At 39.0% G+C, this 70,246-nt stretch overlaps 1 protein-coding gene across 5 annotated transcripts; it reads right to left on the bottom strand.

Moving 5' to 3' along the window:
* Positions 1 to 6,695: 6,695 nt before the first annotated feature.
* Dnajc15 (DnaJ heat shock protein family (Hsp40) member C15) lies at positions 6,696 to 60,167 on the bottom strand. Of its 5 annotated transcripts, XR_004772364.1 has the most exons (8): positions 59,883 to 60,167; positions 44,678 to 44,729; positions 41,064 to 41,137; positions 37,656 to 37,784; positions 29,854 to 29,930; positions 25,322 to 25,392; positions 11,171 to 11,357; positions 9,037 to 10,935 (listed from the first exon to the last, which is right to left on the bottom strand). XR_004772364.1 is itself a non-coding variant. In XM_027390094.1 (7 exons), exons 1-7 carry the CDS (start codon positions 59,982 to 59,984, stop codon positions 6,844 to 6,846), a joined length of 579 nt encoding a protein of 192 aa, XP_027245895.1. In that variant the 5' UTR covers positions 59,985 to 60,040; the 3' UTR covers positions 6,696 to 6,843. The 5 variants fall into 5 exon arrangements, 4 of the variants coding, with proteins under 4 accessions (XP_027245895.1, XP_035308582.1, XP_027245896.1 ...); XM_027390094.1 differs by lacking the exons at positions 9,037 to 10,935; positions 11,171 to 11,357 and adding an exon at positions 6,696 to 6,917 and having other exon boundaries at positions 59,883 to 60,040; XM_035452691.1 differs by lacking the exons at positions 9,037 to 10,935; positions 11,171 to 11,357; positions 59,883 to 60,167 and adding exons at positions 6,696 to 6,917; positions 45,282 to 45,370.
* Between the last annotated feature and the right edge of the window lie 10,079 nt (positions 60,168 to 70,246).

Consider the following 70,246-nt stretch of genomic DNA (forward strand, 5'->3'; position numbering starts at 1 on the left):
TCTGCATATGTCTTTAACTTTTTATTCTGTTTATGTGGCAGAAATATCCACTCCAATATAGTGTCTTCCCTCTGTATCAGAATCCCAGAAGGGTATTCTCTGGATGGCAAGATAACCAGAATACGGTCTAAATTGAGGTTTATCTGATCTACATGCGCATCCAATATTCTGTTTTCTACCCATCCTTTTCTGCCTCAGCATATAATATTCTTGGACTGTTTAGGTCCTTATCACCTTTAAGGGCCATTTTTAAATACTTTAAGTCATGTCCTTCTACACCAATAATCATCTGTAATTGAGAAATTTCCCCTAATAATTTCTGAAGAGAATTAAGAGTTTGATAATGATCCCTTCTAATTTGTACCTTTTGAGGTCTGATTCTTTGTAAGTCTATTTTGTAACCTAAATAGTTAATAGAATCTCCTCTTTGTATCTTTTCTAGGGCAATCTGTAACCCTTAACGAGGCAGAACTTCCTTCACCATTTCAAAAATACGTTCCAAAGTTTCCTTATTAGAATCTGATAAAAGAATGTCATCCATGTAATAATAAAGAAGAGATTGTGAAAATTTCTTATGAATTATTTCCAAAGGTTGCTGTACAAAGTGCTGACACAAAGTAGGACTATTTAGCATCCCTTGTGGCAAAACTCTCCACTGATGTCTCCTAACTGGCTGTGAATTATTAAGAGTTGGTACAGTGAATGCAAATTTTTCTCTATCATTTTCCTGTAACGGTATTGTGAAAAAACAGTCTTTTAGATCAATGACTATGATAGGCCATCCCTTAGTGTAGGGAGCCGTCCTTGCATTCTCCATTACAATGATGGTGCCTGCAGGCACCAAATGTAAATTATTTCGCAGGCGCTGGGTAATTTCCATTCCTTTGATCTCTGCCTATCCCGTGGCTCATTTGGCCTGAGGAGCTGAAGCCATTCATAGGGTAACACGTCCCAGGCGGCTGCGGCCAGCCTTTATTAAGGGATGGGATTCTTGGCTCAGAGTCTCCGCTCTGGTAAGCTTATGCTCTCCCACTCTCAAGATGCATTAAAGCTTTCCTGCAGAAGGATCCGAGTGTCCTGTGTATTTCTTGCCGGCACGAGAACATATAGCGCGTGGGACACCTTAGGTATTAAGGAAGGTAATGGCATTCCAGGTTGCAGAGAGCCCATTGGTTGAATTACGTTATTTATGGCTCTCATGTCTGTCAGCATTCTCCACTTACCTGACTTCTTTTTGATAACAAATACAGGAGAATCCCAAGGACTGGTAGATTCCTCTATATGTCCAGCATCTAGCTGTTCCTGTACTAACTTTTTTAAAGCCTCTAGCTTCTCAGAAGTCATGGGCCATTGTCCTACCCAAACTGGTTCATCTGTAAGCCACTTCAATGGCAGGGCCTTTGGTTCCTCTGAAGGTCCATCATTTGTACCTAGTTTCTGTACAGCATAGATGGTTGGTAACCATTTTTCATAGCGTCTTACCAGATCTTTTCTACTATCTAAAGATTGTACATCATCTGTATTCGACACTGGAGGGAAATTAATCTGAGTATTCCATTGCTATAAGAGATCATGACCCCAGAGATTTATAGCTATATATGCCACATATAGTTTCAGTATCCCTTTCAGTCCTTCCGGTCCAATGCAGACCATCGAGTTAACACTGTCGAACTCTTGATAAAGTTCCAATTCCTAAAAATTTTACATTTGCCTCTCTAAGAGGCCATTTCTGAGGCCAAAACTTTTGGGTAATAATAGTTACATCCGCCCCAGTGTCTACTAAGCCAATAATAACTTTATTATTAATTTTCACTTTCAACTGAGGTCTTTTATCATTAATAGAAAATTGCCAAAATATGCATTTCTCATTTTGTCCATTCACATTTGATTCTTCATCACTATTCAAACTACCATCTAGAGCAGTATCATTTTTCAAAAAGGCAAAGAACTATCTGTTGGTCCTGTGAGAGATTGTCTCCCACTGCTACTGGGAATGACTGGACCTTTCTCGAAGTGGGGGCCTTCTTGAGTCCCCCCAGGAGGTTTCCCAGCCTTAACAGGTTTCCTTGTATATCCCTGGTTGATCTACATTCATTGGTCCAGTGTCTGCCCTTACCACATCTACTACACAATCCAGAACGCAGTGGCCTTTCATATGAGGCATTGTTAGAATTCGTTTGTATGTCCCATTTTACCACAGTTGAAACATCTAGGTTCCTGGCGCCTTCGTGGTTTCCAGGGGAAGGCTTTTCCTACCCAAGATTCTGGTTCATAGTAGTAGTAACCTCTAGCCTCTTGGTACCTTTGTTGACTTCTATAAGGTGGTTCTCCTTCCCAAGCCCTTACATCCCCATCTCTAGAACTTTTAATTTCCTGTTGCCTTTTTAACCTTTCAAAATTGCTCCTTCTACCCAAGCTCCAGTGTCTTGAACATTATAATCAATGTTGGCTGCATACAAACCCATTCTTCTAGCGGGGCTGATCTGATCTTTAAAGGCAAATGTATTCTTTTGCATATTGGGTTTGCATTTTCATAAGCTATTGTATATATAGTTGATTGTCTTGTTTCTGGATCTGTTACCTAATTCTACTGTCCTAGTTAACCTTTGTAAGAAGTCCTGGAACTGTTCTGTAGGTCCCTGTTCTATTCTGGTATAAGCTTCTAGGCATTCTCCTGGCTCACAAACCTTATCACAGACATTTAATGCTGCTTTCCTGCATAGGGACAGTATATCATCATCATATTCAGCCTGAGCCTGTGGGTTAGCATAAATACCCTCACCAAGAATCTTATCTAGAGGGGCTTCAAAACCTTCCTTTATGCCCTGATGCTCAAGGAGCTTTGCCTCGTCCCTTATTAATGCCTTCCACTGGATTTGGCATGAATTCTCAAGTACAGCTGCTACCAATTGTTCCCAATCTGTGGGTGTCACTCTGTTAAAGGTTGCCCATGAATGTAATAGCTACTTTATGTATGGGCTATGGAGACCATATGAGACAACTGATTCTTTAATATTCTTAAGATCCTTCAGCTGTATAGGTTGCCATTCATAACACCATCCGTCCATGAGGGTGTTTCTTAGAAACTGGCTTTTCTACCATGGTAGCTGGGTACACTAATGGTGTATGAGTAACAACCTTAGAGGAATAGTCATGATGCCTGGGTGGAGTAGGTGCCTCAGATTGGAGTGATTCTGCTTCAGAGGCATCCCAATGATCTTTAAACCTAGTAATGATATCCTTATGAAAAGTTTCAATCTCCTTAATCATAAAAGATTCCAAGCATGTTAGTGAACCTGTAAATTGCTCTAACTGCTCCTCTACATGTTTTTCTAGATCTTTAATATGGTCATCCTTAGGCAGCATCTGGATGGTATGGAAACTGCCTTCTAGGTATTGGAGTCTAGATTCGAGGTCATGATTTGCTGATTTTGAGTCGTCAGCAATCAACTGTATGGACCTATGTAATCTGTCAGCCCTGCACTGTAAATTATCTTCCAAACATTCGAATCTAGACTCAAATTTGTGATCTGCTACCTTGGATGCTTCAATAATTGATTGAATGGCATTGTCCAGTTCTTCAACCCTATCCTGGGTATTTTGCACCTTTACATCTAGTTTCTGGGTAACATTGCCTATCTGAGTTTCTAGCTGGCTACAGATATTTGTTAGCTAATCACAGTCTTCTGACACCCTAGCCTCTAAGGCCTCAGACATGGAGGATCTCTCTGTGTTTATCTTATCATAAATACGTTGCATGTCATCTTGGGTAACAGACAGCTCTGTCTTTAGTGTATTGGACACAGAGCCAAGCTTATCATCCAATTTCTGTTCCACTTGCTCCACAATTGACCTAATCTGACCTAATCTGTTCTCCAATAGCTCATTGTTTAAAGCTGTTATTTCCTGCAAACAGGTGGTGAGGTTATCTCTGTCCTTGTTCCTGAGCCCTCTGCCTAGTAAAGTTATTTGTACCAGCAAGCTAACTGCCATTACGGCATATAGGCCAGTAATTGGCAAATTAGCATCCTCCTCAAACATTGAATTCACATAAGCAAAATATTACCAATTTTAGCAAATGATAAATATTCTGCCATAATTTTACCTGATTTCTACTCCAGATGCAATAACTATCTTTGACCAGCAGGTGGCACAGCCATTCAGCTACTCGGTGCAGTGTTTGGCAGAGGTCAGTGGCAGCAGTGGAGAGAGGTCACAAAGCGGATGTGCTTATCTTAGAGAGTATATGTCCTTGAGGCTCCAACCACTAAAAAAGATGTGGCTTTACTGCAGCAGCAGCCAGGGGAAGCTGCTGCTGAACACTGAGGCCTACTCAACTCTAGGTAGCTAGAAACTGTCTCCAAGCTGGGCAGATGGTTCTGAGCAGCTCAGCTGCAGCAGGAATGCGCTTGTGTGGCGCAGCAGGTTGGCTGGGAGCCGGGAGCACCTATGGAGAGAGGGAGCTTTCCTGGCCTAGGCCACCGACCCGGTTGAACCCACAGCCTGTCCCAAATGGGGTGCAGGTTTCCAATATCCCACTCCTGACAACCAGATAAAGTGAGAAATTACCAATACGTAGCCAAGTAGAAATATAAGGGTATTTAATAGGGAAAAGCCTTACTTACAGAGCAACCTAGCCAGCCAGCGCGGCAGCAGTCTGTACAGCAATTGGAAAAGCAAAAGCGAAAGCAAAACCCAGCCACCTGAAACTCCCACTCTACGTCACCCTGACTACACCCTCGCAGGTGTGGTTAGGCACACCCCTAAGCAGGCAGCTTCCCCTACACAGCCCCAATTAAATGTTTTGCTTTATAAGAGCTGCTATGGTCATGGTGTCTCTTCACAGCAATAAAAACCCTAAGATAGTTATAGACCCACAAACTAAGTAACTTCTCAAGGTTAGGGACATAGTTGTTAGGAAAGTGAAATAAAGGAGACTCCAAGCTGCTTCTGGGGTGACTCATACACACTATGTTACAGGGCTTGATAGACACTACTGTCTATCAAGTACTACTTTAAAGAAACCCTTCACCCTAGTCACAGTAATGGATGTCTACTTCCGTTAATTCTGGTTTCAGGAAAAATAATATTGAGTCACCAATTACATGGCGTTTTGTGTTCTCCCTCCCTCCCTCCCTCCCTCCCTCTCTCCCTCCCTTCCTCCTTTCCTTTCTAAGCCCAGGGTTCTATCATTTGTTCCAGGAAGACCCTCTCAAGCACTGACTGAGATTTAAAGTACATTTTCTGTAAGCAGGTGGGAGTGCCCAGTTTCAGAACTAAAATGTGAGTGAGTATGAGTGTTACAGCTCTGGAGCTGCAAAGCAGTCCTGACTCATCAGGAAGCCACGCTAACCAGGACAGCTCTGGAAGCTAGAGCTGCAATACGACAGCTCAGCCCTGGAGAGGTGTCCTGACTTATCGGGAAGTCAGGCTACCTGAGGCTGGGGTGTGGTGGGGGATGGTCTTCCCTTAGGATATAGCCCTAGGAGGGCTGTTACAGCTGAGCTCTGTTCCCCTGAAAATGTCCTAGCAGAGCTAATGGCTACTTCTTTGGCTACAGTCTGCTAATGGGGAAGCCCTTGCATAAATGTAGCAATCTCCTCTGGCTCAGGTGAAAAGTTGTTACTTTTCTGCTACAAACTTGCTCAGCCCCCTTAGGGAGGCTCTCAGCAAGTTCTGCCCCAGCGAATGATCTTCACCCAAGACTCTTTTGAGAAAGGGATTTATTTGGGAAGGAGGATCCAGGAAAATGGCTGCTTCTGTCAGGGTGGGAAAGGACAGCCAAAAATTGAACAGGCAGACGGGATTATATAGGGCTTCTTGGGGGTGGAGTTTTCCCAGGGAGAGGTCTTTCTGCCCAGGGATTGGTTAGTTTTCCTGTTCAGGAATTGGTTGTTTTTGTGTTTCAGTTGGTCAGGGGAAGAGTTGGTTCTGGTGTCAATTGGTCAAAGATGGTTTCTTTGGCTGGCCCTTTTACCCTACACTTTCTTCTTTGAACTTTATTAGCATGTGATCTGTACCTGTCTAATAATACTCACTACTTATATGATTTATCTTTTATTTATACAAATTTTCTTCTGGGTCAGAATCCATGACTAGTTCATACATGTGGCTCTCAGAGGATCCACTACAGTACCTTACAAATCATAGCTGGGTCAAAAATATTCATCGAATGAATTACTGAATAAATATACAATATAGGAAGACTATAATTAAAGCCTTAGATCTCTCCCAGCTCTTTCCAGTCTTTCCTCATAGGGTTAGTTTTGTAAATCCTTAATCATGTCAGTGGCTCTCCAAGTCCTCATGCATTAGCTACAGCTATAGAGGATTAGAGTTCCCTTTAGAGTCTCAGCTACTGCCCTACAATTCACTATTTAGTAAATTACAGACATTTGGGTCTTTCCCCCCCATGAGGTAGCATTCACTGCTTGGTCTCAAAACATTTAAAGCCCCTGGCACTGAAAGAGCCCCAAATTTTTCTAAAGCAAGGGACAAAGAGGGCATATGCATAAGCACTGAGAAGAAAACTTCAACTCTGCCCACAAATCCCAATGCCATCATGATGGTCGCACCTTTCTGTGTGTCGGGGGCAGAGAGTAGTTAGACTAACATGACCAACGTCTTTAAAATATAATGTTACATATGAGATAATGTGGGAAGCTACAGAATGTATGATTCCCCTTCAAAGGAAATGAAGATCAAGGTGCATATCTTTTATTGCTGCACACTTAATGACAGAAGAACAGAGTTGGTTAATATGAAGCAAGTCCATGTTCCATAGTCTTCTGTAGGAAGACTTCTAGAGCCTTGCACCTTTTCCTTTGGTAGGATCTTTCAGCATCATTTAAGTTTGGTGGACGATTCTAGCAAGTCCTTTGCTTCATTTATTTTGGATGCTAAGTAAGGAGATCCACCTGGGAAGACAAAGAGAAATGAATGGTTAAAGCTTATGTCATTACTGTAATATTAAAACTTCAATACAGGAAAAACAATAATGACTATAATTCAGATATTTTCCCACACATTTGTCTTCTGACAAACTATTTTATATGCTTGCCAGAAATCAAAATAGCACAAATTAAACTTATTTATTGAAGCATTATAGGTACCCATCAGTCAAAATACAATTTCTGAGAAAAATATGAGTTATATATTGTGGGGTTGGTGAAGATCTTTTCCCATTCTGTAGGTTGTCCTTTTGTCTTATTGATGGTATCCTTTGCCTTACAGAAGCTTTTCAGTTTCTGGGGTCCCATTTATTATTGTTCGTCTCAGTGTCTGTGCTGCTGATGTTCTATTTAGGAAGTGGTCTCCTGTGCCAATGAGTTCAAGACTACTTTCCCCTTTCTCTTCTATTAGGTTCAGTGTAACTGGATTTATGTTGAGGTCTTTGATCCACTTGGACTTGAGTTTTGTGTAGGGCTATGGATATGGATCTATTTGCATTCTTCTACATGAGTTATAATCAGCTGAAAAACACTGCTTATAGTTACCATATAGACATTTGGCCTGAATATTTTCTAAAGTTAAGTATATGACTAAGTAAACAAAATAAGTGTTTCTTTACAGTTACATCTTAAAAGCAATAAATATTACGTTTAAGAAGGAGGTAAATCCATCTAAGAGGTTCTTTTCATGTCATCCTAATTTCACAAAATAAACACTTGTTTATAAGGCAAATATACAATATGTAATGCAAGTAAGAATCATACTTGTTAAGATCAATGAACCAACCCTAATAACTGAGTGATAATAACAATAATGCTAAGAGAAATTCTCCCTGTCCTCTGAAATGATTCTATTTCACCATTTACAATGTAGCCTTGGATTTACAATACTCTCAAATAAAATTAAGTCAGTTCTCTTTTAGAGTTCTTTGAGATGTATTATTTGTAATGCAAACAGCAAATTGAGGTGAATTTCAAATACAGAATCATTATAATCATAAACAATGCTTATTTGACATACAAAAACATCCCCAAAGTGTCATATTAAAGTTACACATCACAATCCTAATTTCTATTCTAGAACACTGCCATTGCTTAATGCTTGAGCTAACAATCATATTACAGTTTCTAGTCTCTGTTTTCATTTTGTATTTTTCTCTTAAGTATAAACTACTATTGGCTGTTGAAAATATTGTGATGCCCCACAACTTTTAAGAAACCGAAAGTATTTAGACAGTCTAAATATAAACTGTCCTGGCTATTGCTACCACCCCACCACTTTATGAAGGAACAAACAAGCAGAGAAAATACATCAACAAACATGGGGCTGCAGTAGAGATGGAGAAAGCTATATTTAGTTTTTGCCTTTGAGGAAACCACTGACATTTTCATATCAAGATATGAAACATGGTAAACATTTAAGGAATATATCACACAGTGACCTTGAATACACAATGAGAATTACAAAGACAGTTCATAACCCCATAAGTAGATTTCATGATTATCTCTAAAAATGACCTTGGAGCATGCAAGGCTCATCATTGTCACTGCTTAAATGTTGGAGTTAGCAAGGAGTTGCCAGATATTTTGTGTGCTCTAAAAGAATATTAACTAATTTTAGCTATAACATTTAATTGATCAATATACATTCTAAATATTTAAATTATAAGCCACAATAGACTCATAACAGAAAACAAATAAACAAACAAATGAGAGCCCACAAGAGTAAAAAATTTATTAAAATTTTACTCATATTAAATAAGAATAAAAATCTTGTATTTATTTGTGGATTATCTGATATGGTTTATTTATTAAAAAGCATCAGCCCAGTAGATATTGGTTAAAGGAGACTTTGTTTTCAAATAATATAAAGATCCACATCGATAAAAATAAAGTAAGTATTGCTATACTAATACTCACTGCTTTAAGGCAAAATGTAGTAATAGAGATTTCATGGTGTTTTAAGTTAGTCTATGGTATAAAACAATGAGATTAACATGTGGTATACACCTAATATCTTATGATCAGAATACATAAAACACTGTCATAACCAAAGGGAAAAACACACTCCATAATCACTAGAAGATTTAGCACCCGTCTCAATAATTTATTGAACAACTAGAGAAAGAGCAAGAGCATCAAAACAAATAACATGACGAGCAAATGTGATTGAACTGATGTTCATAAAACAAACATTCCACCCAACAAAAGGATAATATAACCTTAAAGTTGCAAACTTAGAACACCGAGTCTCAGCAAACTTAACAACAACATCCAAATCACCAAGTGTGTTCTATTGGCAGTGACCAGCTGAGCTTAGAAACCAAGTGTTTTGAAAATATAGATCATTTCTATAGACTTTAATTCTCTAGTAAGTTCATTTGTTGTATTTTCCAACAGTCCCCAGGGCTAGAGAGACAGCTCAGAGGTGAAGAGTACTTGGTGTTCCCAAGCCTCCATCAGAAAGCTCCAGCTCCAAGAGATCTACTCCTCTGGCCGCTCTGCTGGCTGCTGCACTCACGTGCACACACCACATGCAGACTCAAACACCTACACATAATTTAAAAACTGAAACAGTTTTTTAAAGTCACCAGAGATTAAGGGAACAATGCAACTCATATACAAGATAGTGCATGAACAGTGCTGACATACTATTCTACAACTGTAGAATTATGATAGACACCAGCAATATAGCTTTGTTTAGAAACAATTCACATGTAGGATATCACAAAATAAGTTATCATTCAAGAGAAAGATTCAATAAATTAGTTTCTTTTATTGTTTTGGTTTCAAGACAGGGTTTCTCTGTGTAATAGTTCTAGCTGTTCTGGAACCTGCCTTGTAGACCAAGCTTGGCCTCAAACTCACAGGGATCCATTTGCCTTTGCCTCCCAAATGCAGGGGTTAAATGCATATACACCACCACGATTAGTGGTCAGTTTCTTTTAAAACACCAAGGGAGAAAAGAAAATCTAAGGACCCTTAGATAGCTCAGCAGGCAAAGGCCCGTGCTGAGCTCTACCCTCAGGACCCAGATGCTACAAAGAGGGAACTCAGATCACTCTAGTCTGAACCAACTACCACAAGTAAGAAGCCCCAAACATTGGCCAACAGTTTTATAATTAATATAATGTCTTGTGTGTTATTTGGGGGCTCTGAGGTGGCTTCGGAACTGGGTGGGAATCCCATAATACTCAAGCTGTCCTCTGACCTCCATACATGTGCCATGTCACACATAGGCACACACTCCTCTCTCTCACCCACAACATACACATGTGATAATAACTTAAAAAAAACCAACAATCACTTTCATGCTAAAGTAAAAATTTTAAATGAAAAATAAATTCTAGGAAAAATATGGCCTATCATAACCAATAAAAGAAAATCTGAAAAATCAAAAGCATCCAATCTACTTAAAGGACTGAATCAGTAATTAAATGCCTAGAAAAAATTTTATCAACAAATCCAAGTCCTGACAAAAACCAATCAACCAGCCTAAACAAAAAGATAAATAGGAGAGCATACTCATCTTTTTATATGCCAGCGTTACCCTGATAACAAACTCTGATGGAGGTATCACAAGAAAGGAAACCATAAACCAGCACCTCTCACTAGTGTAGATTCAAAAACACTATGCTTACTTATCCAGTCAGACCAAATATCACGAATGGCTTTAACGAACATTCAAAGGTTAAGCAATGTAAGTCAATGCATTAACAGATGAAGAAAAACATATGATCCTCTCAGTAGACACAGACAACTAAAAACACCTTTGTAATAAACTTTTAATGAACTAAGAATAGTTGGGAGAGAGCTTTGTGTGCTAAAGCCATCAGAAATGCAATCAACGGCATTGTCAGTCGTCGTGTTAGGCTGGAAATTCTGGGTGTGAAGTGAGGGCAGGAAAAAGCCAGTAGCCATCACTGTTGTTGTCTAATGCCACCTGGGAGTGTCTTGCCATCGTAGTTTCCTTCCCCACATCTCCCTAACACAAAAGGAATAAAGACCAGAAAGAAATGGTCACTGTTTATAAATGATACCAACTATTCCACAGAAAATCCAAAATGATCTAAAGACAATCACTGATTTTCATAAATGAATCCACAGGTTGATGGATAGAACATAAAAATATTTGAAAACCAGCATTTATGCATTCTAATAAAAAATAACTACACAAGAATTTCAGAAACACAACAATTTATAGCAGAAAACTGTAATACCAGGATGGAGAGATGGCTCATCAGCTATATGAGCACTTGTTGCTTTTCCAGAGGATACAAATTCAGTTCCCAGCATCTACACCAGGCAGTTCACAGCCCTCTGTAACTAGAGCTTCAGGGATCAGATGCCCGGGCCTCTGTGGACACTTTTACTCATGTGCACATACCCACACGCAGACGCAAACACCTAGACATAATTAAAAAAATAAAAAAATCAATCTTTGCCTAAGGGTTTGGGCTACAGCTAAGTGGGAAGGACCAGGTTAGCATGTGCAAAGTCCCAGGATCAATTCCAACACCTTTAAAACAAACAAAGCAGAACCAATATCTAGCAATAAACATGATAAACCACAGATATAACAAACACAAAGACTGTAAAAACTGAAACAAACATTCCTATCAAGCCAATGATAACTAAGCTATAATCTATTGATCCCCAGAAAGTAGGTGTAGAGTAAGTGTCTGGAGCAGTGGTTCTCAACCTGTGTGTCGTGACCACTTTGTGGAGGTGTGGGTTGAATGACTTTCATCCGGGTCACCTAAGACCATTGGAAAACACATATATTTACATTATGATTTGTAACAGTAGCAAAACTACAGTTATGAAGTAGCAATGAAAGTAATTTTATGGTTGTCAGGTCACCACAACAAGAGGAACTGTAAAAAGGGTTGCAGTATTAGGAAGCACTGAAAACAACTGGCCTAGAAGGAGCACATAGATCTTGTTAGGAAAGGAAAAGTGAATAGTTAGACATGTGCAGGGGCACTGTACCTAATAGAAGTCTCTGTGTGTTATTTGGGGCCCTATATTTGGGTAGAACTCAGGCAGCTGGCAGAAAGATTTATTGTTACAAAATGGTGTCAGAAGGTGGTTTTACAAAATTCCACATAAAAACTGCACAAAAGCTTAAAAAGGGAATTTACAAGCAGAGGAACAGAGACAAGCATGACTTCTTGGTAGGAGCATTTTCTCGGGTGGTCTCTGTTTTGCAGTGGCTCCTTTAAGAGAGGCTTCCTGACTCAGCATAAGCGGCAAACCCCGAAAGGATCTTTAGAGGTCTTGCTAACAATTCAATGGTATGTACAAGCAGCTGGCAGTGGCAGTGACCACATCTCCAAGCCAGCAGCATGCTGCTTGATAGCAGCATAGACCAAGGCAGTGAGCACAGCTCTCACTGCTGGCAGTAAACATATGCCCGCCATCTTGGAAAGACAGCGGCTAAAGCAGCCACTACTTTAATTTTAGTAATGTTGTTTAGCAGATAAAAGGTAAAGATTTACAGTAATGACAGATTCAGATGAAGAAAAATCTCTAAAGGTTTACAGTGTGCTTAAAAATATACATAGGCTTGTGAGAAGAAAACAAACAGGATAAACTGTTTAAAAAAAAGAAAAAGGTAGGAAAAAGGTAGGAAGAAAAAGAAACAAAATAATAAATAGCCACTTAAAGATGGAAAATACAGAGAGAGTCTGGATGCTATATTGTTGTCTTTAAATTGTTTGCTGAGGAAAGAGCCACAGCTGTTACAATATATTTGATTATAAGTGCTGCTAAATTAATCCAACTTATATATTTTAAAAATGTTTTGACTTCTGAATTTAAAAATAAGGACAGGTTACTTGGCAAAAGAGTTTTTGCTTGTGTTTCCAAAGAAAATGAGAAGCTATGGATTCCTTCCAGACTAATATGGTTTGATCAAGCAAAACCCCCTGAAGCTCTGGCCCAACTGATCCTACACCCAAAAAAGCTGAGATGATGCAGCCACAGATGACTACAGCCGGGATTTCTGGGTTTTATCATGATCCCCTTGTTATGGACATCGCCCCCAACCAGCAGTTTGGAATGAACAAAGCCCAAATTCCCAAATATTGTTAATAAATGTTTGTTTCCATTTAAATGGGTTTAGTTATAAATGGAAATTATTACAGTCAATCTCTTTTTAAAGGAAAAAAGGGAATAGGATATAGAAATGAATACTTTACATTGGTATGGATTTTCATTTATTGATACAACTTTAAGGTCAATTTTGTGATATGTATATGCCTCCTCTTGTTTAGTATTGTGTTTATACTGATCTTTTAAAATGTAATGCATAATTAAATACAGATTAAATAGTCACCTATAATAGTCAGAACTTATAATTAGGTTAGTTAGGTTTTCTAGATATACAGAGATTTATTTGAAATGGATAGGTATTCTTCAAACCTTTCAAACCTACAGAATATATGGCATTTAAACGGTTTAGGGTTTTTCATGGCAGTGAGACACAACTGCTCCTAGCACACCAATTATGTCAGAAAGGATGTTGGGCATCGAAGAAACTTAATAAGGAGTTTGCCTTCAATATGGCAAGAAACTGCTCTTGCCTGGACTGTTTGTTGCTGTATAAACTGGACATACAGGACCCACAAGAAAGTGACTGCTAAACTTACAAAACAAGACAGTACTGAAGGGTTCCTGCTGAAATGGAGAAGTGTGCCAGACACACTGTGGCCTATGGGCTGAAGATGGATGCCCCAACGTTACAGAGAAACTTTGGGTGACGTCCAGGTAGGTAGCGAGATGTCTCTGTCAATTCTAGAGTTTATGGAACACTCAGCCCTAAATGGGATGTCTTTATCAAATCCTTCCCACCAGAGCTCAGAGAACCCCATTGGAGAGAAGGCAGAGAGAATGGAAGAGCCAGAGGGGATGGAGGACACCAAGAACACAGGGCCCTCTAAACCAACATGAGCAAAGCTTCAGAACTCAAGAGACTGAAGCAGCATGCACAGGTCTGCATCAGGTCCTCTGAGTTAATATTATGGCTTCCAGGTTAATGTTTTTATGGGGTTTTTGAGTGTGTGAATGAGTGTGTTGGATTTCTGTGCCTTCCTCTGGGCCCTTTTCCTTCTGTTTATTTGTACCGTTCATCTTCAATATGATAGTTTTTATTTTATCTTACTATATTTTGTTTCATTTTTTTTTTTTAAATGAATGAATGAAAACATATCCACTAGGGTAAAGGTTAACAACTGAATGATCCCTTGCTGGGAGAGGGAAAATCAGCTTTCTGCAATGGAGTGACACTGGGTATATCAACCGCTCCAGGACAGGCCTCATGTTCAGGAGTAGCTGACCAACAAGTAATGGATTCCACAGTGTGTGTGTGTGTGTGTGTGTGTGTGTGTGTGTGTGTGTGTGCGCGCGCGCGTGCGCGCGCGCACTTACTTGTGCTTTTATTTGGTTATAGCTTGATGTTTTATTGGTTTTGGGAGTTTTGTTGTTGTATTGGGTTTTTTAGAAAGAACTTAAAAGCTGGGTAGGTAAGGAGATGGAGGGGAAGAATATGATAAAAACATTTAAATTTAAAAATTACTTTAAGTAATAAAAGTAATAAAATATTCTGCCTTGTTTATGAACAAGAAAATTCAATATTATAAAGAAGCCAATTTTCCCACACTTGGGAGAACTTTACCATGCCACTAGGAGATTTGTGTTTGAATGAACACACATGCAAACTGCAAGTAAAGTGATAGTTTTGTTTTGTTTTTCCTGTTCTTTGGTTTTGATTGTTTCTGTGGTTTTGACCAGGTTGGCTTTAAACATTGAAGAGTGATCTTCCTGCCTGCCTTGAGTGGTTAAGTGACTCATGAAAGCACCACTGTGTCTCCATTTTATAATCCTTAATTTATACTAAAATGAAAACAGCCAAATAGCCAAAAAAAAAAAAAAGACATCAAATAAAAAGTATGAAGGACTTTCACTATTAGAATACAGCTTTTTATAAGTTAAAGGTACACAGGCAATATAGGACAGGACAGTGCAAAAACAACATAAAGAACCAACCAGAGAAAGCAGAGAAAATACAGAAATATCTGATTATTTGATTTATAACAAAGTTAACATTACAAGTCATTGGAGAAATAATGTCCCTACCAATAAGTAGTACTATGGTACTTGGACCCGAAACAATAAAAACTTTACCACTGTCTCAAAGCACACATAAAAACAGTTTCTAAAGTATAATGTTTAAGCATATTGTCAAGGCCTTGAGAGTTTCATGACCCTGAGAAAGGCAAAAATTTCTTAAAACAAAAAGGAACCCCTTGAAAATGAAAATGTTAGCCTGGGCTACTTTAAAACTAAAGATTTCTGCTCGTGAATGAACACTAGTAAGAGGATAGAAAAACAAGCTGCAGAGAAGATACTCGCACACAAGGACTCTTACCTAGAGCAGTCAATAACAAAGGCAGACAAGCTGAGTGTGCATCCCTATCATCTTATTCTGGGAGGTGGAGGCAGGAGGATCAAGAGGCTGTCCTTGGGTTCATGAGGAATTTGAGGCCATTTCTTAATTCAGGCACTGACTGTATTGGTGGGTCCACTCTGTAACACTTTATTGATTTGTATCCTTTATGGATGTGTACCTCAAATTTTAAAGTGAACGTCATCACTGTAGTGTGTCGACACTTCAAACGATCAGTGTTGAGCAAGCATTGACTGAAGCCAAGGGCTGGAGAGAGCCACTACAATGCAGCGCCTCCTGAGCTCTCAAGCTGCATCCATATTGATTTGCTTCTTGCTTTCATTAGGTAAAGAGACCAAATTCACAAAAATCAACCCAGCTAACAGATGCCACAGAGATAATCTGTGCTGCCTGAGCCTGCACTCCTTAGTCACCATCACACACCACACCTGACCTTGTCTATAGGACTTCCTGTTTACTAGTTTCCTGCCATAACAACACTTGTTGCTTCTTTCTTTAGTCAATCTTCTTCTTCTTTTCCTCCTCCTCCTCCCCCTCCTCCTCCTTATTGAGAACACTGGAATCATTTTCTTGCGATTAATCTTATAAAGCATGAACCTGGCTACCATTAGATAATGAATTCCTTGGAAAGTAACCAAGCTAGAACTGAATCCACACCCAATGGTAAAAGACTAGAATTTTCTCCTAAGATCGGATATAAAAACAAGGATGCCCATTTTTATCACTTGTATTTAGTATTTTACTAGGGTTTTAAACTAAAGCATTTGGTAAGAAAAAAAAAAGGCATCCAGATAAGAAAACAAAATATCTCTATTAATGGATGATATACCTTATATACAAACAACCCATCCCAACGGACACACTATTAGAACTAATTATTTTATTAACTTCGAAGACTATAAGACCAACAAACAATCATCATTGCTTTCCTATACATTTGCACTAAATAACACCCCCCAAATGAAACCAAGATAATAATTCATTCACAATAGCATCAATAAGAATAGGAAATTAGAGAAGTACAAAACTTATACTCTGAAAAATATAAAACATGGCTGCAATTACAGAAGATTTAAATATACAAGAAAATAGCCCTCACCTATGATCAGACTACTTAACACTGTTATAACAGCAAAATTCCACAAATTACAGATTCAGACAATTCCTATCAAAACTCCTTTGTAGAAGCAGAAAAGCTGATAGTAAAGCTCACACAGAATTGAAAGGTACCCAGAATAGCCCAAAAAATCCTGCAATAGAAGAATAAGTAGGGCTAACACTGCACAACATAAAAACGTCTCAAAGCAATTATAATCAAGACAGTGTTGTACTGGCACAAGGACATGATCAGTGGAATAGAACTGCCGTGGGTGTGGGTGAGTTTAGTCTGCTTTCTATTGGTGGCATAAAACACCATAAAAAAGCAATGTGGGGAGGAAAGGGTTGATTTAGTTCCCATGCCATAATCACAGTCCATGGTAGGAACTCAGAGCAAAGCAGGAACCCAGAGACAAGAGGTGAATCAGAGACCAGATTCACCTGCTTACTGTTTGCTCAGCTTGTTTTCTTATAGCAAGCAGAACCTCCAAATAAATAAATAGATAAAGAAAGAAAGAAAGAAAGAAAGAAAGAAAGAAAGAAAGGAAGGAAGGAAAGAAAAGAAAAAAGCCCTGCAGATCCAGGCAATATGATGGAGGTATTTTCTCAACTGAGATGCCTCTTCTCACAAGACTTTAGCTTGTAACAAGGTGACGCAAACAAACAAGCAGACAAATCTAAGCAGGAAATTACCTCTTTTCTTCTTTAAAGTGGTCTACAGTTTACTGTGATGATGGCTCCCCTGTCATTGTGCACTGGAGCACATACTTAACTCATGTGAACACCTTATCTCAACATGGCGCTTTTAAAGAAATCCTGTAGACCCAGCCAGCGGTGCTGGGTGGACTGATGTAGAAGAGAAGATGGTGGTAGCACCTGGGATTTAATAAAGACACTGTAGTCCTCCGCATAGATTAGGACTATATCAAATTTTTCTGTAGTTTTTATACTAAGGAGCCTTGCAGGCTTTGAAAGCTACTACATACCCATGGCTCTTTTTCACATCCAACACTGCCAAATTTCTGTCCTATATTTATACAATTGATTCGGGAACCTAAAAGAACATTTTTGTTGACTTAAGTGTAATCTCTTCTAACTCATCAATCTGTCTAGTTGATCATTTTCACTGATAGACAAGCTTGCTCAAAATTACAAGCGTCCCCCCACACTCTTTTCTGAATGCCATAATCCTCTCTTGCAGCTCATTCCACCCCTTCCTTTTCCTCACAAGCCCCAAAACAGTTATCTAAGTGGTTTCACTTCCAAATCAATGCCAAAGGTCACAAATCCTCCCTCCCTTACTTCCTTTATACCTCCCTCCCTTCATCTTTTTTTTATTTCTTTGAAACCTGTAGCCCTGGCTGTCCTAGAACTCACTCTGTAGACCAGGCTGACCTGAAACTCAGAGATCCACCTGACTCTGTCTTCCGAGTGCTGGGATTAAAGGTGTGTCACCACCACCTGGCACAGATTCTTCTAACATTATAAACAAGATCCGTGTGTCCACTTCCCCACCCTCGGCTTAATGGTCCTCATGGGAGCACTCAGCTCAGTTCAGTTGGTTTTTTTTAAATGTGTTCCTGTCTCAGCTTCTAGATGCTAAGGAAGTACTCCACCACTGAGCTATATCTCAAAACCACTAAAACAAACCAGAGACAGCAGCCTTCTATGGCAGTCAGCCTGGCCTTGAACTTGCTCTGTTAATTAAAGGGCTCAGCTCTGGGGTATCTGGAGCTACAAGCCTGTGCCAGCAAGCCTGACCTCTATGACATAAGACCAAGGGCTGACTCCTCTTCTGGACTCTTGATTTGCCCATCTTTCTACTCGACAGTTCTACCTGGATTATCTCCTGACTACTTCACCTGACACTAAGACAGTATTCTTCTTCTCCAATCCCATCTAAAATCTACCTGCCCTCTCTAAGTCATCCTTCTTTCAATAAATTGCTCCACTACCAGTTTAAGTCTTGAATTCAGAACTCAGTCAGAAGTGGTTTATTTCCAGCATCAACTGAGAATAACTACCGACTATCTCAAATTCACTTGCGTTCTCCATCCTGAAGTAGGTCTGGCTTGAAACATCTACCAGCTGATACATCTGCCTGTCAGAAGGAAACTTCTTTATCTTCTGCTTTTGGTAACGAGGGAACAGCTTGTTTCACACTAAAAATAACCAAATTAAAGACAAAAATGGTTCTCCCCAATAAAATCAAAGCAACAAACTTCTTCCTGTTTCTTAAGATTATAAAGAGGTTATCAGAGAAACAAGACTTTAAGTGTCCAAAGATTCTGGAGTGACACAAGGAAGCTGAAGATATTATGATGGTATTTTGACATTTATTGCTCCCACTTCCACAGTGTTCTTGGTGTGGAAAAGAAGCTAAAACACAGGCAAACAGCAGAAAAAGGATACGAAAGGGCAAGACTGGTCCCTATCCATGAGCTAGAAAGGCAGAAACCAACTGCATTATTAAGAAGGGTTTAGGATCCAATGCGGGGGTGGGGTGGGGGGTTGAAACAGAAATCTCATGACTTAAATTTTCTCTCCAAATATGATCAACTTTCAGACTTGAACAAGGCAGAAGAGAAAGGTTTAGTTAGAAACAGAGAGGGAGATTTAGTTTCTAAACATCTCAGATGACTAGGGGAACAACCTTGACACAGGTCAGATCCAGTTCTAATGAACTCTTGGATCTGGGTTGGAGACTTTAAGAGGGTCTCAGAAAACAGCACCAGACTCTCCAGAGGACTTGATAAAACACAGCTTGCTGACCCTTTCCAGTTCCTTATTCTTGGGAAATACTCCACAATGAAATACATCGGCACTGGGCCCATCTGGAACTCTCAGTGAAGCACTTTCCAAATGACCAGTGAGTAATGTTACAAAATCATTCTTGTGTATAAAATCAATTCAAAGTTCATGATAGACCTGTACATTTTATGTGATGAACTTTGAAATTCATTAGTGTGGTTTCGATTCAAAATTCAACTAATCTTAAGAAACCATCATTGCTGAATTCTGTTTCATCAGTAACAAAGAGTCCCCTCAGACATCTTGAAAACATCCCATCTTTCCTTTCCCAACTACCCATGTATATATTTTCTCTATCTACTTAAACAAAACTCCTTATTATAAGAGAATGAAAGCAGAGGCTGGCATGAGAATATATGTAGCTTTTACTAAGCCAAAGTAGAGATAAGAAATGTAAGACAATTATATTTTACACTATGATTGTGAAAAAAATCCTGAAAACACACATGTTATAAGGATTATAGTACTTTTATTAACACACATTTTAAAGTGTTTAGGTACATAAATTTAGACTGAAAAGAAACTGATTACTGGAGGTGAGTTCCATGAAGTCTGTGGATCCAAAACAAAATAGAGTATTTCCTATAAAATCAACAGTGCTTAAAGATCATAATGAATACACAGTTCAAAACATTTGAGCATGCTTTCATCTTAAACTATCTCTCTCTTTACTTTGTTTTCCTTCAAGTATTTTTGTTTTGCTTTGTTCTATTTTGAGACAAGGTCTCTTTGTATAGCCCTGGCTGGGCTGGCACTTTGTCTATAGACCAGGCTAGCCTCAAACCACAAAGATCTGCCTGTGTCTGCCTCCTGAATGCTGGGATTAAAGGTATGCACCCAGTTTTGAAGGACACATTATTTTTTTTTCTCCCTAGATCATCTGAGGAGAAACCAAAACTGAAAGACAAACCCACTTTAACAGAGGCAAAATCATAACAAAAAAAAAAAAAAAAAAAAAAAAAAAAAAGAGCACCAGGAATGTGACACACCATCACAACCATCATGCCTAGTCCCAACTAATCAATTCCCCTATGAAGGACCTGGAAACTAAAGATATAGTGTAAATGCCTAAGAAAAAAATCCAAAATTTTACTTTCTAAAAGATTAACAATCATACGGAAGAACAAACAGACGAACAAATTAAGGAAATTTATCCAAGACCTTGACAATGGTCTCCAAAGTGAACGAAACAATAAATTAGAAGTGAAAGTCCAAAATACAGCGGGGAAAAATTAGCAGAGATTGAAACAAGAAAAAGGAAAAAAACAGAAATATTTGAAATGAATGAGATGATTGCTAGATCTCAAAGAATCCTGGCACAAACAACATACACACACACACACACACAAACGCACCATATATAATATATATATATTATATATATATATATATATATATATATATACACACACATATATATGTATATTCTTGTTTTTTTTTTTTTTTTGGTTTTTCAAGACAGGGGGCTTTCTCTGTGTAACTTGCTCTTAGACCAGGCTGGCCTCAAACACCGAGATCCTCTGTCTCCTGAGGGCACCGAGTGCACTGCCTCTTTAGAGGTTCCTAATATAGGTGCCTATTTAACATATCAAAGTGGACTCTGGCTGCCAGCTCTCTCACCAGGCTAATACCCGTTACAGACTATTGGCTTCTGTCAGCACTTCTCACCCTTACCCCTACTCTGACCTTGAGAATTTATGGTATAGAAGAACAGAGGTAAAATTAAATGTAATAGAAGGATTACTTAATGAAATTATAGCAGAAAAAACTCTCCAGACTTCAAGGGAAAAAAAGCAGACATCCAAACACAAGAGGTCTACAGAGCTCTCAACAGACATGAGGAAGGAAACTCTCTATGACACATCATAGTCAGTATGTCAAAAATACAAAGAAAAAAAAATCCTAAAAGCAGCATGAGAAAGATACTGACTCCCATGCAAAGGTGGAAAATCAGTATCACCACAGACTTTCCATCAACAACAATAAAAGCTAGAAGCTTGGAATGAAATGTCAAACTTGGAGATTAAATAACCGGGACCAAGAGTGCTATACCCCAAAAAAGTATCTTTCAAAAACTGATGGAGCAATAAGGATATTTTAAGACAATATAAACTAAGCCAATTCATGACAATGGAACCAGCACTGAAGGAAATTCTTAATGGACTACTTTACAGGGAGGAAGAAGAAAGAGTGCCCCCTTAGGAAAATACATGAAAGCTTACCCTCCATGAAGTATCTGAAGAACATAGTAGACCTGGGAAAGAAACTCAGCAATGCAGCAAACCCTTAGAACTAATATGGGAGAGGGAAAAGAAATACCAATAGTCTAGCAAAACAAAACATCACGTAGCAAACTGACAGGTACGATCAGACCCCTTTCTATAATAATCTTAAATGTAAATGGCCTCAATCACATTAAAAAGACACAGACAAATGGACCAGATTGAAAAACAAGAACCAAACATATGTTGTCTCCAAGAAATACACTTAGCCGGCAAAAATACCTCAAAACTCAACAGCAAAGGATAAAACAAGCTTCCAGCAACTAGAAATCAAATGAAGCAGGCTTAGCTATCTGTATATCAGATAAAGTAAACTAATCACAAGAGATAAAGGGGACATTACGTGTTTAAAAAGGGAAGCATTCATCCAGATATAACTGTAAACATTTATGCAACAAATACTGGAGCTTCTATTTCACAAGACAAACACTAAAAGGCATCAAAGGCCACATACATCCTGACACAGTATTAGAAAACCTCACTCTCACATTTACATGGGCCATGGTGGTGCATGCCTTTAATCCCAGCAATGGGAGACAGAAGTGGTGGATCTCAGTGAGCTCAAGGACAGCCTGGTCTACGAAGTGAGTTCCAGGACAGCTAGGACTGTTACATAGAGAAACCCTATCTGTTTGGAAAGTCAAAAAAAAAAAACAAAAAACAAAAAACAAACAAACAAAAAAAAACTATAGAAGCCAAACGATACATTTTTTTTTTTTTAAATGAACAGTTGCTCATTCAAGAAAAAGAAATCAGACGCATTTAAAAAAATCCCTAGAGACAAGTAAGAACCTCTGCCATACAGCCAGGGCAATTGAGGCAAGGTTAAAGCTGTAAGTGCTCACATTAAAAATTTGAGAGATGTGAGTTCACATGTATAAGCACCCTAAAAAACACATTTTTAACATTCTCAGAATCTCAAATAAACAACCCAATTATGAACCTCAACAGCCAGCCAGCCCCAAACCCATTAGATGGCAAGGAGTAGTAGATTAGGAAAGACATCAAGGAAACAAAGACTGGAAGGACAATGCGCCAAACCAACCAAGATTTGGTTATTTGAAAAAGCTAATGACTGACAAATGCTTTGGTAAGACATAACATACATAAATATCATACACACACGTTTTTAATTTCTTACATACAGGAAAACATTATTAAGAAACACCATCTAGACAGCCTGTAAGAAATCGGGCCGGAGACGTGCCTCAACTAGTGAAGTGTTTTCTAGCATACAGAAGTCCTGGTGTGGATCCCCAGCACCTCAATAACCAGGTGGAGTAGGAGGATCAAAGTACAAGGTCACCCTCTGCTATGCCAGTTTGGGGCCAGAGGGAGGCTGGGATATAGGAAATCCTACTTCCAAAAGAAGAGAGCAAGGAAACCCTGTAGCCTACAATTTTCAAATTTGCCTCAGCTGGCTCTTGGATGTTCATCAGGCATTCTACCAAACTACTGACTTTTTACCAAATAACCCCTTTCTTCAGCAATTAAAAATTTTGACAAACTGAGACATAAGCCTTAAACCATCAGATCAAAGACCAGAGATAGGTTTTACTGTATTAATCTAGCTCACTAAATTTCCTTTTTATTGAAACACACCTGAATGCTCATTTCAAGATAGTTACAAAAACATTATTTTCACCCATTTTCCCACACTCACTTTCTGAAGTTATTTTCTTTGCACAACCTGATAAGGAAGTGTGTAAGAAGTTATAGCTTGTATTTCTATTTCTTCCAAAATGTGACTTACTTCATTTTCTTATTACAGTGATAAAAGACTCAGACAAAGGCAGCTGAAGGGAAAAAAGGGTTAATCTCACAGTTCAAGATCTGTAGTGGCAGAGAGGTCAGGGCAGAAGGGTATGGAAGTAATTGGTCACACAGGACACACAGAAGAAGACAACAATGATAGTTAGTGCTCAACCATAGTTCTGGGCTTTATCTTATACAGCTCAAAATTCTTTGCTCTGGAATGGTGTTGTCCACAGTGGGTGGGTCTTCCCACCTCAGTGAATGTGATCAAGATCATTCCCACAGGCATGGCTATAGGTCTGTCCCCCTTTGACAATTAACACCAACCATAACAGCTGCTACATGGATAGGATTTAGGAAGCCCATGAGCTTAGGACACTCCAGATGTTTTAAACTGAACAAATGAGCAATTGGGGTGGGGGGGAATAGCCTACAGTGCCAATACACCTTTAAAGGGTACAAATCTGAAAAACAAAAACAAAAACAAAAAACCGGAGATCTTTCTTAAACGTGTGATCTGAAGAGAAATACTGAAAATAGTTCCTTCCTTCATAGATATAAAATGTTCCATAAACCAAAAGGACTTTAGAATAAATCCCTTTGTTTTTTATATGATAAAAACTAAAATCTGTAGAAATGAGGGAAATGTTAAGGCTACAATGCTAGCAGACAATACTAGCTTCCTGCCTGCATGCCTCACCCTTTCTCACTTAGTTCTCACACAAAACCAGAAGGGAAGGTACTGGTAAGCAAACTGCCATCAAAGGTCTGATTGAAATCAAGTCATTATTTTGGGTATTACCAGATCCTAACATATACAAACATTTTAATTTTTATGCAAAGCAACATACTCTCTTGGATACATTATTTAGAACTTGCTTCCCTTACGGGAGAAATGACCAACAACTTGCCAATCATCTGACAGACAGGAGTGCTTAATACTATAGCAGTCAATCAGAGTCAAGAGCATACACTTGACCCAGAGGGGGCAGAGGACATTTAGGAGAAAAAGGACTTCAAGGAGGCACTTAAACACATTTCTTGCTCAGTCAATTGCTCTGAAAGCACACAATAAAGAGCAAATTAGTTGAGTGGATCTTCCAGTAACTGCTGAAGCTCTTTAAAAATTTTAAGCAAAACCTCTTTTCAAAGTTTATTCTCTTGTTTATTCACATTCAAGAACAGCAAGTACAAAACCAATGATGATAATGTTCATTGAAAAGAACTTTTATAGTAAGTAATTAAGTTGAGAAAGCTGAAAAAGAATGCTTTATTTTGGTGGTAAAATGAACAGGAATCCAAAATTTGTTTTTAATTTTTTCTAAAATAATTACAAAACTGAAAAGTCTATAAATAAGAATCTAAGAAATCCTTCACTTTCCTGCCCCCCTTTGACTTCTGAAATACAGTGCAACTTCCTACCATCTGTTATTTTAAAGGAGAAACAGTAATGAACATATGGGGCTTTCTCTATCAAGCAGCTGTAGTGTAGTTAAAGTTATAATAATTGTCTTTCTGTAAGATAAATTTACATTAAAAACCTGGCCAGTGAGAAATAAATAGCTCAGCCACAGAGCTTTCTTAAACAAAAATTTAAAATTTATAACCACCTATGACTAGGTGTAGAGATGTAGAAGAAATCCCTAAATCTTATACTTTTATCTGCAAGATTTAGTAGATATAATAGACGATACACAAATCAGTTTATTCCACCCTACAGCCCCATAGCTCATCCCTAAAGCCAGCAACGAAGTTCTTCAAAGTTAACAGTTCAAATCCACTATTTCCATGGAGTCACTCAACTCTGAACCACAAGCCTACTTGTTTATGAGGAAAATCTCAACACACGTGACATGTAACTCCCCATCAGCTATGCATTACTTATCTGAGTTTGAGTAAACTTAATGAAAGGAACCCATAGCATATCTGACCATGAAAATGGAGTCACTACCTACCTTTGTCTGGATGGTTCAAAATCATAATTCTCTTGTGTGCTGTTCTAATCTTGGCCTTGCCAGCAGATGGGCTGTAAAAAATTAACAAATAGTGTAAAATGCAGATAATAAATTAATGATTTATATGGGTTTCAAGAAATTAAAAAACTAATGAAAATTTCACCATCTTGTGGACAAGTACAAAATTACAAGATTTACGCTTAATTCTAACTATTAAAATAAATCATGATTATTCAATACTGTATTTTCCTTCAGCACTTTGTAATATTTATCCTCATTCCCAGTTTTTAAAAAGTAAATAAATAAACAGGTTGGATATTTAGCTTCATCATATAATCCTTATCTAGCAACCATGAGACCCTAGGTTTAGTGCCCAGCACCAAAAATAACACACCACCACCACAAACAACAGCACCTCACATACACAGGCCAGCAGAGTTACAGTACGAACACTAGAAGGACTGAAACCTAATGCTTCTAAAGTCATTTTGGAGGAAGGTGACATGTCATCAAGGTATCTATGTTTCAGAACTAGCCTGTTAGTTTTTGCTGGGGTACTGGGTGATGTTGGTCAAGGTCTGAACTTTTTGCTCAGTTTCCTCACTGCAGAGTGACCACATCCCCACAGAGCCAGGATGCTGCCAAGTGCTAGCCCGGCATGACGTGTGTGTTCCAGAACAGCTGCCTTCTGTTAGTTCCTCAACAAGCAATCTCAAAACTCCATACAGTCCATGGTCTAGCTGTGTAAGAAACCTGTGGGAAAGTTTGGCAGTACAGCCTACAGTGTGAGGGAAAATTAGAGAAGACAGTGAAACATAAAATTACTATGACAAACTGACCTATTCATTATTGCAAGTGTTTAGTACATTTTCTGAGCGCCAACAGTAGAAGCTCCTGTACCTAACAGCTATTGTATTTAGTGACTTAACTTTACCAGGCTTCAAATGAGTAAATTTACAGCCAGCTTAAAGTATGAGGGTAGCTGTGAAGCTCAAATGAATCAAAATGGATGAACTGAGTGTTAGTAGGAAGCATGCAATTTTAGTTAGCCATGTCTAAGTTCAAAAATACTAATTCTACTGCTCTTCAGCTATGAATGTGCCTTGCCCATTTCAACTCTCTGAGTTACCATTTTCTCATATGTAACATACATACAATAAAACCTATCTTCAAGGATTACTTTAAAGGGTGAAGGAAGGATGCTTATAAAAATACAATGTAACATTTCTTGAACGACTCTGAAGCCTTATCCTGAGAATGAACTAAATGGAACCCAGAGAGTCCACAGAAGTTGGCTGACCCTTCTGAAGGGCCCAGAATGCTGCTTAAGACTCTCCTTCTCTTTGAACAACACAGCCCCTTGCTACCAGTGTCAATCCTCGATTCTGTTAGTGTTCCAATTTCTACCACTGACCTCTTACAGGTAACATATTGCCACATATGTTAATACATCCTGTTAAGGGGCTGGAATAGTGACACATGCCTATACTTTCAGCATTCAGGAGGCTGACACACAAAGATCTTTAACTCAAAAAGCCATGTAACAAGACTGTCTCAAAGGACAAGCTCCCCTGTGAAAAAAGAACTATTACAGCCTAAATAAACATGCAAACCATTCTTCCATAAATAAACAAATTCCTTTATGCAAGGACCCGAGAATACTTCTTTTGGTTGTTTGCAGAATTCTTATGGGGGATATTTTTAAACTAAACTTTTAGGTAACTCTCAAATAGATATGGTTTTATTTCAAAGAATCAGATATTCACAAGAGCTAAGGACATGATTTTATTTAACTGCTTAAGAAATGAAAACCTGCCGGGTGGTGGTGGTGCATGCCTTTAATCCCAGCACTCAGGAGGCAGAGGCAGGCGGATCTCTGTGAGTTCGAGATCAGCCTGGTCTACAAGAACTAGTTCCAGGACAGCCTCCAAAGCCACAGAGAAACCCTGTCTCGAAAAAAAACCAAAAACCAAAAACCAAAAACCAAAAACCAAAAAAAAAAAACAACAAAAAAAACCCAAAAAACCCAAAAAAGAGAAAGAAATGAAAACCACATCACTCTGAAAACCAGCACAATTCCTCTTCCTGTGCTTACGTACCCTGATCCTTTCTGTTTGAGGGGCTCTCCAGCACCTCTACACTACTTGTGTAGTCTCGTTCTGGATGCCTGACGTACATATAAATGACTTAGAGGCACAGTCCACAACCTGCATTTTAAGACTGAACATGCAACGTTTGCTTGATGGATTTTACAGTACTGCCACAAAAAACAGTAACAACAACAAAACATAAAAAACCCCAAACCCAGAACAACAATGACAAAAAGTAAATTCCTTGGAAGAACAAATGCTCCAGCCTAGTAAACATTGACGTTATAAAAGACTATTATAAAAATTAGAAACATATAAAGTTTCACAAAACTGCACTTCAGTAAGCTAGTCACTAAATAATAGATATCAATTTAGAAAAACACAAATCTCTGTTGTATATATTTGAAGAAACACAGTGTGTTGGCTCTTATTCTGAATATGAAGTTTTAATTGAACACATGAAACAAAGTCTCAAAGTCACTTCAGTTACAATATCCTTGAAAATCAATCACATTGACTACATTTTAAAAAGTGACTTTGTTCTACACAAAACCTGAAGTATTGTGTAATCAAGGTCTGCCACCCATCAAACTAGATTAAAGTGAAAACAGATGGAAGAAAAGTTCACATACACAAACGTGGCAATTTCAAACCACTGCCTTATCTTAGTGGTAAGTTTTGAAGATGAGGGGGGAATTCTCATTTACATGCAGAGTTTATTACCTTTTTGGTTTTGCTATATTAAAACTCTAAATCCTTGCTACATTTTAATGATTTTTTTTGTTGCCCAGACCACAAATTTCAAACTGTTCCCTGAAATATGTTTGACTGGGTGGGGAAGGGAGGGTAGAGTGGGTGGGACAAACCAGGTGCATGGAACTGAGTGACATTCTGGTGCCTGTAGTAAACAGAGCCAATAAATAAGTTTAGGGAAAATAATGCTACCTGAGTAATACTAAGCAAGGAAATAGTTATCTAACTGACATGGTCTCGTTGCCTAATGCTATCCACTACTTTCTATGACAAGGAAAACTCCCATCTCTTAGATTTATACAAAGCTCTAAGCTAAAATAAGCTCCAGTCTCTAAAACTTATTATTTTATTATTGTACTATTTAATAGTATCCGTGCATCCTTCCCCCCAGTGTGTGTGTGTGTGTGTGTGTGTGTGTGTGTGTGTACACCACAGTATGCATGTAGAGGTTAGGGAACAACTTTTGGGAGTAAGTTCATGTGAATCCAGGCCCAGTTGGACTGCATTACACTAAGGTCATCTGGCTTGGTGGTAGACATCTTTACTGGCTAAACCACCTAGATAGCCCACTGACTTTTTATTTATCTTTTTAAAGCAGGTCATAAAAAAAATGTTGGAGCTTAAAGATTTTGTCTATAACGTTTTTTTTTTTGTCACTACAGCACTTTAACTCTTCTGCTTAATCACACTGATTAAGTCACCAGGAAATCTGCAGTAGATGATATACTGTAACCAACTCCCTGTGTGCAGTAGATGATATACTCTGACCGATGCTCTGCATACAGTAGATTAGATGATATACTATAACCAACTCTGTGTACAGTAGATGATATACTTCAACCAAATCTCTGTGTGCTTTGAGTGGATGGTACACTGAACCAATTCTCTGTGCTGTGGAAGATACATTGTAACTAACTCTCTATGTACAGTGGATGATACACTATAACCAATTCTGTGTTTAGAGGACAACTCTTACCCTGGAATTTGGAATGTGGAAGATCATGAGTTCAAGGCCAGCCTAGGTTACATAGTTTATAGAAACTCTAACAGCTAGGGACATTGTTTAGTGGTAGAATGCCTAGCAAGCATATTCAGGACCTTAGGTTTAATTCCCAGCACTACAAAAACCCAAACCAGACAACAATAACAACAACAACAAAAAAACCCTTGAGAATATGCTCTAAGGAACAATAAAAAAAAATGAAAACAGATTCTAGTAAATCAACGATAGAAAGAAACAGTCTTGGAATTAATGCTAATGATAACCACACAATTTCATTAGCTCTTTTCCTATATGTCTAATATTAGTCAATGAATAGCAAAATGGAATAAGTAAAATAATACATGCTCTATATCAAACTGCAGAAGTAGAAAAGGATAGTGAAATAAATATGAATTATAATTAAAGACATTCATCAAATTTCAAAGCTGGTCCAGAGAGAAATGAGTATCACAGTGGAGGATCTTAAGATGAGAGGACTTGGAATCTAAGAATCCTTGTTTAAGAGCAAAGAGCATATATAACTTCAATTAATCCAGATCTCAACTTTTAAAAGGCAAAAATGTGCTATGTCCTCTTCTGGATTTTATTTTTAAATACTAAATATAAGTACACACTTATTGTAACCCTCCCCCCACTTTTTAAGACAATCTTGGCCACAAAACAAAAAATACTTATGCAGCACTTACCTTACACCTAAAATAAGACTAGCTTCTCGCCTACTCATTTTTTGCTCAAATCCTCCTTTATAGTAGGACGAAAAGCTCTGCATGGGAAAGAAAGAGCAAGAAATAATTAGTTCCATGCACGAGGTAGCATGACCTCAATCCCCTCATACGGCTACAGTTTTTATTAGAAATCAACTTGAAATTGCAGGGGAATGCACTACACAATGTTTCTTTCATGAAACTCTAACCAAGATGAATGTAAAGAAACATTAACAATGTTTTCAACTTCACAATGCATTACTTTTTCTCTACTGAGATAGAACTGAAGGGCAGAGATCAGCACACTGTCATCGTTTTCCCTGAGCACCCAAGTGCTTTGCTCACTGGATAGCCTTGATCAAGTATGTCACTTGTACTGATGTGGCAGGTATGTATCTGTCTGCCTTCTGTCCTGGCTGAGAGGGAAAGAAGAGCACGCAATGTAAGAGACAGGGAAGCCAAGAGAGGCTGGGGCACTGAGTGGAGAACGGCCCTGGTGCTTAGAGAGAAGGAAGTAGGAAGCTAGGAGTCTTAGCAAGCAATGGGACCCGACTGTGAAAGGCCTGGTTAGTGCTGGGAAGAGGGTTTTATTCTAAGTGGAATGAGAATGAGAGTAATATCATTTGGCTTTGTTCTGGAAGGAATAGTTTGAGTTTGAAGAGTAGAAATGAGCAAGCGTGGTTAAAGAACATGACTGTAAACTACCAAGGCACTGGGACATAAGTGAAGGCAGGAGCTGAGGTAAAAAACAGAGATTTTTCATGTATTTTGAGAGCAAATGTTTGCTTGATGGACTAATATTGGATGTGACAAAAACAAAAACAAAGAGGAATTATAAATGATGCAGAGGACCAGTTTTGCGATGTCCAGATCCCTCCTTAGGGTTGAAGGATTCTCATACAGGGCTGTGCTCACTGAGCAGCTATAGCTCTGACCATTTAAGACCAAAATCAAAGTCATGCCCTCTACCCAGAGGAGCCTGTACCTGAAATGACTGGTTGAGGTGGTATAAGCACAGCAGTTCTCCAAGGTCAGTCCTTGGATTCCACTCTGCTCACTTCCCAGTGCCCTCTTGTAGTCACAAGGAACCATGGTAGCTGTGAGTCCAGGCCTTTCTGAAGACTGCACTACAGCCTAACATGCTCCTCCAACCTTGTCTTGCTTCAATGGATGCTGAGCCAAAGACTGCTCCTTAAACTTACAGATCTCCAATTTTCGTCCCAGTCTGCTTTTAAGAGAAGTCAAACCATGCAAATGGCTTTAAGATTTTTGGCCTAGAACTGCTAAACTGCTGTTTAATTGCTAAAGGAAGGAGCAGTTGTAAGTTATGGGAAATAGATATGATGAGGATGGTTCTCAATGTATTAAACTTGAAGTTTCTATCCAATTTCTAGGTGGAAAAGCAGTTCAATCCAGAGAAAGCCCCTAGCAGTCCTCAGTGGGGACTGTGCTTAGTGAAAACAGACTGAGCAAGGCCGACTAAAGAGAACATGGACAGAGAGTGAGCCTGAGTCTGCAGCAAGGCCTAAAATGGAGGAGGGATTAGTAAAGAGATCTAGAAGACCACACTATGACATAGGAAGAAAACTGGAAGTGAAAATGAGGAAATGAAAAATGGTTTCAAATGTTTCTGATGGGTAAAAGAAAATGTGATCTGAGAACTGACCCCAGGAATTAGCAAAGAGAAAATCAAAGGAGAAGCAGGCCTGCAAGTTGCAGGCCAGTCAGCCTGGACTGAATAGAGACCTGTCTCAAAGATCAGTAGCAAGTGAAGTGAACCGAGTCTTCCAGGCATGGTGGTGCATGGCTGTGATCAAAGCACTTGGAAGGGGGAGACAGGAGAAGCACACAGAGCACAGCACAGGTGATGGACTCAGCCTTTAGAGAGAAACAGAGGTATACATGATTGAACACATACACAATTCTAGGCAGAAACCTGTGTTTCATACTGAATAACAAGTAACTATAGTCACGGACTACAGTATCTATCAGGAATTGCTTCCAGATCTGATTGTATTGAAATGCTTAGGTGAATGCATCTGTTATATAAAAGGGCAACATAATATCTACAAATAAGCTGCCCTCATCCTCCTGTATAGCCCAAGTCATCTGTAGCTCACTAAAAAAATGCAAATGCCATGCAAATAAATAGTGGCTATACTGTATTTAAGGAATGATGGCAAGAAAAAAAAGTGTACCTGCTGAGTGCAGACACAATATCCTCTTCCATGCTGGTGATCTGCCATAACTGCCGTAAGTAAGACATGTTAAGGACTGCCTGTTACCACAGACACTGATCCACTAATCTAACAGAGCCATGAGGAATAGCATGCCCTATTTCAAGTGTCATGTCATTTCCAACTCAGCAGTCCAAAATCTTTCCGAGATGGTTGATTATTTGAGTTGATTATGACAGTCATTTCTACAGCAGTACGTTTGTTCTTATTTTGGTCTTAATTCATGCTTAAAGCAGATAAACTTTTTCTTTACACAGAAAGGTATTTCTGAGTTTTCTGAGCTCTAAGACATTAAGTCAGCATAAGATAAATTGATGCTCCCTAAACTGGCAATCCCTCTACAGTCACAAGTCACTAACCTTAAAAGCAAACAATAGCAACTGTGCTATTTTTATTTCTTACTATTTGGAAATGGGGCCGCAGAAAAGCCTTCTCAAAATCTAGCATCTGCAAGAACTTCATGTCCTGCAAAACTGCCTTTATTACAAGTAAGTAAACCTTTGCATAAAAAGTCATCACACCTTTCTAAAAGAACACCATTTTGTAGCTAGAAACTTAACACATGGGTCAACACAGAGAAAAACAGATGAGAGAAAACAGAAGCTTGTATTGCTCAACTACTAAAATATAGGCAAATTTCTTCAGACAAAATCCTGCCTTCTAAAACCACAAAATTTAAATTTTCATATTAGACAATTTTATTATCTATTATCTTTAAATTACTATTCACATTATGAGCAGGCAAAAATTGTAATTTGGTATCTCTCTCCTCTAATGCTAAATAATAACTGAAAGGGTATCTCAGGTTTGATAAAATATATCAACAATGAATTGTTTGGAATATAAAGAGATAAGATGCTGCAGTCCATTCTCTGAAAATGCTGGGATCAAAACAAAAACAAAAAAAAATGTCCAGATCCAGAAACATGATTGTGATAATTTGAAAAAAAAAAAAACGGTCCCAAAAGGGAGGCACTCTTAGCCTCTATTAGAAGGTGAGGTCTTCCTGGAGGAAGTGTGTCACTGTGCAGGCAGGCTTTGAGGTCTCAATATGCTCAAGCCACATCCAGTGAGACAGATCACTTCCTGTTGTCTGCAATCTGTAGGACTCTCAGCTACTGCTCCAGCACCATGTCTGCCTGCACACTTCCATTCCTGCCATATGATAATCGACTGAACCTCTGAACGTAAGCAAGCCACCACAATTAAATATTTTCCTTTCTAAGAGCTGCCAGGGTCTACAAACCCACAACTAAGATAGAGAACTACAGACCAATCTCCCTCATGAAAAGTGATGCAAAAATAATAAAATACTGGCAAACCGAATCCAAGAACATATCAGAAAAATCATCCACCATGTCAATTAGGCTTCATCCCAGAGATGCAGGGATGGTCCAACATAGGAAATCTGTCAATACAATCCACCATATAAACAAACTGAAAGAAAAAAAAAAACACACATGATCATCTCATTAGATGCTGGAAAAAAAAAAAAAAACTTCAACAAAATTCAATGCCCCTTCATGATAAAGGTCTTGGAGAGAGCAGGGATACAAGGAACATACCTAAACACAATAAAGGCAATATACAGTAACTCCACAGCCAACATTAAACTAAATAGAGAGAAACTCAAAGTGATCCCATTGAAATCAGGAACAAGACAAGGCTGTCTACTTTCTCCATATCTATTCAATATAGTACTCAAAGTTCTTGCTAGAGCAATAAGACAACAAAAGGAGGTCAAGGGTATACAAATTGGAAAAGAAGAAGTCAAACTTTTGCCATTTGCTGATGATACAATAGTATACAAAAGCGACCCCCAAAATTCTACCAGGGAACTACTACAGCTGACAAACACCTCCAGTAATGTAGCAGGATACAAGATTAACTAAAAAAAAAAAAAAAATCAGTAGCCCTCTTATGTGAGATGATAAACAGGCTGAGAAAGAAATCAGAAAAAACAGCACCCTTTATAGGGGCCACACATAACATAAAATATCTTGGGGTAACTCTAACCAAACAAGTAAAAGACCTGTATGAAAAGAATTTTAAGTCTTTGAAGAAGACATCAGAAAATGGGAAGATCTTACATGCTCTTGGATAGGTAGAATTAACATGGTAAAAATGGCTATCTTACCAAAAGCAATCTACAGGTTCAGTGCAATCCCCAGCAAAATCCCAGAAACATTCTTCACATACCTCAAAAGGACAATACGCAACTTCGTATGAGAAAACAAAACAAAACAAAACAAAACAAAAAAACGAAGAAGAGCCAAAACAATCCTACACAATAAAGGAACTTCTGGAGGCATCACCATACCTGACTTCATTCTCTACTACAGAGATATAGTAGTGAAGACAGCTTGGTATTGGCATAAAAACAGACAGGTGAACCAATGGAATCTAATTGAAGACCCTGATATCAATCCACACACCTATGAACACCTGATTTTTGACAAAGAAGCTAAAATTATAAAAGGAAAAAAGAAAGCACCCTTAACAAATGGTGCTAGCAGAACTGGATATTGACATGTAGAAGAATGCAAATAGATCTATATCTATCTTCATGCACAAAACTCAAGTCCAAATGGGCCAAGATCTCACCATAAAACCAAGCACACTGAACCTCATACAAGAGAAAGTGGGAAGTACCCTTGAATGCATTGGCACAGGAGACCACTTCCTAAATTTAACACCAGTAGCACAGACACTGAGAGCAACAATCAATAAATGGTACCTCCTGAAACTGAGAAGCTTCTGTAAAGCAAAGGACACGGTCAACAAAACAAAATGGCAGCCTACAGAATGGGAAAAGATCTTTGCCAACCTCACATCTGACAGAAGGTTGATCTCCAAAATATACAAAGAACAAGAAACTAGACATCAAAAGGCCAAATAATCCAATAAAAAAAAAACAAACAAAAAAAAAAAACGGGGTACAGATCTAAACAGAGAACTCTCAACCGAAGAATATCAAATGGCCAATAGACACTTAAGGAAATGCTCAATATCATTAGTCATCAGAAAAATGCAAATCAAAACAAATCTGAGATTCTATCTTACACCTGTCAGAATGGCCAAAATAAAAACAAAACAAAACAAAACAAAACAAAGCAAAAAACACTGATGACAGCTTATGCTGGAGAGGATGTGGAGTAAGGGGAACACGAACACTCCTCCATTGCTGGTGGGAGTACAGCCACTTTGGAAATCAGTATCATTGTTTCTAAGAAAATTGGGAATCAATCTACCTCAAGACCCAGTGATACCACTCGTGGGCATATACTCAAAGGATGCACAACCATACCATGGGGACACATACTCAGCTATGTTCATAGCAGCATTATTTGTAATAGCCAGAACCAGGGAACAACCTAGATATCCCTCAACTGATGGATAAGGATAAGGAAAATGTGGTACACAATGGAGTACTACTCAGCAGGAAAAAAATCAATGACATCCGGAAATTTGCAGGCAAATGGATGGAACTAGAAAAAATGAGTGAGGTGACCCATACCCCAAAAGACAAATATAATATGTACTCAGTCATATGTGGATATTAGACATAAAGCAAAGGACAACCAGCTTATATGCTACAACCTCAGAGAACCTAGGTAACCAAAAAGAACCTAAGAGAGACATACATGGATCTGCCTAAGAAGGAGAAAAAGACAAGATCTCCTGAGTAAATTGAGAGCATGGGGGGCAAGGAAGAGGGTAGAAGGGGAGAGGGGAGGAGAGAAGGGGAATGGAGAAAAATATAAAGCTCAATTAAAAAAAAAAGAGTTGCTGTGGTCATGGTGTCTCTTCATAGCAATAGAAACCCTAACTAAGACAATGATTACTACAAGTAATACTTATGTCATGGAGGATAGAGAGATGATGTTGTCTACTGAAAACACCCTGGAATGTTCAAATTATTAGTTTGTATTATTCTATCCAAGAAACACACATAAGCAACAACAGGAATCACATTAATTTCTTCCAAAAATTAGTATTAAATGATGGTGTCATGTTATCAAAGGAGAGTAAACTAACTCAAGTTAAACAAAACCTCATTAGTTATTTCAGTAAGTAACAGGAAGAATCCTCCAGAAAACCAGGTGAGAATGGCTATCATTCACAGTGCTAGATAAATAAACTTCCTATCTATCTGAGTTACAGAGCCACAGAAGGATGACTTCAAATCAAAGCACAAACTTATGAACAGAAAATTAAAAGCCTTGAAGAAGATAAATGACTCAGGACTCTCTCAATCCTTAAGTTAGGAGTAATTAGGCATTTGTTGAAATAATTAGTATTCATTTATCTATTTAGATAGCAAACAAAAGGGCAATGGTTCAAAATAAGACTGTATCATAAAGGTCTTTTGTCTCCCAAAGTGCCTTAGAAATGAGAAAGTAAATATGTTTAATAAGAGAAAGCCATAAAAGACTTTGAAAATAAGAAATAAGTCATTAAGTTAAAAAGTTTACATAAGTACTGATATATAAAAACATGAAAGACTGCATATACAGAAAAACCATTACAGCAACCAAATATCAGGAGAAACAAAACAAAAACAAAAACACTAGGAAGGAATAAACTCTCCCAAGGAAACCAAGAAGAAAATATTAACTTCTTTTTTAGTTATTGAGATAAATAGCAAAGAGGAGCCCTCCCTATACTCTTCTAAATCAGAGCCTAAGACCCAGAGCATGTGACTTTCCCCTCTGACTAAGAAAACAATTACATTACCGTGAGGAAATAATAATGAATTCTTAGAAAGTACAGTTTTCCCTTTTAGGAGCTGAAGAAATGGCCAATAGTATAAGAGCACACACTGCTCTTGCAGATGACCCATGTAAGCCAGCTCACACCTGCCCATAAATCCAGTCCTAGAGGATCTAACACCCTCTTTTGCATTCCTTAGGTACCTGCACTCATATATGGACAAGTCCACATACATATAAATAATGAAAAATAAAATACATTTTAAAACATTTCTCTTGTATAAAATTCAGATAAACTGTTTTAAAGACCAGCCAGTGGTGGCACACACTTTTAATCCCAGTGGGAGGCAGAGGCAGGAAGACCTCTGTGAGTTCAAAGTCAGCCTGGTCTACAGAGTGAGTTCTAGGACAGCCAGAGCTACACAGAGAAACCCTGTCTCAAGAAAAAAAAAAAAAAAAAAAAAAAAAAAAAAAAAAAAAAAAACCAAACAAACAAAAATGGCCACAGCTAACCATCAGCCTGGTGATTTGCAAAACAAACTAAAAGAATTAGAGAATGGAGAAGAAAGTCAGGAACAGAAAATGAGATGAAACACCTAGATACTAAAGGACACACAGAGACACCCAACATCGCTCTAACACAAAGCCTAGAAATAGAGAATCAATAGAGAGAAGAAATAATCAAAGAAAAGTTAAGTATGAGAGGATAAAAAAGAATCTTCAAGTAAGTTAGAGTTCATCAAGAACCCATGTGAAATAGTAAGATATCAATAATTAGAGAAAACAAACAAATTAACTGAAACCCCAAATCAAACAATGAAAGGAAACTACAAACCAGGTATCTCCAGGTGTAAAAATCTGGTTGCCAGTAGGAGCTCTGGCTGTGAACACGAAGGGACGAGGAGGGCAGGCAGTGAGGTTTAGTCTCAGTAGGGACATCTACTTCTGGGTTAAGCTGGGGCCACTAGAGTTCAAGCAGCCAGGAGTCACAATTAATGACTAGCAATTAATAATTATGAGGGAAACACAAATCTTGTTAGCAGAAAAACATTGAAAATATTCACCATTCATGCACACGGTTGAATGCTTACTGCAACCAGCATTCCAGTACAGTAAAACTTGGATAAAGTAGAGTATACAGAACAATAAGCAGGAAAACACACTGGACCTGGTGGACACTGCTCTGTGAATGAAACAGTTAGTGGGATACAATTACACTTCCTATTCTTTTAGTAACCCAACTTGGTTCAAAAATTAATACTTATCAAATCCTGTAATGCTGCATTTATGAAGTGTGGCATCTGGGACTGGTTAGTGTGAAGAGAAGCTATGCACTCACTTCATGTTTCAGTTTCTCTGGAGTGGTTAATATGTAAAGACTTATTCTTGAAGATGATCATGATTAAGATATTCCAAACTTGTTTCCCTACAAACTATAATCACATTTTGTTTAAAAAAGAAAAATCTAGATTCATTAAAAAAAAAAAAAAAAAAGCACCACAAGGAAATCACTCACTTCCCTCTCCTTAGGAAAAGTCTTGCAACATGCCCATAACCAGCCAGCCTGCCCTGCTGTCGGCCTTTACTGAGCAGTGTGATGGTGAAAATAGTCTCAATGCCTTTTTATCTTTTTTTGCAACATTAAGTAATACAGTGCTCCATTAAGCTTGAAGGTTTTCTCTTTAGGTGTACATACATTTAAAGATAATCACCACAACAGAAGCAAAACCATTTCTAAATTTGTCTCTAGAAGACAACATGCATGCAATGAACCCTGTCACAATTTCCACTTCACATCCCTATCAGCTACCACCAGTCCTTCTCAACTATCTTCAGAGCGCTTGCTCTGGCTCACTCTGGTCTATACTCTCAACAGTTGGCAGGATGAATGATAACCTAAAAAGATGCATGTCACATAGTCCTTTCCCCTGTTCAAAATCTTCCATATCCAGAAAGAAATGAGAGGTGCTTGTCATTGTCTACAGGCCCTAGGAGACCTGGGCCCCCTTCAGACACCACTGGAATTAGGCCCGCTGCTATGCTCATCCCAGCTTGGGACCTCAGTGCTCCTACTGCCTGGAAGACTCTTCCTTTCCTTCAGATGCTTACATGGTCCATGTCCTCATCCCCTAAAAGGCTTTTCTTGGCCTAGATAATATAAAGGTCTTTCTCCTAATGTTCTTGTTTCTTATCCTGGTTTGCATTTCTTAATCATACTTGGAAATTTTAGAAATGATATACCTTCATGTTTTAAATTGTATACCTGTAATAAAATGCAAAACATAAGCTTCTAGGGAGAAGTACGTTTGGTCTATAAGTATATTCCATACCTATAATATCTGCCATGTAGCAGTCACACAGTGAATATTAACTGAACAAATGCTGAATATCTATCAACCTATCAATATGTTAGTCAAATCAAGTATAAATGGGAAACAGAAAACAAACCTATATTCTGTAGTCACAGACAAGCATTCACCAATTTTGGAAAGTTTCTTGCATTCTTTTGAACATGGGCTGTCATCCTTTGGGAGGACTGTTATTAAATAAGCCCCACAGGCCTGTACTGTCTTTGCTAAAACAGTCATTGACTCTGAGATTTCTACAAACCAAGCTATCTAGTCCAGATCTGCTTCTACTTTCCAAAAGCCAATGCTCACACTAAAGTGATTTGGTGAATCTTCACTGTGTATTCTTCAGTGATCATAAACTGCAATTCACGCTGTAGCTTTTATATATAAAAAAAGATGTATTTTATTAATTTTTATTATTAAAAATGATCTTATTTATTAATTTTTTTTCTGTGCATTGTTGTTGTGTCTGTGTGAGGGTGTTGGATCCCCTGGAACTGGAGCCATACAGTTGTGAGCTGCCATGTGGGTCTTGGGAATTCAACTCAAGTCCTCTGAAAGAGCAGCCAGTCTCTTAACTGCTGAGCTATCTCTCCAGCTCCCAACACACACACTGTAGCTTTTTTATATATATTTTCATTCATTCTGCACTTCTCTTAAGTTTGTAAGAATATCTAGAATTCTGTTCACCCAACTCCCAAATAAATACATCAAGGCTTATTCTTACTTGTGAATGCCCGACTTTAGCTTGGCTTGTTTCTAGCCAGCTTTTCTTAAATTATCCCATCTACCTTTTGCCTCTGGGTTTTTACCTTTTTCTATTCTATATATGTTTCTTTTTACTCCTTGTCTGGCTGGGTGGCAGGATGGCTGGCCCTGGCATCCTCCTCTCCATCTCCACCCTTCTTTTCTCACTCCTTCTCTCTCCTCACCCTTCTATTTATTCTTTCTGCCTGGCAGCCCTGCCTATCCCTCTTCTGACTGGTTATTGGACTGACGTGCAGCTGGACCAATCAGGTGTTTTAGGCAGGAAAAATAACACAGCTTCACAGAGTTAAACAAATGCAACATAAAATAATGCAACACATCTTTGCATCATTAAATAAATATTCCACAGCATAAATGAAAGCAACACATCTACAAAAATATTTCACAACATATAGACCTATATAGAATTTCATGGTGGAGTTTTGCAATGTTGTGTTTGAAATGGTTAAGTGCAGTGATACAGGGGACTAGTTTCAAATTTCAAGCTGAAATACACTCTGCATAAGATCTACTAGGGCACAGAGGCTTTGTCTGTGTTACCCAATTGCTATTCTCATCTCCTGGCACAGGGAGATGGTGGGCACTCACTAAATGTTTATTGAATAAATAATATTAGTTAGAAAGGAAAACTAAGACAGGTATGGTGGCACATGCCTGTAATCTCAATACTTGATGGAGGATCAAGAGAGCTCAAAGTCAACATTGGCTAAATAGTGAGATGCTATCTCAAAAACCAAAAATCCAAAGAGGCTAAGTGAGGTGGTGCATGTCTGTAGTCAGACACTTGGGAGATGGGAGCAAGAGGAGCTATGAACTCATGCCAGCACATAATACAAGAAACCCTCCTTCAAAACAACAGAACAGACGATAAGTCACCTAGCAGTCAATCCAAAACTAGCTAGAGTGTAACAGTCATCAAAACCAGAAATCAAAGTCCATACATAAAAATCATAGGATTATGAAACTTAAACTAAATGCATAGACTAGACAGACTCATAAATAATGTGATGTGAACTTCATACTTCTTTGCAACTTCTAGTTGGAAGCCTAACATGCTCTGAGTTGCTTTCAAGTATGACAAACAAACATGGAAAAGTGCTCTAATTACAGCCTCATAAACTCACCGGTGATGAAATCTTCCTTGCTGTTTCTGTGATTACTTGTTCTAGAGGTTTCCACATTTGAAATGCATAGCGACCTAAACAGTAAACAGAACAAATACTTCTCATAATCAATGTCAATCATTACTCTTAAGGTGCTTATCATATATCATTTGTTGACATAAATGCTATTTCAAATTTTATCAAAAAGACCTACTATTTTTCAAACTTCTAACTTACTAAGTAGACAGACTTTGACTTTAATATTATCATAGCCAATACATGTACCAAGTTCTAGTTCATGATAATAAAATTAGAAATTTTCAGTGTTTGTATGTATATTTTACACTTATGCAAAGTTACAGAATACAATATCACCTTAATACTCTTTCCACAATAAACTCTCTAGAATAAGAGATAATAGTCACTTATGATACTAAATGATTAATTATATTGCCATTTATGATGGTAATCACACTGAAATATACAGAAAACAAACACTTCTCTTTTTTTGGTTTTTCGAGACAGGGTTTCTCTGTGTAGCTTTGGAGCCTATCCTGGCACTCGCTCTGGAGACCAGGCTGGCCCCGAACTCACAGAGATCCGCCTGCCTCTGCCTCCCGAGTGCTGGGATTAAAGGCATGCGCCACCAACGCCCAGTGGAAAACAAACACTTCTTAAGACACATAAGGAGTACATATAATAGAGTAACCTGCAGAGTAAGAAACAACCACATACATGTTAAGACATTTCTTAGATTTAACTGTTTACCTGATTTGGGTCTTTACTTTCACTAAAATCTTATTTATTTATTTATTTTTGGTTGTTTAAAGTAATCTCATTTAGAAATATCCAGATTCTAGTGATTTCTCATCCATAAAACTTAATATCACTCCTATCTCCAAGGTACCTGAAAAGAGTTTGGCAATTATCTTCAAGTTGATATTTTACAAACGATAATTACTACTGAAATTGAAAGTGTTAAAATAATGATTCAGATTTACATTTCCAAAATCTCAAGTATCATACTGGAGTAAATGTCTCTAATTTGATCATTAAAAAGTAAAAATTGATTAGAAAATGTCTTTGCCAGAGATTTCCTATAAATTTACTAAAGATGCATAACTTTAAGAATATGAGTTTAAGAATATGTTTTAAAAATATACCTGAGTTTTTGGAAGAAGTACTAAAATCTAATATTCTTTTGTGTTGACAAGAATCTCAAGCAAACCAGATCCTAAAGTCATTCTGCGGGCTTCCCCCAAGAGTGACATCCAGCAGGCCCACTTTCTACTCACGCCCTTTTCACTAGGTTTTGCTAGAAAACTTAATCCCAGTGGGAAAGCTTAACATCTATATCTTTCAGGATAATGTACCACTTGATTCCATACATAAAACATCACTTTGAAATCACCTCAAAATTCTTTAAAACCACAACCAGGCTTAGCAACCAAATTCCTATCTTAGTGAAACAAATAAACAAACAAAAACACATAAAGGCTTTGGAAACTGATATCTGAGGATTCATTTAAATATAAACAACATCTAGCTGTCACAAATGGAGGTATAGTAAGCTTCTTTATTTTAGCTTCTATATTTAGCTTCTCCTAAATTCTTTTACTCAATTTTATTTGTCTCTGGGCAAGTTCTGCTAATCTAATTTGTAACATAAATTTTTCTATATAAAATATATGTGGATATTTTTGTCATTGTCTGAAAGAAAAGCAGATAAAATACATCTTTTTCTAGGTTAAAATGAAAAGCTCACAGTTGAATTTATAATTATGCCTATCCTATAATAGTACTAAAATTGGTTTATGTTTATGGCAACTGTCAGAATTTCTTTAAAAACATCTTTTTCTCATGAAAGCTCAGAAGTAGTTAACTATAGTTATGAAATTGGTGCAAAGCCCTGCTGACAAAAAGATCTAAAGGGTATAAATCATAGGTCTTTTGATTTTTAATTTCTGATTGTTTTAAATGAGAACTGTGTAAAATTAAATACTGTATCAAACCAAATAAAACTATCATTTTCTATTAGAACTTAAATCTATGACACCACAACAGAATGTAGCTTTATCAAAAGAAAAATGCAATTAATATAATCAAACACATAGATTCAGAAACAAAAATTTAAATAACATGGTGTAATGATTAATTTTAACTGTCGACTTGACACAGTCTAAGACAGAGTTTTAATAAAGGACCATCTTAGATCAGGTTAGCCTATAGTTATGTCTATTGGACAAATGTCTTCGTTATGTTAACTGATGTGAGAAGACTGCCCGTTATGGGAGGCACCATTCCCTAGGCAGAGAATCCCGAATTCTGTTGAGGATAAGCATGCATTCATTAATTCTCTTTCTGTTTTGACTATGGATGTGACCACCTGATTTAAAATCCTGGCATCTTGATTTCACTGCTAATAACTGTAACTGGGATTCTGAACTAAAACAAGCCCTCTCTTCCCCAAGTTGTTTATCAAGGCAACAATAAACAAAACTAACACAAGGAAATATTATCAGATTAACATTTACTTAGGGAATAGCCATGTAATTTAAAATTGTAAACTTCCCCAAGTTTATAAATAAACAAACAAACTATATATGTTAGAAGATAACTAAGTAGTCAAGGAATAGCTATGTTCATCAGAAGGAAATGATAGCTGAAATGTGTAATCCACATAAATATGACAGCATAAAGGGATCTCCATCACTTGAATTGTATTGTATTAAAGACTTTAGGAACAGAGATGGCTAGGGGGCAAAAGTACTTGTTCAAATCTGACAACCTGAGTTGACATCCTGGGAACTTCTGTGGTAGAGAGAGAACTGATTCCCTAAAGTTGTCTATCACCTGCCATCTATACAATCCTGCCCAGCTCACACATCATACATGTACACAAACATATGATCAGCTAATAGCAATAAATAAAACACAAAGCTTGCTCTTGTCTTTTTAAGATTTACTTTATTATTTATTTAGGAGTATGCATGTGTATTAGTGGGCAAGTGTCCATAAAAGCCAAAAGGAGTTGGCTCATCTGGATGGAGCATTAAAGGCAGCTGTAAACTGACTGATATGGGTGCTTTCTGGAAGAACAGCAATTGCTCTTAAGTGCTGAGCCATCTTTCCAGCAGGCTTTCTTTACTATTTATTTTTGTATCACAGTGAGCATGACATGGTCAGAAGATAACCTAGGACATTGGGCTTCAATTTTGACCTAATTTAAGAAGAATCTTTTCGTTGTTAACCGTTGTCTATGCCAAGCTATCTGGCCTACAAGTTTCTAGGGATCCTCTTGCCTCTTGCACTGGGATTACATGGGCTACTGTGTCACACCTTTGCATGTGTTTGGGGCATCTGAACTTGGATTTTCAGACTTGTTTATCAAGTACTTTAGCCACTGAGCCATTTCATCAGCCCCTACTACAAATTTCTTATTGTTGTACACTATAAATAAAACTGGAAAAGAACATGTCAGGAATATCAACCATTATGCAGCTACCTGTTTTTGCTCACTGACGAATAATTTTTTTTGTTTTACTATAATGCTTACTACATTTTGCTTGACTGATTACTGCTATGCAACTATAATCGGTGGGAATGTATTATGTCTGAAAACCAAAACAACGTACCTGCAAATGCAACAGCTGCAACACCTAGTCCTACAGCTATCAGCCTTCTTCCCTGCAGAGGGAAAACATATCATTTATAGTTGTGCACATGAGTCTATGAAACTAAATCACCTTAATAACAATACTAATTACATTAAATACATTTTAAGTGCTATTATGAAGAATACAACTTAAAAATCTACACTGTCTATGGGAATATATATATATATATATATATATATATATAATATATATATATCAAGCAATTGGCTAATTTTCTTTCTTATCTTTTTCCCCCTTTGGTTTTCCAAGACAGGGTTTCTTTATGTGCAGTCCTGGCTGCCCTGGAACTTGTTCTGTAGGCAGGGGCTGGTGTAAGAAACAAACAGGCCAGCATGCACAGAATAGACAGAGAAAAGGAATAAAGAATTAAGTTAGAGAGGTCAAGTGTCATGCACATATTCCAACCTTTGGACATTGTGACATGATAGTAAAGTTCACATTCAAGTACCATGCAATCAAGCTACAAAACAACAACAAACAACAAAGACAAAAACAACAACAACAACAAAAACCCTCAAAACCTTGTAATGTAAGCAAGTTTATAATTTTTTGTTGGGCTAACCTGCATATACCGTACAGATTGGGCACCCCATGGAGGCCTTGTAGAGAACATCGGAACTTCAGCTTTCTTGTGAGTGATAGATGCCACTGTTTCCAACAGAGTTCTGACATTATCATAGAATTCTAAGGATCTCTATTTGTCATGTTGAAAAAACAAAACAAAAACTATACAGGGTCAAAAACAGAGGCATACAAATGAATTAGAAGCATATTAAAATAATCCAAGAAAAAAATAATAGGTGATTAGTAATGAAAATGGTAAATATCTAGATTTCTGTATTTTGAAGATAAAAAGATTATCTGGTATTGTATGTGGTCTACGAGAGAAAAATCTAGAATGTCAAAGTTGCTGTCATGAACAACTACAAAAATGAAACTGCCTTTTGCTGAGGGGCCAGATTAAAAGCTTTCAAGTAGGAAATCTGATGAGCTCTCTTTGGGCTTCCTTTAAAAAAACATGATGAATAAGATAAATTGTACAGGAATTCATTACCACTTGGTTGGGGAGGGGTGGGAGAGAAGAATGAGCAGGATCAAGCTCAAACACTCTTTGTTACTGGCAGGGACTCAATTCTCAAGGGTTAATCACAAGCAAATCACTTTTGCTGAACTCAGTGTTTTATATTGTCTTATTATTTGGTTCAGTTTCCACAAAGAAAGTTTTCTGAATTTAAACAACACCAAGTAAAAGGAAAAATATGGAGAGGGAATAACAAAGGCTACTGACACATCAGCAGGATTTGGGGGAGAGATATTATAGGAGTGCTCCCAAGGAAAAGGAAGGAAGGAAGGAAGGAAGGAAGGAAGGAAGGAAGGAAGGAAGGAAGGAAGGAAGGAAGGAAGGTCAGTCCTGTGCTCAGAGGTAGGAAGCATGGTAGCCTGTGTGAGGCCCTAGGTTCCATTCTTACCATCCCAAAAACAAAAAGAGAGGAATGTTTATAGACACACAAAACGTCAGACCTTAAAACAACATTTGGGAGACAACTTTTACAATTACCTTACCAGAAATTTTCAAGCTGCATGAATTTCAAGTCTAAACTGGTTAATCCACATTAACATACTCAGCCATCAGAATGCTGTTTCACTGCCACAGCCCAAGCTTGAGCATGCGCACACCACACACACACACACACACACACACACACACACACACACACACACACACACACACACATTTCTGTGTGTGCATGCACAGGAATGTCTCAAGGAGAGGCAAAGCTAGGGCATAGTTCTATTTGCTCTGCTTTTAAGCCACTTAATTTCTCTTAAATCAAGGGCAAGATTTAAATTCTACAATAATATTAATGAGTAAACGAGGGAAGGAAAAACAATGTAGCAAAATCAAAAGTCAAATACAGGAAACAGCTCTTAGGCTCAGTCCAAGTGAGTTGTATTCCACTCCTCAATATAATGAATGAAATTTGCCCAAACTCAAAGCTCCTCAACATAGTGATTTCTCGGAATAATCTTTTAAATACTACTTTGGTTTTATTCAAAATAATGTTGTGAGTCTTGCCTGCACTTTCTCCTAGTAACCTAAAAAGCTCTTTGCTCACATTAAACTATAACGTGAATAAATGCATGGAGTGGAAAATCTTGCTTTAGTAACAAACCAGTCCTGGAAGCCCTGGAAGCAGGAACTGCAACAGGTGTGTCAACCAAGCTGCAAATCTGCTTCAGGTCTTTTCTTAACCAAAATATACAGTGATGGCACAGTTCATGTGTTGACTTGGCTAGACTATACCAGTGGGTTAGCATCAGTTAGAGACTATCTTATAATCTACAAAGGCCTCAACCAATCAGCTTAAACAAAGTTTAAGGTTTCCCTGGGGAAGAATCAGGTCTGAGGTGGAAAGGCAGAGCTGGAGGCAGCTCCCAGCTGTAGGTACTTGCCTACTACTGAGTTTTCACCAAGGTCTTGGGTTCAACCCCTGGCAGAACATAAAAACAAACAACAAATAAAAATTGAATTCCTGTCTTAAAGTTTTCTGCCTGAGTCCTGGCCTATAAATTTTAATTACATACCAATTCCTTAAAATAAATATGTAAATGCACATATTACTTTGTTCTGTTTCTCCAAAGAGCCTAAATAATACAGACTTCTGGAGTTGAAGCCCTGAGCCACACACATGCTAGGTAGTATTCTACACCAAGCTATGTCCTCTTTTAGGCTTACTCTTGATTCATTTATTGGGCACAAATTAATATATAAACATTTAGTCTTGTTAAGAATTGCATACCAGGTACATAGCTAGGCCTGGAGATACAGATGAATAAAATGATTTCTTAAATGTTATAAATTCCCCCAAAACAAAAGATATGTCTTCCAAAACACACTAGTTTTCTTTTACTCTTATACTCTACAAATGTGTCTAATTCCCTGTAGAGCTTCCTAGATCTTTGAGCCAGGAATGTTTCTTAGGAGAACAAAGGAAGGGTACTACTAATTGCTAACAGGTCTCAAAAGTCTATATATCTGACACTTCCAATTCTTAGATTATGACACACAGTAGAGAAAAGTTGTTCTAGGTCATTTCCAAGAACACAAGGTTGAAATCCTCCTCTTTTTTATCTCCTGCTAAGACATCAGTGTGTCATTGCATATAGTGCAAACTCAATCCTTAAGTATAGAAAATAATATTTTTCTAATATTTTTTAAAGCTTTCAATTTCTTTAACTTGTTGACAGGAAGTAGTAACTCTGAGGAGCTTAAAAAAGGATTTTGTAACAAGAATAATAAAAACGCAGAGACAGACACTGTGGTTCAAGCTGAAGATGAGAAAAGCAAAGGCACCAAGCCACTTGAGAGTTCTTACCTCTACCAATGCTCAGACAAAACCTCAGATTGCATCTCCAGACTTCACTGCTCCTCACCAAATCTCAGACTGCTGCCTGAGACTACACTGAACTCCTTATATTCTCTCTAGTGCTGGGATTAAAGGTGTGAGCTCTGTTTCTCTTTTCGACGGATTCACTCTCATATAGCCTAGGGTGGACTTGAACTCAGAGATTCATCTGCCTCTCTGTCTTTCAAGTCCTGGGGTTAAAGGTGTGTGCCGCCACTGCCCTGCTTCTATGGCTGTAGCTAGCTTTTCATTCTCATCTCTAGGCAAGCTTTATTAGATCATAAACAATATATCACAAGATTTCTTATACATCTCCCTTGTGATGTGTGCCTAGGGGCACAACACAATCTGGGGGAGGGGGTCTTCCTCCCTTCCTCTAAATCTGCAGGTTTTTAATGAGAGAGATAAGAGCCTCCATCACACTGAGCAGGATACAATGACAAGAAAACAAAGGGGAATAAAGAAAGAGAAGACCCTGATTTTTTACAAAGAAGCTAAAGTAATACAATGGAAAAAAGAAAGCATCTTCAACAAATGGTGTTGGCATAACTGGATTTGGACATGTAGAAGATTGCAGTTAGATCCATATCTATCTAAGTCCAAATGGATCAAAGACCTCAACAGAAACTCAGCTACAATGAACCTCCTAGAGAGAAAGTAGGTGGTACCTTTGAACAAATTGGAACAGGAGACTGCTTTCTGAACATAGTACTAGTAGCACAAACATTGAGATCGACAATTAATAAATGGGACCTCCTGAAACTGAGAAGCTTCTGTAAGGCAAAGGACATGGTCAGCAAGACAAAACACCAGCCCATAGAATGGGAAAAGAGATTCACCAACCCCACATCTGACAGAGGGCTCATCACCAAAATATACAATGAACTCAAGATGTTAGCCACCAAAACACCAAACAATGCAATTAAAAGTTGTAGTACAGAATAGAGAATAGAGAATTCTCAACAGAGGAATCCAAAATGGCTGAAAGACACTTGAGAAAGTGCTCAACATCCTTAGCCATCAGGGAAATGAAACTCAAAACCACTCTGAGATACCATCTTACTCCTGTCAGAATGGCTAAAATCAATAACACCAACTACAATCTATGCTGGAGAGGATGTGGAGAAAGAGGAACACTCCTCCATTGCTGGTGGGAGTGCAAACTTGTACAACCACTTTGGAAATCAGTATGGCGGTTTCTCAAGAAAATGGGAATCAGTCTACCTCAAGATCCAGCAATTCCTCTCTTGGACATATAGGACATATGTTCAACTATGCTCATAGCAGCATTATTTGTAATAGCCAGAACTTGGAAACAACCTAGATGCCCCTCAACTGAAGAATGGATAGAGAAAATATGGTACATTTACACAATGGAGTACTACTCATTGGGAAAAAAACAATGGAATCTTGAAATTCGCAGGCAAGTAGATGGAACTAGAAGAAACCATCCTCAGTGAGGTAACCGAATCACAAAAAGATAAACATGGTATGTACTCACTCATTTTTGACTTTTAGACATAGAGCAAAGGATCACTAGTCTACAATCTACACTGCCAGAGGAGCTAGGAAACAAGGAGAACCCCAAGAGAAGATTACATAGTCCCTCAAAGAAGGGGATGGGGATGTGAGAACCCCTGACCAAAGTGGGGGCCGGGGGCAGGGAGAAGAAGGAGGGCCTTCATCCAGTTGCTGTTCAAAGCAGAAACAGACACCCACAGCTAAGCACTGAACCATAATACTGGAATTCAGTTGTGGAGAGGGAGGATGGATGAGCAAAGGAGCCAAGACGGGGCTGGAGAAACCTGCAGAAATAGTGGACCTGACCTACTAATAGAATGGAGACCCTAGTCATAAAGCTGGGGAAACAACACTGGACCAAACCAAGCCCTCTGAATGTGGGTGCCAGCAAGGAGGCCAAGACAGTCCATGGATCCTCTAACAGGAGAGCCAGTCTTTACCTCTAGAGCACAATGGACTTTGGGAGCCCATTCCCTATGGAGGGATACTATTGCAGCCCAGATACAGCAAGGAGGGCCTAGGCCCTCCCCCAAATGATACGACAGGCTTTGAAGGTCCCTGGTGGAGGGCCTCACTATCCCTGGGGAGGAGTTGGGGGGTGGGTTGGGGGGCATTGGTGGGGAACATGGAAGGATGGGAGGGCGAGGGAATGGGGCGATGGATATTTAAAGAATTTAAATAAAAAAAGTTATCAAACAAGAAAAAAAAAAGAAAGAAAGAAAGAGAAGATCCCTAGATCTGTTTCCCACACTGGAACTGGTTTATGACTCTCTCTAACATAAAGCTTCCAACCAGCTGACCAAATGGCCCTAAGAACTATGCCCAGAGCCCATGAAGCCGCCCCCCCCGCCCCGTGCCCCCGAAACAGTTCTCCTTTTTCTGAGGGACCTTATGGACAAGCTTACTCAGAATGCTAAGAAGCCATTTGTAGGGGATACCCTAGCCACTCCCACTTGGGGCTGGAGACAGGTATGCCTGGCCACGCCCACTTGTGCGAGGTCAGGGTGATGTGAGGAAGGTTTAAGAGTGAGGGACAGGCACGTGGCTTCCCTTCTACTTCCCTTGCTCCCTGCCAGCTGGCTAGGCTGTTCTGAGTGAGTAGGATCCTCCTAAATAAATACCCTTACATCTAACCTGACTCAGGATTGCTATTTCACATTATTTGGTGTCAGCCATTCTTCGTTCAAATCATAGGTTTTGACTTCCTTGTATGACATAAGTAATAATTGTTACTCCTCAGATTTTTTGAAATTCAAATTCATGTTCTTTTGAAACTTTGATATTACATGAGTCCATCTGTAAACCTGTAAATGTCCCTCATCAATAATCTTACTATATCATTAATGAGGAATTTCCTTTTTGTTAGAAAGTGTATTGTATTCTATTTAGCTTTAACTGTGGATTACCTTTGGAACAAATATAACTTCAAACCTTCAAAATTACATACAAAACTGCTCTGATGCCCATGTTCTATGTACCCCAACTTTGCTTCATACTGGCTTCTGAAATCTGTCTGGCAGCACAAGCCGAGATCCCAGCTGCACCTCAATGGAGGCCTCCTCTGGCCACACTGCCAGCAATGCTGAGGCCACTTCTCTATTAAATAGGAAGAAACACAAAACTATCACATAGTAACGGAGGTTCCAGAACTGTTATGTCTAACCCCTTGTTTCTTTTCCTTTTCTCTGAGCTCCACTGAGATCCTAGGAACAGCAGGTATGATTAACACTGAAGACAAAGGACTGAAGAACACCATAAACAGCAGACTTGGGTTGGAACTTCCCATGGCCCATCCTGGAGTAACAGCCTAAGATAATAATCGCATAGACCAAAACCAAATCGTGACAGCCTGGAAGACCCCAATGCCTGCCCTTCTCCTACTACACAACCCTGAGACTGCTGTACACATTCTGAAGATAAATTAAAGGCCTGCAGCTCCTAATGCAACACTGAAGAAAGCTCCTTTCTGCTTTCTGGTCTGTCTGATTACCTTTATGGGGGGGGGGGTGTGACTGAGCCTGGGCACTTTGTCTATCTCTGGTATTAGTAGCAGGATAAATAAGCAACCAAACATTAAAGAAGTCAAGGTCATTCTGAAATTCCCCCCTATTCACGGAGCTCCAGCTTTGTAATTCCTCTTCTTATGATCACAGACCATACTGCAACATCTGTCTTCATCTGGAGAGTAAGAAGGAGGCTTTGTTCACTTTTTTATTCTCAGTATACAGTACGAGCTAAGTAAGAGTAATTACCTGAATGGATTCACAGATGAAGGATAGGTGGTTAGGCATCTGAGGGTTTTGCTTCTGAGTCAGAGCCCCTCTCAGAAAAGTAGAAACAAAACTGAAGGATGGTGGAGTCAAAGTTGGCACAAGGAGAGAACAAAGATTATGTTGTGAAGCCTGAATTCTGATTTGCATTTTATTCTCACCTTGCTATCACCTTACGTCGTTATCATTTGAAGAAAGGGGCCTCTTTCACCCAAACAATTTCTTCTGTCACTTTACTATTACATTGACTTTTATTAACTTTTTCCTTTCTGTCCAGTGATTTCATGAACTAATAGATCTCAACTATTTATGATCCAAGTTCCAAAATCTTTTGCCACTGCTGTGGTTTGAATCTGAAATGTTCCTGACAGGCTTGTGTTCTGAACATTGGTCCCTTCGCTTGTGGCACTATTTTGGGAGACTCAGGGAAACTTTGGAGGTGAGGACTAACTGAAGGAAAAGGTCACTGGGAGTGGGGTCCATGGAAGCATACCATCAGGGTCCACATCCTATTTCATCTCTGCTTCGTGGCTGGCCAACAAATGAACATCTCTCTATCCACCACATGCCCGTCTAAGCACACAGGACCAAATGACCAGGGCTGAAACCCGAGAAATCATCACCAACATGAATTATTCCCCCTTGTGTTGTTTCTGTCATGATTCTACCACAGCAACATAAAAGCTACTAATACAGGCACCGTGACCCACAACCTTTAAATCAGTCACTCTCAAGGAAGAGGTGGCCAGATCTCTGAGGTTGAGACCAGCCTGTCTACATAATGAGTCCCAGGCCAGCCAAGGGCTACACAGCAAGACCAACAAAACAGAAATAAAACCCCAAAATGTTACTAATATACCTACCTTCAAATCAGCCTTCTCCTTGCCACCACCTCCATAACGTCCCATCTCCTTTACAATTAGAAACTTCTCACAACAATAAGTCTATTTGTTATCTTTTGGAGGAAGTTTTTCAATTCTATTTATTTTGAAATTTTGGTATAAAAGGTCATTTTATGAAAAAATTTGTTTCAGTTTCAATGACCTTCATAGGCTGTGTCACAGAATCTAGAGCTATAAAGAAAAAGGAAATGTAGCTGAAACCCCACTTCAAAGAAAGCTACTGAAGAGCAGAAAAGTCACATGTCTTGCAAACTGCAGCTGTGTCTGCACTAGAATTAGAGCTCAGATAGCATAATTGCAGATCAACATCCGAACCCCAGTGTTCCTTAACAGGAAAAGCATACTCAATAGATTATAGTCACTACTTTCCACAATGAACTCACAATGAAACACCCCTTATCTGACTCAAATGCCCATTCACAAAACCCTTATAAAATGTCTTCGACAACTCATCACTGGGTGGTTTTTTTTTCAAAAACAACCTAGAGTATAGCATCATCTACTTAGCGAAACTAAAACTAGAGACTAGTACTGGTTTTCGATGTCCCTAGCACTTGATAATTCTCTTTAGTGTTATCTTCTCTTTCACCCAAAGTGCATTGCAATACTCTATAGTTAAGACAGAATCAAGTTTGATACACTTAGAAGTAGCAGTACTTGTCCTTCCTTGAAATGTTCTTTCAGCTGGCTCCATGTGGCAATGTGTCATAGTGCCAGTATAGAAACACTTAGTAATGAAAGACATATATTTCATTTTTTTCCGAGACAGGGTCGCTGTGTTGCCTTGGTTGGTTATCCTGGAACTGACTGGCTTTGAACTTAGAGATTTGCCTACCTCTGCCTCAGAATGCTGGGATCAAAGGTGCTCACTACCTTGCCCAGTGAAAGTCTTTTAACCAACAGCTCAAGTTTGAAAAGCCAGGAAAGCGCCCAACAAATAATCTCTTGATGCTGGAGAATGCAAAGCGGAACTCTCTGTCTTGAGCGTAAGTTCATCGTAAGAATCAAACACGGTAAATAGCTTACCTACAGCATTTTCTAGCTTTTCTTATTTCTTCTTACTTGGGAATTTCAATTTCTCTCCTTTCCAGAAACTACTCTACTCCCTTCCAAGTACCTACTTCACTGTAGAGCAACAGTTGCTCAGACTGACTGTATTCACAGCTTAAATTTCCATCAGAGATTATCCATTCCTTCCTCTGAGTTAAGGGAAACTCAAACCAGTCAGTTTTGAAGCTTAGGAATTTATAAACATATCTAGGTTCATCTAAAGACCCTGAAAAATATTGCAAAAGCCAAGGCTACATATCACTTCTTGGAACTAGACTTTATCCATCTCCGTTATCTAAATGATGGAATGGCAGTGTTCTATCGAAAAAAGGACTGGTTTCCTACCATTGCTATCAGTGTAACCTCGAGAGACTTAATTAAGTCTTTAAGTCTCAACTTTCTTATGTGTAAAATAAAGGAAAATAGCATGAAATTACAAGAAGATAGTTTTCTATAAAACACTATCTCAGTGCCTGGTGCATAGCAGTCATTTATTAAATGATCGTTTACTTCCTCCTTAACTATTTAGACATAATGAATAAGAACTGAAATACCAGGGCTGCAGAGATGGCTTAGTGGTTAAGAGTGTTTATTGCTCTTCTAGAGGATCCAAGTTCTGTTCCCAGAAACCAAATTTGAAGGCTTGCTTTTAACTCCAGGGGATCTGGCTCGCTCTTCTGACCTCCAAAGGCACTCAGACAAAACAGAGGCATACATAGAAATAAAAATGAATCATTTATACATGCATGCTCACACGAGTGCATGTACACACATGCACGCACGCACGCACACACACACACACCTGCACACATCTCACTAGAATTCTAATATTATGGGGGCAGAAGAGAGAATCAAAATTTTTTGTTATAAAAGAACTTAATTGAGAAGATTGTATAACAGTGTTTTTAGGGCAAACAAAATCAGGGAAAAGAACTTATAGTAGCTAAAAGTGAACTCACATTGAAAATACCTCAAGTAATCATCCATAAAAATCTCATAGCCAAAAAAAACTTACCATAGTGAGAAAATATAAACAATAACCTTACTGTTAGAAATAGTTTTTTACTAAGACTTAAAAAATGAGAATAATCCTAACAACTGCAGAAGAATACAAAACTTCTCCAACTGAGAAGGAAAGCCTAAATGAAGACAGTTAACTGCTTCTCCCCCTTGTTCAAAGTTTGGCTCATTCACTCACTTTTCTATAGATGGTTTGATTTTCTAAACTAGAAACAATGGGTCTGAACCTGGCTTGGCTCCTCACTAACCTGTCCTTGAGAAAACAAAGACTCTGCCAGTGCTCTATGATGGCTTGGCCCTAGGGGCAGGGTCAAGGGGCATCAGACAGGATCACTACTGCTGAGGATTCTCAGGCTTGGGAACTGAGCAAGTCTCCTAAGTGCAAAATTAGTATCTGATTTGACTTTGGACTTACTATAGCACTTAGACTAGTCATCTTACACGAATAATAAAGTAAGACCCCATAAATATGCATTCAGAGAATGAGAAGAGGGCAGCATCAACAGATCTGTCCTTAACTGGGCAACTGAACTGGATCGTTTTATAAATACCCGCCATAATAACAGTAGTTATGACAAAGCTGCGGAGCCTAGAACATGTAGTACCTGCTTATGAAATAGGCTTGCTCCTCTCTGACCTTGGAGTTGGTAATCCTGGCTTATTCACATTCTTCATACACAAACCGAGTTTATATCATTTACACATATGATGTTTCCCATATAGTGAATAAGAATAAACAAACTTAAAGTTTGGGGGGTCCTATTTGCTGGGGGTGGGCTGCATACTGCACACATGTGGAAGTCAGTGGTCAACTTACAGAAGTTGGATCCCTCCTTCCATTGTGTGAGTCCTGGGGATGGAAAATTACTCAAATGTCCAACTACCATGAATTAAAAAAAAAAAAATTTAAAAACTAGGAAAACAGCCCAGCCCACCCCAGCTGCTGCTGCTGATTTTTTTTTTTTTTAATCATATCAAAATGGTTTAAAACTTCCCTTTTGGGCATTTTATTCTCCCAAACAGTATAAGCAGTAAATAACTATCATCTAGAAAGTAGAAATTGCCTGAAAGTGGTTAAAAATCCTAAAACATCTGTCTTGAGACTGCATCACATGAATTCAAGGTAGACAATACATGTGCCAGAATGAAACAAAGAAAAAAAATTCTTCTCATGGAGTCATAGTTGGGACAGAAAAGGAAGGATGGAGCACACCATAAATAATTATTTAATTGGAATTTACCATATATATAAACATGCCAGGCCTTGTGCTAAGCTCTGGAGAAACAGCAAGACAGATACATATTCATGTTTCTTATCCTCCTTTACAGCCAAATGCAACAATATGTACCAAGATGATGAGAATCAAATATGTAGTAAAAGACAGTAACTTTTTAGCAAACATTTACATGAATACCATCTTCCAATTACATTACGGAAAACATACATTTTAGGTGTTTACATAAATATGGAATAAACCATTTTGATAATGTAATAGTTACTTTTCTTGTTGCTACACCTAAAGACCTGAGAAAAGCAACTTAAGCATACACATGCTATGGTGACATGCATCTGCAATCCCAGCAATCTGGAGTCAGACGCAAGAAGTTCAGAAGTTCAAATTCATCCTCTACTACCTAGAGAATTCAAGGTATGCCTGGGCTATATGAGACTTCCCAAAAAATAATGGAGCGGGAGAAGACTGAAGAAGGGGGCTGATGTAAGAAATACATCAAATGGAGGAAGGGTTCATGGCTCATAGTTTGGTGGACAGGCATCTCCAGTTGGGAAGTACAATGATTAAAGCTGGGGTTCAGGACACTGTCTACTAGCCTGGGCTGAAGCTGTCAACATTCAGGGTAGGTTCTCCCTCCTCAGTTAGCACGCTCTAGAAACAACCTCACAGACACACCCACAGGTGTGCTTCCTAGGAGATGTAAATCTAGGCGAGCTGACAGGGGGTTCACCCATCAGAGATATAATAATAAACTATAATAAAAGCTTATATAACCTTCTAAGCAAGTAAATAGGAGGCAACTTTCTCCTACTGCAGAAGAGGAGCAGGGGTCAGGGAAGGCTATAGGCCCCTTAAGCTGGGTCTTCAGAAAGAAAGGAGGCGTTTATTCAGCAAAAAATGTCAGTCAGAAGAGAAAGCCTTTAAAATGTCATAGAAGTGGAAAATTTTATGTGGAAAATGAAAACCTAATTTAACTACAACATGTGGAGAAATGTAGTCCAAAGGACAGACAATGTGGCTGGCCAAGCCACCAAGGTTAGTACATGAACAGTCAATACTGTATTCCACCCCGACAAGAGTTTAGACCTGGATAGCTTCATGGTTCGGTAACAGGAGTGGCCTCATTACTGATCTGTGTCATCCTAAATAACTGGGGGCAATGTGATGTTTGGAAAGTGTGAGGCATCAAGGCAAAGAGAACAGTGGCTAAAGTGTATTACAACAGGTAATCCTCTATTACAGAGGAGAAATGATAAAGGCTAACACAATAATAATGAAAGAGTCAGAAATAGATCAGAGGCCAACCTAAGTCATTCAACCTCAAAATTAAAGGACAAAGTAGATTTGATGGCTTTATGCAAGACATGGGAAATAAAAGGAGAATCAGCATGCTTGGGGACAGATCACATAACAAGCACATTTCAGATAAGCTAAATTTTTGTTTTTATTTGTAGGACTCATTGATAAGCAACTGGAAATTCTTACTCTCCTTTGAGAAAACCATCCTCCTTACTGCTTCCTTTTCCAAAGTAACATTTCTGATCCTAATACTTACTACATATCAAGTACTGACAACATTTATCATGGTAACCCAGGACAGAATCAAGGTTAAACTATGGATGCAAACAATATAATCCATGTGATTGCCAAGAAAAGTGACCAAGTATGCTAAAACGTTTACTAATACATAAGGTTTTAGCTAGTACATTGATAGGTTTTTAGCCTCTAAGTGGTGGTTATAATGAAATTCAGGTGGCTATGTTTCACTATCCTATTAATATATTATGCTTTCTGGAAAAATAATAGAAAAGTGATAGCAAAGGCTATCACTTCAAACTGGGTTTTATCTAAACTCTTTTTAATAGTGGTAATATTCTATTCCCAACTTAAGTTTCTTTTCTCCTTTTCCATAAGAAGTAATTTTGCTAGAGCCTCATTTGACAATGACTTCTATCAAACAATTGTAGAGTATTATTTTATGGAAGGTAACTAATAAGTATTTTACCTGATCTATTTAGCCTCTCATACAGGTTAACGAACATTGCATCTTAGTCCATTAGGATAAGTTTCATGAAGAAAAAGAGAACTATTTGATAAGTACAGACACAGAGACATAGTCTATAAATATCAGAATAAAACTCAGTAAATGAAAAGGTTTTCCTTAACTTCTAATAAACATCAGTGTTTACTTTTTTTCTGTTTTTTTTTTTTTTTCCTGCTTTGTTTTTCCAAGACAGGGTTTCTCTGTATAGCCTTGGCTGGCCTTGAACTCACAGAGATCCCAGCATCTATCTTTCACTTGCTGGGATTAAAAGTGTGACACCACTGTTTTCAAGGCCATTTTTTTCCTTTCTTAACACTTACTTAACTCCTTGTCAGTTTCCCATTATTTTCAGTTATCAATAACTTTGTCTTGGCCATTGGTTTGATCAAGTATGGATCAAGTATTGTCAACAAAAATCAAGAACAGTCATCAGGGACATTCTGAAAGTTTTGTGAGACCCTTGGAGGTTCCACAATAATTTGCCTAAGAGGAAGGGTACTTTGTGGATAGTGGACTAAATGATTTCATGTGAGACCATCCAACACAGCAATAAATAACCAACCCTGGCCCTTAAGGTTTTTACAAGATACCAATGACATGATGACGGTTTATGGTCATCTTTGTTAAGAACTTTCACTCATTTATTCCACTTTTACTCTGTTTTAGTACAGACTGAAATGTCAGTAAGTGAAGTGACCCTGTAAAGTGAGGAGCTATTTTCAACAATTCACCTCAAAGCGTTCACCTTTTGGGGAAAATAAATTAAAAAATAACACTAAAATTTAAAAAATAAATCACAATAAATTAAATTAAAAATAAAACAGGAATGCCAATATTTGATAAGTCAGGCAGTGAGTAGGGTGAGGCAGGAGGGTGATGAACTCGAGGCCAGCCTGGGATACACAGTGAGTGCCCGTTTAAAGAGTAAGATCCCGAGGCCTTGCATTTGGAGCTGGCACACATACAATTGCCTTGGACTGATGCAGTAGGGGAGCAATATGCTCACCTCACTTCAGCCTCTAAGGTACTAGTGGGAAAGCATTTACAAATTCAAAAGGCGACATGTTACTAAGAAAATATTTACTTCACCTTTATGTTTGTTTCAATTAGGCTATTATATTGACTTTAAAAAAAAAGACTTTATGAATCTTGTATCAGGATATCACAGGAAACTTTTAAAAAGTTCTTGGGATTAAAAATCGGCACTGGGGTGGACGGGTGGCGAATCACACACAGTTGAGCATTCCTGAGGCTGGCTGCTGGAGAGACCTCCTCACTTAACGTCCACAGACGGAAAGCGGCCGCGGGGTGACCCAGCCGGTAGGGGTGCTGCGGGCCGACGTGAGTTCGATTCCCCGGGAAGGAAAGAGCCTACTTCTTCCTTTCAGCCTGCATAAACCGTGTGCGCTTTCTGACTGGAGCCAGGTTGGGTGCTCCGGGTTTGGGGGGGACGCTGGAGAAGCATCTTCCCGTCGCTGGGTGCTAACTGCCCTCGGGGTTCTTAACTACTTTCTTCCCCAGAGAGGTCGCGGGCCCCACCGGTCCCCCGGGCTGCCCGGGGGTCCCGCAGGACTCGTCACTGGATGTGCCCCGGCCGGGTGTGTGGCCCCGGGGGTCATTCCCAGACCGCCTGTCGGGGGCTGGAACCCACGAGCGGGAGCGCAGGGACACCTAGGGGCTCGGGGCTCGAGACCGCGGCCGCCCGCAGACTCACCGCGGCGTGGTCGATGTCGGCGTCCGGCCTTTGGGTGGAGGGGGGCAGGTATTCGGCGTAGCGCAGCCCCTCTCTGGAGGCCACGCCGCCACCGGTAGCCATAGCAGTGCGGGTGTCCCCGAGGACGCGCTGCGTTGCTACCAGTCTACGAGGTGACCGTAGGGACAAACTAGTGCATGCGGACCAACTTCGCGCTCCGAGCAAACGTCCTGTCTGTCTTATTGGAGGAGACCTGACTGCAGAGACTCTGTTTCTCTTTTTATCTCCGAGCAACTTGTCCTGTCAAAGCCCTAACTTTTGTTTGTTTACTTGTATTTATTTTGAAGGCTCTCCGGGAGCTAGACTTGTTGTGTCAACTTCCACCACACCCACCAAGCCTGGGGCTGGGGGTGGGACTTGTTGGGTCTACCTTGAGTTCCTCTAAAACTAGGCTGGGAGAGAGAGACTCCTGGGTCTCCAAGCGGTGGCGCCTGGGAGTAGAGACGCGCCTGTGGCTTCCTAACTTGACCTTCCCAGACAGAATGGAGTATGATTTTACATGTAAGGGAAATTTCTGGGAAGAAACTGGCAATCAAGTAGCTTGCACTCACTGCGGATGATTTTGAGTTAATTTGAATATATAAAGAATTTTAGGTCAAACTCTTTGAAGCAAAAATTAGACAATAACTTAAGTTAAGTTCGTTTTCTAACCCCTGTGCCGACTTGGCTGCTGTTTTGCCCTTTATACACTTTGCAAACCAGCTAACAAGAAGTTTTTTTTTCCTATTCTTGAATTAAAAGCTGTAAGAACCTATTAATTTATCCATGTAGTTAATATTATGTCTATGTTAGGGCCTGAAGGAATTTACAATCCAGAAGGAAAGATTACACCAACGCCTGCTAGTAATGTATACCCAAGCACAAGCATGGTGGATTGGCTGCAAAAAGAGGCAAAAGTGGCATTAGCATTTACAGAAAGGAACAGCAGCAATCATGAATGTTTCCTTGGAGGCTCCGCCTTTAAGATGGTTCAGTAAAGAACATGTTTTTTGTTGTTGCTGCTGTTTTGTTTTGTTTTAGTTTCAAGAAGAAAAGGGCCAGAAATTCCACCTGGAAATAAACACAAAGAACTGAAAAGGGTATTGTGTAGTATTGGGTTAAAAGTGCTTCAAGACTCCTTAGAAACATGACTGTATCTAAATTATTTTTTATTAAGCCAATGCCCCATTATTTGTGAGCAAAACAAATGAGTTGGACTGGAGCCTACATATCATTCATTCATCATCCATTTGTTCAATTTATTCAATAAATACTTATTGAGCATTTGTCAAGTTTTAGACACAGTACCAGGGCATTGCACCTTTAGCATCAATTAAACAAAGTCTCCAAATCTTCAGAGTTTATAGTCTAAGGGAGGCTAATGGTATATCCTAGCAGCTGGACACTAACAGTCATAGGCTGCTAGCCTGGAGCAAACAAGCAATTAGAGCAAGACCCATGTGAGCCAGCTCTTTTTAGAACAGTGCACCTGCTTCCAAAGCAGAAGCCAGGAAAGCAGGGGGCTGGGTGGAGAATCAGGCAGAGGATAGGACCATAAGGAAGAGGGTGGAAGCAGGTTGCATTTCAGGTCAGACTTTTGAGAGTAGACTACTGGCTGCTTATAGACTTTACTGAACTCCTTGACACTACTGCCTTGGTTGTCTACTTCTACAAAAGTGGCCAGCATTAGAGGGAAATCTCATCCCCAGTCACTATCAGCCCTCTGCCTTTGGTTCAACCTTACCAGCAAATAAAGATAAAAATAAAAGCAGTGAAATCCCTTCCTCACTCCCTAAGGATCTCTTCTTGGTTTAGCTAGACTCACTTTTCTGGCTTCCTTGAGAAGGAAGATAAATGTTGTTTTGTGAAATAAAAAGAGAGGTGATGGAAGGATTAAGGAAGTCCATGAACGTCAGAATAAAGGAATAACAGGTATTTATTTGGGGAGTACTCACATGATGAAGGTAAATAGCCCCTGTGGTCTTCTGCCCCGGGAGGCGCAGGATCTGTGACACAGCTTGCTCAGACCACAACCCAAGAGAAAGCCCAATCGAGGCCCCTCCTCTTCCTGATAAGGGATCACAGCCACACCTGAAGCCATACCCTAAGGCCATTACTTCAGTTCTATTGGCCAAACAAGATGCCACTACAAAGAGGTGTACTAAATTTCTATTATTTTTTAATTACTTATACCATCTCAAAGACATATTATGTTCACTGGACCTTGTAAAGCAAAGGCAGAGATTGGTATATATTTTAGAAACATTTCAGTAAAAGGAGATGTAAAATTTTGTTAGGACTTTCAGGACTGCCAGTTTCCTGGATAGTAAAGCTGATGAGCAGTGTCACCTCCCTGGACGCAGCAAATGAGTTAGCTTTGTAACTGTCTTAGAATGATGACTATTACAGGTTGGGTGGCAAGTGCCCTTCCAAAAGGCTTATAAATGGAAGGCTTGGTTCCAATTGGCCAAAGACCAGGAAGGCATTGAACTAATCAATAGATTAATCCACTGATAGATCTACAATTTGATTGTATTATTGGGAGGTGTTACACATTCTCAGAGGGAGGGCCTAGTTGGTAGAAGTAGGCCACGGGATTGGGTCCTCTGGGCTTATATCTTATGTGGGGCCTGTCTGGCTCTCTCTGCCGCTTGGTTACTGAGAGATGAGCAGCCTCTTCCAACATAAACTCATACTTTTTCTTCATCATTACAGGCCTATAGCATTGGGTCCAGCCAACAACAACAACAACAACAACAACAACAAAAAGAAGCTACTAAAACCATGCACTAAGTCAAATTCTTCTTCCACTTAAAATGTTTCTCTTTGGTATTTGTCACAACAACAAAAGGGAACTTAATTAACTAATTGCCTGGAATCTAGTAAATTTTTCAAAAGTATTACTATTTCTTTTTTAAAATTTTTAAAAATTCTTTTAAAATTTCATATGTGGCCGGGTGTTAGTGGCTTACGCCTTTAATCCCAGCACTCGGGAGGCAGAGGCAAGCAGATTGCTGTGAGTTCGAGGCCAGCCTGGTCTCCACAGTGAGTGCCAGGATAGGCTCCAAAGCTACACAAAGAAACCCTGTCTCGGAAAAAAATATTCATATGTGAGTATACTGTATTTACCCCAACTATTCTAAGTCTCCAACCCTCTCAAATCTATAACCACTTCTTCACTTCTCCAGCAACAAGTTCTGTGAGGTAACCAAGGGGGGTGGCAGTAACTTATATTGTTTTGGGAGGATGTCCCTTGGATCTTCTAAAAAATTATTTGGAGATAAAATGGGACCATGCATCCTGTGTGTCTTAGCTTCTCTTATTGCTATGGCAAAATACCTTGTTGAAGACAATTGTATCCATCAGAGTTCTCTTGAGTCACAGAACTTATGGAATGAATCTCTCTCTCTCTCTCTCTCTCTCTCTCTCTATATATATATATATATATATATATATATATCAGGTTGCAGCTCAACTAATCCAACAGTGGCTAGCTGGGAATGGAAAGTCCAAGAATCTAGTAGTTACTGAGTCCCACAAGGCTGGGAGTCTCAGCTGGTCTTCAGTATATGCTGGCATCCTGAAGAAGTAGGCTTTCAAACCAATGAAGGAATGGATGTGCCAACAAGTTGAGAGCAAGCAGGCAAAAATAAAATCTTCATTCTTCCATGTCTCTATATAGGCTTCCAGCAAAAGGTTTGGCTCTGATTAAAGGTGTGTCTTCCCACCTCAAGATCTGGATCAAAACCTGTCTCTTCCTATCCCAAGATCTGGATCAGACAAGTGTCTGCCTACCTCAAAGGTCTAGTGGATTCACCCTCTTCTAACTGAGCAGAATATCTCTCACATATGCCCACCATTTCTGAATTGTAGTTCATTCCAGATTAGTCAAGTTGACAACCATCACAACAATTTATAAAAAGAAAGCATGTAATTGGCTTACAGTTTCAGAGGGTTAGCCATGGAGAAGGAACATCTTGAACTGCATGTAGGACGCAGAGAGTCACACTGAGAATGACGAGAATCTTTGGAATTCTCAAAGCCAGCCCCCAATGGCACACCTCTTCCAACAAGGCCACACCTCTTAATCCTTCCCTTGCAGTTCCACCAACTCGGGACCAGATATTCGAACACTTGAATCAATGGGTATCATTCTCATTCAAGCTACCACACTGACTTTAAAAAAAAAAGGAAACAAACAACATTGAAAGCAATAGAGAAAAACACTCCACATGCAACACTAGCCTCTAGCCTCCAGATGTGAATGACAATGTGCATGAAAACCCTCTCTACACACACGCACACACGCGCGCGCGCACACACACACAATTCTCAAAAGCTACTAAGCAGTGTGGATGCAAGGAAAGAAATACAAATTTTCAATTTGAAAATTAGATGTGATTCCATACCCAGTTTTGCATTAAGATCTTGCTTCCTCTTCATTGTAAAGAAAACCAAATTAGAAGCCCTGAAGGATACATTATCATCATTGTGAGTGAATCTGAGGGGCAGAACTGACTCTGGGACCCATATCCATGTAAAAGGCTTTAATTCCACTCTTCAGACAAATAGAGAGCACAGGAGTAGGTGTACAAAGTGTCTGTCATGTCATACTTTCACAGCATTGGTGGGATTTTTAGTAAAAGGAAAGCTATCTTGGAGCTGGGTTTGCAGTTCGGTTGCTAAAGTGCTTGGCCAGCATGCATGGAGCCCTGGGTTTGATCCCCAGCAGCACATAACCTGGGCATTGTGGTGCATACCTATGCTTCTAGTACTAAAGAGGTACAGATAGGGAGGATGAAGAGTTCAAGGTCACCTTCAGCTATATAGCCAGTTTGAGGCCACTCCTGGGACACAAAAGACTCTGTCAAAAAGGAAAAGAAATGTCTAAGTATATGGAGTATATGAAAACATTGTATATGAACAGTACCACAAGTTGTTCTGTTTTTCTAAAGCTTAAATCATAAAAAAGACAGTTCAGATGGATGAGGTGGGCAAAATGCCAAAGGGCAGATATCAAACAGCCTTATGTAATAAGCAAAGGCATTTAGGGTTTATCTTATCCATCAAAGAACATTAAATTCATGTGTAACTTAGTGTGTTAACTAGCATTTTGTCACTAACACAAAGTTAGCTCAAGAACAACAACTTAAGGAGTGGTTATTCGGGCTCACAATCTCCAGGGTTTCAGTGCTTGGTCTCTTAGCTCTATTGTTCTTGGACTGTGATGAGATAGAGCAGCAAGTCAGGAAGCATGTGGAAGCTCAGAGCTGCTCACCCTCAGTGTCTTTTCCCTCCAAATAGGACCCACCTTCTAACGTGAAGTCACCACTGAATTAACCCATTGGTGAATGAAGAGCTTTTATGATCCAAACAACTGGTAAAGTTCTGTCAGCTGGCAACCAGTCAATCCCTTAACACATAAGACTGACAGGTGTCATAGCCAAACCACAACACATGATGACGTGCAGTCATGCTCCTTTGTGTGCTGAACCCACACCACTTACATAGAAAAATGTATAACAATGAAGGAAACAAGTTTGCTAGCTGGACTGGATTTAATTTAAAAATGATTACTCCTCATATTGCTGGGTTGCTTGCTAAAATATTTATCTCCTGGAATACTGTTGATTCCACATTAATGTAGGAAGAGTGTGAAACTCCTTGCTGTTTGGGGGAAGTGGCTATATCAAGGATATATAGCTGGGGGATGGTTTCAGAGCTAATCTTACATGGAATTAAAAAAAAATACAAGAAATGAACGCAAAGGAAGTCAGTAGGAGATAAACCCAGAAAAGGCATGTGCAAGTGCCCTTTGTGAAGATGGCCACTCTCTAATGGGAGAAAATGGGTATCTGCACTTCGTGGGTTTGTCTAATGGTCACCTGGAGCCGCATCAGCTGCCTGGGTGCCAGCTACAGATAATCCCCTGGCAGAAGAGCTGGCAGCGGTACACACGAGTTGTTTTCTGGAGCCAATTTGCATTTTGTGCTTTGTTTGTCTGAGCCAAAACAGCATAAACTATGCCAAACCTGGTTTTCTGATTATTTTCAGGCTGATTGAAACTGGCACATGACATGGTTTTATCTAATTAACCCACATGTGGTACAAAACAAAACAAATTTGAAATGGAAAGCTCTTTCTGTCTTCATTGAAAGACAGAGGTGAATATATAATTATTTTGTCCTTGTCTCTCAGCCACTTTTACAGTTGTGGGAGGAGATATTTCCCTAATAGATAGCAAAACATGTTCTATGAATTCTGGGTCTATAATTAAAAATGATTATGTTTTACATTTTCCTAAATCAAATATTTTTCTTTACAACATCTGGCTAAAAAAGAAAAAAGGGAGATGTGTGCTTAAATAAACACAAGGGTTGCTCTCTTTACACATAACCTTCTGATATCACATGTGTGAGAGTTTGTCTCATACCAACCGATTTTCCAATTCCCTGGACATCAACTGTGTTCTACAATCCAATTCTGACACTAATTATCCTAGAATTAGCAGAATTAGCGCAGACCCTCAGGTTAAGAATTTGGTCCCACAGGATAGTCCCCACTTCAGACGCCAGTTGTAGTTTCCAGGGTGCCATCTGTACTTCTGACTGACAGTGGCTACAAACTGGAGGTTCTCCTCCAGTTTTGTAATTTGCTATAAAGACTCTCACAATTCAGTGACACTTTTTGTTTATCATTACTAGTTTATTATAAAGAGCATAACTGAAGCACATCCATACGGAAGATATTCAGAGAGCAAGGGTGGGGATGCTGGGATGCAGGGTTTCCAAGCAGGTTCATCTCCTTTGTGTACTCATGAGCCTAGAAACTCCTCAAACCCAATTGTTTAGGATGTGTTATAGAGGTTGCCTTACATAGGCATGGCAGAGTAAATCATTAGCCCTTGGTGACTAAACTCAGTCTTCAGTGCCTCTCCCCTTCTGGGAGACAAGTGGGCATGGCTACAAATTCCAATTTCCAAATCCCAGTTCCCAAATTCCAATTCCTCTGGCACCCATTTTTCTATCCCACCTTACCATCATAAAGTCGGATATAGTTGAAAAGGGCTTGTATTGTTGCATTAGTTACTTGTTTCTGTGATGAAACAAAACGTCTAACAACTTAAGAAAGGGTTTACTTTAGCTACAGGTTCAGGGTACACAGCATCCTGGTAGGAAGGTCATGGGGGAAAAAGCCTGGGACAGCTGGTCACATTGTATCTGCAGTCAGGAAGCAGAGACAGGTAAATGCTACTTCAGTTTGATTTATTCCTTTTTATTCAGTCTGAGCAGAACTACATACTCTGGGAAGGTTTCCCCACCTCAACTAAGATCTCTTACCGACTGGCCTAGGTACAAACCTAACTCGATAATCCCTCACAAACCTACCTACAAACTTGTATCTTAGGTGATTTTAGATTCTATTAAGTTGATAATAATAGCTGCCACCACAAGACTCTTTATGAATAACATATGTCTACAAGGGAAATTTAAATTATATTATATTATATTTGCATCAGTGTCTGTATTCGTTTTCTAGTGCTGCTGTAGCACGCTGTGTAACACTCATTTATGTTAGTTCAGACTTTGCAGAATCCAAAGGAACTCAGTGGGGCTCTATGTACTGTGGTGATATTTTATTGAAGATTTATTAAAGCTTGCCTGAGGATTCAGAAAGCAAAGCCAGCCTCAAGATATAGAGATCAGGCAGTGGTGGCATACATCTTTAATCCCAGGACTCTGGATTAGAAGGTAGATGAAGCTCAGTAAATTCAAGGCCACACCGCTACTTGAAATTGATCCACTCCTAAAAGAAACAGCTCACACAAAGGTAATCTCAGTGCTTTGGATCACACACCTTTAATCCCAGCCCTAGGAGATCGGAAGATATGGCTGGACAGAGAGAGAAATATGAGGAGGAGACAGGAATTTTGTCTTTTGCCTCTGAGGATTTGTGGAGACAGGGTTGCCATTTCAGCTTGGTAGAAGTAAGATCTGCTGGCCTGGCAGCTTTGCTTCTCTGATTTCCAGATTGAGGCTTGAACCCCAATATCTGTCTCTGGGTCTTTTATTTTTCATGTTGCAATGTTCAGTGTACCCTGAGGGAGAAGTCAGGGTGTCTGTAAGACTGCCTGCCTGTCTGGAAGGCCTGGTAAAGAATCTTCCAAGCTCATCCCGGTTGTTGGCAGCATTCATTTGGTTGCTTGTTGTTGCGGGACTGACTGAGACTTGTGTTTTCTTCCTGGCTATCCGTTGAGACCATTACAAGCTACTTATATCCCCTTTCTGGCCAGCAACAGTATGTTATATCTCTTGTGTTTCAAAACTCTGACTTCCCTTTCCGCTCCCTGAAGACAAAGACCGTTTTTAAAGAACTTAAGTAACCTGTGCCTATCTGAATAATGTCTCTCAGGGTCAAATGAAAGCAGGCTTGGTGGCACAAGAAGGAGTGCTGAGGCTGAAAGGCAAGACCTTGCCTGGAAAATGAATGAATAAATAAATAAATAATAAATACACAAATAAATTTCGGGGTTTAATTATACTTACAAAAATCCCCTTATAGTGGTACCTACATTAATGTTTGATTAAAGAACTGAAACCAGAATCTTAGGGAAGGCAGCCTTTAGAATTTTGCCTTCTGTATTACCTATTTACCTATTTATAGACCAAAAGCTATTGGATAACTAAATATAGAAATGGAGATATGTGTATGCTTACTTGTATATGTATATGCATGCACATATTTCCTCTGCATATCTTCTGGAAAAGGCCCAGTGACGCTCAAGGACAAAAAAAAAATGTGTATGCTCAGCACCTAAATCATGGTTCCCAAATACTGTTCCTCAATGAAATAAAGCATGACTCAGTGGAGAAATAATTCTATTGTGTGAGGCAGGGAAAACTTAAGTCTGAGACATCTTACTGTATCAGAAAGTAAGAGCGTGCTCAGAGAACCATAGAAGGATGTAGAGGGCAGCAAGAAAGGGCTCTCGCTGGCCAGATGTGACAGGGAAAAGAATAGTGTTCGGTAGTGATGGATATTAGTAAGCTTAACTGTTGAGGGTGGAGTTCACTCTTAGCAGCAGCAGGCCTCTGAAGGAATGAGATCTGAGTTATAACTTTGCTCATTGGTACAGTCATGGCATTCTAAACTTCCCAGGGGTTCATAAGTCACTATTTAGTAAAGAACAAAGGCATGCCACTGTCCCCAGCTCACGAGTTAATCTAAATGAGGCACTGGAGATACTGCTCAGTGTTTGGCTCCCTGTTTCCACAATGAATGGTTCAGAATCACTTCTAACTCCAGCTCTAGGGTATCTGATGCTTTGTTTTGGCAATCTCAGGCATCTACACTCATATGTGCCCCCCCACACACAGACACAACACACACACACAAAAGTAAAACAACTCTTAAATATACTCGTTACAAACAGGACTGTCAATCACCTGGGCAAGAAAACACTCTCCAGAAACTTTAATAAATAATATAAAACCTACCTAAAATTCTTAGGTTGGCATCATGGTCCCTTTAGCCACTGAGCACTCTTACCTTTCAGAATTCCTCACTTTAATAATATCTGAGTTATAAATGCTGCCTGTCTTCTACTCTCTTCTCTGGGTGTCCTGTGTGAATTAATTCAACAGAGATGAACAATGACCAGGGAACTGAAGAGAGTCCAGAGTAAAATCCCAGAAACAACAGTAATATATTAGAACCCATAGAATGAAATAAAGATCCACCAGTCACTCTTTGTATAAACAGATGAAAAGGGCTATTCTCCACCTCAAGGAGACACTAGTTAATGTAGAAGGAATGATGAAGTCTGAAATCACTATTTCATATTCATAAATGATTCAGGCAAAAAACATCCATGGATGCTAAAACCAGTGAGGAGCTGGATGTTTACATAGCCTCAAAGTATCTCCCCACAAATTGCTTATCAACTGCTTATTAATTATTTAAAAGCCACACAGTGGAGAAACCCAGCATGTGTCATCTTAAACCAAGTGATTATAGTCTACATTGCCAATAACAGGACAAACCATCACCATGCATTTTCCAACATGATACACTGAGAGAAACACAGCATCATTCTGCAGGATTCCTGCCAAAACGCATAGCTTTTGTTTGAATCTTGATAAAACATCCAACAAGGGCAAATTAAATGGTACTCTGCAAAGTCATTGGCCTGTATGCTTCAAAAAAAAAAAAACATAAAAAACCATTAGAAATAGGAGAACTAGTTGTTTTTTTTTTTTTTTTTTTTTTTTTTTTGCTTGAAAGGGATCAAAGAAACACAACAATCAAATAGTTCAGAATCAAATCCTAGATCATGAAGGTGGGGG

Source organism: Cricetulus griseus (assembly GCF_003668045.3).
Source record: "Cricetulus griseus strain 17A/GY chromosome 1 unlocalized genomic scaffold, alternate assembly CriGri-PICRH-1.0 chr1_1, whole genome shotgun sequence".
NCBI classification, from domain to species: Eukaryota; Metazoa; Chordata; class Mammalia; order Rodentia; family Cricetidae; genus Cricetulus; species Cricetulus griseus.

Bases quoted from the DNA above. Each gene is read 5' to 3' on its own strand.
- Dnajc15 (XM_027390094.1), bottom strand. From the start codon at position 59,984: ATGGCTACCGGTGGCGGCGTGGCCTCCAGAGAGGGGCTGCGCTACGCC. The intron at 29,931-37,655 runs GTTTGTAGTTTC...TTTCCCATGCAG, and splicing joins TTTACACCTGGAGATACCTG to AGCTTTTCGTCCTACTATAA. The intron at 6,918-25,321 runs GTAGGTAGTGAC...TTGTCTTCCCAG, and splicing joins TTTGAACCATCCAGACAAAG to GTGGATCTCCTTACTTAGCA.